Here is a 72,089-nt window from a genome sequence, read left to right on the forward strand (position 1 = left end):
TAAACATAATCAGTAGGCATTTATAAGAAAAAAAAAAAGATTAAAATGTTCTTAGATCTTATGGGGAAGGAATTTAGATTTGTGCTAAATGACTTTTGTGCAAAATGACCATAAACCAGGGAATATGGGTCATTTAGCCAATTAGATTTCTACTTCATGCTTGAGTGTTCTATTTGAGTTATACTTCATGCTTGGGTTAAGACATGGCAAAACTGAGCATGGTGGACGACATTTTAATAAGTATGTGTACACTAAGAAGGATTTTAAAAATCCATGGGGCTGTAAGCTACAGAAGAAAGAATGAGTCTGACCCTCTGGAGGTACCGTCATTTCTCATCAGCTGGAGGAGCATGGAATGCTCCATGGATAAAAGCTACACCATCTAATACAATATACAGGTAAATATTATTTAAATAGGCCAAAAGGACAATGTGTAAATTAGGTGTTACTGTTCCATATTCAACATTTAAATGCTAAGTTTGTAGCAATGCTAATGCTCTTGGAAAATGCAGTGTGTAAATGGAAGTCATTAAAAGCAATAGTGGTCATGAGTCACTCTGATGTAACAACTCAGCTCCATGGTATCTTTATAATTTTTGTCCAAATATGTATTTATAGGCAAACTAGTACAGAATCTGTACTATGTGATTGCTAACAACAGCAGCTAGTGGACTCCATTGAATACTGGCTTGCATGAATTGACCCTTTATTATACTGTATGTGAGTTTTGCTGGGCGGCCTTGTCAGGTTTGTAGTGGTGCCATATTCTTTCCATTTTGTTATAATGGCTTCACTGGTGCTCCGTGGGATATTCAAAGTTTGGGATATATATATATATATACAGTTAGGTCCATAAATATTTGGACAGAGACAACATTGTTAGATGCAGTTGAAGTTCAGACTTTCAGCTTTAATTCAGTGGGTTGAACAAAATGATTGCATAAAAATGTGAGGAACTAAAGCATTTTTTAAACACAATCCCTTCATTTCAGGGGCTCAAAAGTAATTGGACAAATTAAATAATTGTAAATAAAATGTTCATTTCTAATACTTGGTTGAAAACCCTTTGTTGGCAATGACTGCCTGAAATCTTGAACTCATGGACATCACCAGATGCTGTGTTTCCTCCTTTTTAATGCTCTGCCAGGGCTTTACTGCACCGGTTTTCAGTTGTTGTTTGTTTGTGGGCCTTTCTGTCTGAAGTTTAGTCTTTAGCAAGTGAAATGCATGCTCAATTGGGTTGAAATCAGGTGACTGACTTGGCCATTCAAAAACATTCCACTTCTTTGCTTTAATAAACTCCTGGGGTGCTTTGGCTTTATGTTTTGGGTCATTGTCCATCTGTATTATGAAACGCCAACCAATCAGTTTGGCTGCATTTGGCTGGATTTGAGCACACAGTATGTCTCTGAATACCTCAGAATTCATTCAGCTGCTTCTGTCCTGTGTCACATCATCAATAAACACTAGTGACCCAGTGCCACTGGCAGCCATGCATGCCCAAGCCATCACACTGCCTCCGCAGTGTTTTACAAATGATGTGGTATGCTTTGGATCATGAGCTGTACCATGCCTTCACCATACTTTTTTTCTTGCCATCATTCTGGTAGAAGTTGATCGTAGTTTCATCTGTCCAAAGAATGTTCTTCCAGAACTGTGCTGGCTTTTTTAGATGCTTTTTTAGCAAAGTCCAATCTAGCCTTTTTATTCTTGAGGCTTATGAGTGGCTTGCACCGTGAAGTGAACCCTCTGTATTTACTTTCATGCAGTCTTCTCTTTATGGTAGATTTGGATATTGATACGCCTACCTCCTGGAGAGTGTTGTTCACTTGGTTGGCTGTTGTAAAGGGGTTTCTCTTCACCATGGAAATTATTCTGCGATCATCCACCACTATTGTCTTCTGTGGGCGTCCAGGTCTTTTTGCATTGATGAGTTCACCAGTGCTTTCTTTCTTTCTCAGGATGTACCAAACTGTAGATTTTACCACTCCTAATATTGTAGCAATTTCTCAGATGTTTTTTTTTCTGTTTTCGCAGCTTAAGGATGGCTTGTTTCACCTGCATGGAGAGCTCCTTTGACCGCATGTTTTCTTCACAGCAAAATCTTCCAAATGCAAGCACCACACCTCAAATCAACTCCAGGCCTTTTATCTGCTTAATTGAGAATGACATAATGAAGGAATTGCCCACACCTGCCCATGAAATAGCCTTTGAGTCAATTGTCCAATTACTTTTGGTCCCTTTAAAAACAGGGTGGCACATGTTAAGGAGCTGAAACTCCTAAACCCTTCATCCAATTTTAATGTGGATACCCTCAAATGAAAGCTGAAAGTTTGGACTTTGTGTCCATGTCCATTATATAACTATAAATTGAATATTGCCGCTTTTCCACTACCAACGCGGCTGAGTTACGCTGAGCCGTGCCGTGCTGAGTTGGGCTGAGTTGAACTGAGTGGGGCTGTTGGAGTTGCATTTCGACTACAACCGCGCTGAACCGTGCTGGCTGGAAGTGGGTGGACACATTGGGTGGAGTTAGCGAAAGTGGGTGGACGTCACGTGATGTCGTTAGGCGGCGCAAACAGTGACATCAGTGATCTTTTAAGCGGTAGTCTCACGACCCGGATAGTAAACAATAAACATGGAGGACATGGAGTCGTTAGTGTTGCTGGTCTTGGTGCTGTGGCTTGTTGTCGCCGACAATGCCAACAGATACTGGCAGATGAGGCGAGGCGCATAAGGCTTCATAATTCTCGTAATTCTCCTTCTTCCGGGTTTACGGTGTTTACAGATCCCAGCGTGCTCGCGGGGCGTGTGTGGGCGTGTGACGACACTCCTCCTCACCAATCAGTGCACAGGGGAGTGTCTCCTCATGCCCCTAGCCCCACTCGGCTCGGTTTGGCTCGCTTCAGCCCTACTCCAAAACCGTGCGAGTTTTGGGGGCTGAGCAGGGCTGAAGCGAGCTGAGTCGTGCTGTTCTTAGATAGTCGAAACGCGAGCCGTGTCGGGCTGAAGTGAGCTGAAGCGAGCTGAAGTGAGCTGAAAAAGGGTAGTGGAAAAGGGCCATATGTTTCAGTAAACAGGTAAAAAAACAAAATTTGTGTCAGTGTCCAAATATATATGGACCTAACTGTATATATATATATATATATATATATATATATATATATATATATATATATATATTATAACCCAACCCTGATTTATACTTCTCCACAACTTTATTTCTGACCTGATTGGAGTGGTCCTTGATTTTCATCCAGAACAGGTTGATTTATACAGACATCATATAACAGATCATGTGACACTGATTGCACGCAAGTGGATTTTAATCAATTGTGATTAAATTGTGTGACTTATGAAGTTAATTGGTTGGACCAGCTCTTATTTTAGGTTTTCATATGAAAGGGGGTGAATATCTATGCATAGTCCCGATTTCTGTTTTTTCATCTTAATTATTGTTTGTCTCACAACAAAAATAAATTGCACTTTTAAAGTGGTAGGCATGCTGTGTAAATCCAATAATGCCCCCCCCCCCCCCCCCAAAAAAAAATCATTTTAATTCCAGCTTGTAATGCAGCAAAACAGGACAAACACCAAGGGGGATGAATACTTTTGTGAGATACTGTACATATTTGATCCGATACAAACAGTGAATGTGTGTCAAAACAGTCTTACATTAAAAAAATAAACACCATATCTTCACAAAAATAAAAATTATACTGTATTAATGAATATTTCCCATGTAGGATTCACAAAGATGGCTTATCCCTTTCCAGACATCCCAAGCACGATAATGTCCACAGGTGTGTTACACTAATTAATGCACCGTCAGAAACAATAGTGTAACCATTAACGGAGCCCAACAAATGAACACATTTTATAGTAGACGGATTTGGGGAAGTTCCCCCCAAAAAAATTCATATGAAATTATGACATTGCTACATGTGCATGGAAAAAGAGGCAGCATGGTGGTGTAGTGGTTAGCACTGTTGCCTCACAGCAAGAAGGTTCTGGGTTCGAGCCCAGCGGCCAACGGGGGCCTTTCTGTAGGGAGTTTCCATGTTCTCACTGTGTCTGCGTGGGTTTCCTCTGGGTGCTCCAGTTTCCCCCACAGTTCAAAGATATGCAGTTAGGGTAACATGGGGTGGCCTTGGCACACTGTAGTATAGTGTGCCCAGGGAACACTATACTACAGTGTTTCCTGGGCACTGTAATATAGCTGCCCACTGTTCTGGGTATGTGTGTGCATGTTCACTGCTTCAGATGGGTTAAATGCAGAGGATGAATTACATTGTGCTTGAGTGTGCATGTGACAAATAAAGGCTGCTGCTTCTACTAAAAAGAGTCTGGAGACAAAATCTTAGTTTCCAACTAGTGTTGGCACACCATGCGTTCCTGGAGCTCATTTTGTGAAGGGATCATCGTCATGCCGGAACAGGTTTGGGCCTGTTAGTTCCAGTGAAGGGAAATTGTAATGTTACAGGATACCAAGACATTCTATACAATAACCTATCTTTGGGTTCTGGTGTTTTATCAGGATCTGACCTGGGAGAAGACACAAGCAATCAGGTAGTGAAGTCTCTGTTCCTCAGATTTTGAATCAGGTGCCTCAAACTCTCTGGGCGTCACACTCCAATGAGGTTGGACATGTATAGGTACCCCCATACATTGCCAGTTTGAAAGCATCTGTCCTTGTACTGTAAACAATATTCACTGCCCCCTGAAAAGGAGAAGGGCACTGAACCTGTGATTTCATCACTATTATCACAATATATCCACTTTACTGTCCTTGATCTTTGCAGTGCATTTTTCAGTGTCTCCGTGAGTGTTGAGACTCAATTGATATTTGCCTTTACTTTTAAACAGCAACAATATACATGGACCCACCTACCTCAAGGGTTCATTGACTACCCTGTGGTCTTCTCTGCCATTGTTTGACTCACTGAACCCTCTGACCCTTCCTGATGGCTGCACATTGCTCCAATATGCAGACAACATTCTGCTATCAGCTGAGGATGAGTCTAAGTGTGAACAAGACTCTGTGTCTTCTTGTGCACCTAGCTAGGTGTGGATTCAAAGCCTAATGGTCCAAGCTGCAGTTTTGTCAGCCTTTGGTGCTCTTGATAGCACTGGCTTGACTGCTTTATTAGCATTCGCTAACACTACTGATGAATGGTACACCAGCTGGAAGGTGACATCACTGCCGTGCTGACTCATGGTTAAGCTCACATTGGCCTTCAGCTTTGACATCTCTCAAAGTGAGCATCACCTCTCATCTGATAGGCTCACTGTGATATTCGAGGTGTCTCCTCCCTCGAATAAGAATGCCATGTTGTCTTTTTTTTGGACTCATTAACTGTTGTCAGTACATTCCAGACTGTTCTCATCATGACAAGATCCTGAGAAAGTCCTGCCTCAAAGAGCAGCCCAATGACATTGTATGGCCCTCGGGAATGATAGCTAGACAGACCTTTATTGTCATTGCAATGCACAAGTACAGTACAATGAAATTGGCTGGCTGTCCTTTGCCAGTGCACATAATATAAAAGAAAAATAATAGATCAATGCTAAGACACACATTAAAAAAAATTCAAAAGATTTTGCACATTCAAATACGCATACTCAAGAGACACATTTTGGGTGTTCATGCTATTTGTGTGTCCATGTTCAGTGGTGTTACGGCCCCAGCCTAAAAACTGTTTTTCAGTCTGTTATTGTTTTTATTGTCCTGAAATGCCTTCCATAAGCCAACCATTTGAATAGATTGTGTCCGGGATGTGATAGAGCCTTGAGGATGCTGTGAACATTTGAGGCAGTGTCTTATGTAAATTTCCTCCAGGGAGGGTAGAGAGCAGCCAATATTTTTTAAGCTGTGGAGATGGCCCTCTGGAGTGCTTTCGTTTGTGCTGCTGAGCACCTGGCAAACCAAGTGAAGATGCAGTAACACACTTTCAGCTGAGAAGATACCAGCAGTCTGTCAGCCAGGTTGTTTTTTTTTTTCTGAGTATCCTCAGGAAATGGAGATGCTGCTGTCTTGTTGGTATTCTAGGACAGATTATCATCCACATGTACGCCCAGGAACCTGAAGTCCGAAACCCTCTCTAAGAGGGCTCCACTGATGTACAGAGGATGTGGATCAGACTTTTTCCTTCTGTAGTCAGTGATCAGCTCTTTGATTTTGGAGGCGTTCAGGACCAAGTTGTTGTGTGTGCACTACACTGACAGCCTCTGGACCTCATCTTTGTATGCCGCCTCATCTTCTCCAGAGAGGAGTCCCACCACAGTTGTATTATCTGCAAATTTAATAATGGCATTACTTGGATGTGTGGGGGTGCAGTAGTGTGTGTAGAGAGTATGCACAACTTTCCTGCGAGAGACGGGGGGGGGTCGCCATGACACCTGCCTCTCCCAGATTCTGGTCCTTGATTTCCGGTTTGTCCAAGTAGCTGACGGAGCGGAGCAGAGCTAGCGAAGAGAAACGTGTTTTATTCAGAGGATAGCGTCTTTTAAAATTATGCCTTTTTCTGGTTCAACGTGTGCCATCATCAGGTGCACAAATGACTCATGAAAGCTGAAAGAATGCAGGCACTTAGAGATGCAGGCACAGGGAAGACTGGGGTCATGCAAACTGTCAGAGGTATCGAAATCAGTGTTCAGGAAGTGATGTCAATAAATTAACGAGGGTCAGACAATCAAAAAACAGGGCAGCGTAGAACGAGTGATGAGACAAGGTTGAAATGAAATGGAAACAAGATCAATAAACTGGAAAGGCCACCAGAAACCAAACAGCTCAGGATGAGTGGGAAAGAACACCAAACGATTGCAAGGAGCTGGTTTGAGAGCAGGGCTTATATAGGTGTGTAGCTGATTGTACTATGACCTGCAGGTGGAGTGATTAGCCATCAGGTGACAGAGGGCGCTGTGGTTCTTGGGTGTTGTAGTTCAGAGCGGCCATGTTTGAATGCCGCTCTAACCTTGTGTTCTCTGCACCGTTACTGACATCATTTGAAGGGTTTACTTTTTACAATCATTCTAATATGATTGCTTAGGCTTTTAAAACTCATTTTTATAATCAAATCTTGTATGCATCTCTCAGATAGCCTACCTTCTTTCTCTTTCATTCTGGTTATAGATAACCTACAGTACATTTAAAAAATCCTCTCCATAAAATCAGGTTTGTTGTAGGCCATTAAGGCCTCTATTCAGCCAGCATGTTTTTGGCCAAGCATAGGTTCAGGTTTCTTGACAGACTGAACAAACAGGTATGCAACTCTTCTTGCATTGGTAAACTTTCATATTGCCCAATTTATTTAAAAAAAAAAGGGGGGGTGTAGTGTTGGCAGTGATTTAGCCTATGTGCAGATAAAACATTGCTGTTGCAGGTTCTCTAACACAATGGCAATAATATTGCATCGATCTGTCCTATAAAGTGGGGTCGTGGGTTTTTGCTGGCACTGACTGTTGGTCTCAACCTCTGACAAAGGCTTGATTCACACCTAATAGAATGTAAGACAACACTGATGTAATCCAAAGTATTTAGAATACAGTACTCACCTTGAGCAATCTATCAGAATATGTTACAAAATACTTTAGGGCATTCATGCTGTAATCTGTAGTGGGATACATTTTAAAAGTAACTTTTCCAATACTGTGTATGGATGATGGCAAACCAAAAACCTGACTTGTTTTCCACTGTTTACCTAGACTGCAGTGTCATGATGGCTACCTCAGGGCAATCTGTTCAGACACAGTGGGAAGACCCTGCACCATGGCCATAGCCAGCTATGAGGCCACCGAGGTCCAGACCTCGGTCATTTTTAAGAGCTCAAAATACATGTGTATGCTAAATATTCAACTGGATAAAAAAATAAAGAATAACATTAAAACGTCTCCGTAAAAAGTGCATTGTTAGGACTTCCGGTTATGGCATGACATTGGTGAGACGCATCTCAGTGAGGCACTGAGGCTAGCTTACTGGTTATTGTTAAGCAGACCACAAATAGCTTAAACCGTACATACAGTATTTTACCAACATACTTCCAGTCAGCATCATGGTCAACACCAAAGCCCAGAAAGCAGCTCAGCAAAACCCAACAACATCGAAACTACCAGCGTCTACTCCACAAGCTAAAGCTAGCTCAGCTGCGGCTGGCATGGAAGCTGCGTCGAAGGCAATAGCAGAGGAAGGGTTAGCTGCTGTCATCAGTGCCATAAGCTCGATGCAAAGCGACTTTTTGAAAAAGTTTGAAGATGTGTTGAGCGGCATAAGTGGACTAAAGAATGAGTTACAAAGGCAAGCCAATAGGATTATGGAAGCAGAGGACAGAATTGGACAGGCGGAGGACAGTCTGGACGTCATGCACAATACTGTTAAGATGTTACAGGAGAAATGCGCCATGCTGGAAAACAAAGTCGAAGATCAGGAGAACAGAGAGCGTCGCAACAACCTAAGGCTCATCGGTCTTCCAGAAAAAGCTGAGGGCAGCGACATGTGCTTTTCTGGAAAAATGGCTTATAACAGCGCTCAGCACAGACAGTTTCCCCACTCCTCCCATCATCAAGAGAGCACACCAGATAGGATGACTTAGTGCCGGCCGGGACCCAAAACCAAGAGTGGTGATTATCCGATTCCTTAACTACAGAGAAAAGGAAAGCGCTGTGCGAGCAGCCTGGAGACAGAGTACAGTGAAGTTTGAGAACCACAGCACGAGATTCTACCCAGATCATTCAGCTGAAACTCACCAACAGCAGAGGCTCTTTGACCCGGTGAAAAGGCAGCTACAATCCCTGGGGCTCTGATATGGTATGTTCTACCCGGCTATTCTGGCGGTCACCCACAACGGGCAGCAACACTCTTTCACGACGGTCCACGACGCAGAAAACTGATGCTACTGTGATGCTACTGACCAGCACTGTTTCACGCGGACAGAGGTAAACAAAATCATGCTGTATTGAGGCAACGCTGGCCACAACGACTGACAGTTCAAATGCAGCGTTCATTAACATCAACACTTGTGGGCAGTGGCGGGTCCTGAAAATTTTCTCAGGAGGGGCAAATTATCCAATAATGTCATAAGGTGACTCATTCAACAGGTACATTATAGGTAGCCAGACATTATTGACTCTTTTTTTGTTTTCTCTCTGCATATCACAGTTCCATGCCACTTCTGTCCACTAGATGGCAGCACATTACAGAAATCTTTTCCCTGTAGCTACCTAAGCTATAGGCTGTGGTGTAAAGTTGCAAACAACATTCACAATCGAAGAATAGTTTGGCTCCACAATGACCAATTCCAATTACGCTCTATTCACATTATTTCAATATTGTATGATGTGAATGATATCTTTATAAAAGATATGTCCAACAACTAAATAAGAAAGGAAACCATATTTAAAAAAAATAATACATATTTATTTGCCAATCTTGAAAGTACTGTTCTACAGAATGTTCTGTAAATAGATTTTGTACTTCAAACTCCATGACCAGCAAGAATTTTACAGACTGTGCAACTTAAGGACAACAGGAAAGTGCACTTACTGTAACAAAACAGTGTAAATAGTTGGCTAACATAACAATAGCAGTTGAATAAATAGATGAGTGGATCTTTAGATCTTGCAATTACTGGTATTTACCAAGGATATTACCAAAGTGCTAACTCTCAGAGCAAAGTGTGGCAAATATAAAAATGCACATTGAAAACATCAAAAGTGAACTGATTCTGTGACTGTGTGTGTGTGTGTGTGTGTGAGTCATGAAGTCAACCAAACCCAGGAAAACACCACGGTGACTGGAGCCCTCAGTTTTGTCTTTGCCTCGCAGAGCTAACTCGAACACTCCACAAAATTTCACGCATTAGATGAGCCGGTTTAATATGTGCCTGTTCTTGCTCACCTCATCGTTGTGGTGGCGAACTGCTAGCCTGTAGCCCTCATCCAGTTGTGTAGCGATGTTCACTCTCCCAAAAGCCGAAAATTTCAGGCAGCTGCCCATGTGAATCTTTGATGACTCATGGTTTTTTATTTTCTCTGACAAATGATGCATGTCCGAAACTCCAGTGACCGTCCAAGCAGTGTTGTCCGTGGAGCCACCTTCAGGGTGGAAAAGTAAGCAGGGGTAGCAGAAAACCGCTGAGGCGTCCTTGCAGCCAGCTCGCCAGGATTTGCACTGGGACCATGTTGAAGTAAAACCTCGAGTATATGATTTCCCCCCTTTGTCGAAATTTGTTTTATCTTTAGATTTGGTCGAGGGGGTCCAGCTTGTTTTGTTGCCAATTTAGCTCGATTTGATCGCTGACTAAATGGAACTTCTTTTAAGGACCACACTGAATTTCTTTCCACATCCATCTCACCTCAGAAACTGAGAGGATCGAACGCAACTTTGCCGGGCTTCACAATGACGAAAGCACGTTAGGGCAAGCCCCCCCGGAACCCACAGAGATTGCATTGAAGTGTCAGTCAGGAGAAAAAAAATATATTAACATGGGACTCTATCAGTGAACTCTTGGGCGATTTTCAACGTGACTGAAATCGCCCCAAAAGGGGCGGTACTCTAGAAGCAAGACCACCTTGATTGGACAATGATACCCAGAGACAGATTAAAAACAGCCTAGAGCAGCACTGGTGAAAGTTTGTTTAAAAATAAAAAACTTTTTTTTTTCGTTTTGGCAGTGCGTCACCCAGTCGCCCTTATGCACCACCCGCCCTTGCTTGTGGGATAATGTTGAGTTTCTTGTTTATTTGAAACAGGCTGTTCCTTAAGGGGAGTTTATAAGGTGTTGTGCTACTCTGATATACAAATAGCAACTAATTTTGTTATAAATATATTCACAATGGGACCATAGGTTGTTGGAATTTGTGTATATATCAGCTGGATAGTACAGTGGTAATGCTCACTGACTACGACGCAGGAGATCGGGGTTCGAATCCCGGTCGGGGCAGAACATCATCCAGTAAGGGTCCTTAGGCAAAACCCCTCATGATATATCAGCCTACCTCAGGAATGAGTGAAAACATAACTGATAGAGTCATACCGGCTCAGATGTCGCCCGGGTCAACAAGGTCTGCGTCAGTTGCTAGGGAACCAGGGCAAACTGATGAGAAATGGGCTACTGGAACAAGACATCGATGGACGAGGACAGAAAATACGGATTTGCTGGAATGCTACTATACAAGCAATCCCAGAGAGAGGGGATACATGCAGAGAATGTGGGACCATTGGATACTTCGAAACCCACAATCAAGGCTAACAAATAAACAGCTATTAGCCCAGTGTTCCAACATCCATAATCGAAATCTGCTATCACAACTAGAGATTAATGAAATACAAGGAAGCCAGGAAGACAGGTCAGCGGGGAGATGTCATCATCCCCACAACCAGAGATTGGGTACCAAGCCCCAACAGCTAACAGCCTCAACACAAGAGCTGCTGACCTGAGAAGGAAGATCGTGACCCAACTGGAAACCTGGAGCCCCCGACGAATACCGAAGCTGAGTTGCCAAGTACCTTCAGAAGATCTACTAGTAGATGTGAATGCTGCTCTGAAGACAATCTCCACAAGAACCATCACTGAGACCAACAAGCTGATATACAGTACAGCAACAGTAATCATGGAGATGCCTTGGACACAAGGTGGGCTCGGGACATAAACAGTATCCACCATGGAAGAGACGATTAGAGGCCAAGATAAAGGCAGCAAGGAGAGAAGTTAGCCAGCTAGCTGAACTACAGAAAGGGAACATGGTGAATAAAGGGGCGCCCAGGAAGTACAACTCACTCTCCATACCAGAGGCACTCGAAACTGCCAAACAGCGACTAACAGCTCTGGCCACCCGGTTGAGGAGATACACCAAGGAAGGAGAGGCCAGGAGAATAAACAAGCTGTTCTCCACTGAACCAGCCAAGGTGTACTCTCAATGGCAGGGGAACAACAACCGGTCAGACCCACCAAGAGCTGAGGTGGAAAAATACTGGAAAGACATATGGGAAAGAAAGGCATCACACAACACTGATGCCCAATGGTTAGTGGACCTAAGAGCTGACCACAGCAACCTCCCAGAACAAGAACCAGTAACCATCTCAATGGCAGACGTCCAAGAAAGAGTGTCAAAGATGAAGAGCTGGACAGCACCAGGCCCCGATATGATCCATACGTACTGGCTGAAGAAGCTAACTGCACTCCATGAACGCCTAGCAGCACAGATGAACCAGCTGCTGAGGGATGGAACCCACCCAGAATGGCTAACCCAAGGCAGGACAGTCCTAATCATGAAGGACCCCCAGAAGGGACCCATCCCATCCAACTACCGGCCAATTACCTGTCTCTGCACAACATGGAATCCCACATGCGGCAAAAATGAGTAAGCATGTGGCTCAATACATGAGCGAGGCACAGAAAGGAATTGGCAGTAACACCAGAGGAGCCAAGCACCAGCTACTGGCCGATAGAACAGTCGCCCGAGACTGTAAGAAGAGACAGACCAACCTGTGCACTGCCTGGATTGACTACAAGAAAGCCTACGACTCAATGCCACACACATGGATACTGGAATGTCTGGAACTGTATAAGATCAACAGGAACCTAAGGACCTTCATACAGAACTCAATGGAAATGTGGAAGACAACCCTAGAGGCCAACTCAAAACCCATTGCCCAAGTCAACATCAAGTGCGGCATATACCAAGGAGATGCGCTATCACCACTGCTGTTCTGCATAGGCCTGAACCCCCTCAGTCAGATCATCACGAAGAGCGGCTACGGGTACCGATTCCATAGTGGGGCAACAATCAGCCACCTGCTCTACATGGATGACATCAAGCTGTATGCCAGGAATGAGCGAGAAATAGACTCGCTGATCCACACCACCCGGATCTACAGCGATGACATAGGGATGTCATTCGGATTGGACAAGTGTGGCCGGATGGTCTCAAAGAGAGGCAAGATGATCCGGACTGAGGGGATTGACCTACCAGAGGGCAACATAGGTGATATCCAAGACAGCTACAAGTACCTTGGCATCCCACAGGCTAATGGAAACCATGAAGAGGCCACAAGGAAGTCAACCACAGCCAAATACCTCCAGAGAGTAAGGCAGGTCCTGAAAAGTCAGCTGAATGGTAAAAACAAGGTCCGAGCCATCAACATGTACACACTACCAGTCATCAGATACCCCGCTGGTATCATAAACTGGCCAGAGGAGGAGATAGAAGCCACAGATATCAAGACTAGAAAGCTCCTCACCATGCATGGAGGGTTCCACCCCAAGTCCAGCACCCTGAGACTATACACTAAGCGGAAAGAGGGAGGCCGAGGGCTAGTGAGCGTCAAGACCACGGTCCAGGATGAAACATCGAAAATCCGAGAATACATCAGAAAGATGGCCCCAAAGGATGAACTGCTAAGTGAATGTCTCAGGCAGCAGAACCCTGATGAGAGTGCAGAGGAGGAGGAGGAACAGACAACCTGGAGAGACAAACCCCTACATGGCATGTACCACCGTCAGATAGAGGAAGTGGCTGATATCAAGAAATCCTACCAGTGGCTGGATAATGCAGGACTGACAGACAGCACAGAGGCACTAATCATGGCAGCACAAGAACAGGCCATAAGCACAAGAGCCATAGAGGCCAGGATCTACCAGAGTAGATCAGACCCAAGATGCAGACTGTGCAAAGAAGCCCCTGAAACAGTCCAGCACATAGTAGCAGGGTGTAAGATGCTAGCTGGATCAGCGTACATGGAGAGGCACAACCAAGTGGCTGGGATAGTATACAGGAACATCTGCAACCAGTATGGAATAGAAATACCCAAGTCCCAATGGGCCATACCACAGAAGGTGGCTGAGAACAACAGGGCCAAGATTCTGTGGGACTTCAGCTTCCAGACTGACAAACAGATCCTGGCTAACCAACCGGACATAGTGGTGGTGGACAAAGAGCAGAAGAGGGTGGTGGTGATAGATGTGGTGATCCCAGCTGACGCCAACATCAGGAAGAAGGAACATGAGAAACTTGAGAAATATCAAGGGTTGAAAGAGCAGCTGGAACGGATGTGGAAGGTCAAGGGTTGCGTGGTCCCCGTGGTAGTGGGGGCACTTGGGGCAGTAACCCCCAAACTGGGAGAGTGGCTCCAGCAAATCCCAGGAACAACATCTGAAGCCTCAGTCCAGAAGAGCGCAGTCCTAGGAACATCGAAGATACTGCGCAGAACCCTCAAACTCCCAGGCCTCTGGTAGAGGACCCGAGCTTGAGGATGACATGGATACCACCCCCCCCCCCCCCCCCCCCCTGCCGGGGGTGAGAAGGAGAAAAAAAAAAAAAAATATATATATATATATATATATATATATATATATATATATATAGTTTTGGCTTTTCTCTTGCTCCCTCCACAACAGCTCCCTTATTTTTCGATAGCCTTCCTAAAGCTATGCCTATTTGGTAGGACAATATATATTTATGTTCTTAAGAAAATCATTTAAATGGTCTCAATAATTAATAATTTGCTGGAGCATGCAGGAGAATAGGACTCTTCATGCTATCACGTCGCACTGCTCCTCACTATGAGGATCAGATAGGTAAAATAACTGAAGTGCATAGTTACTTAAGGGGTCATATTTATGTATTTCGTTTGGGGAAATGCATAGGGGATTTCAGGGGATTTCTATAGTTTTTTTTTCTCTCATTACTGTTATTGCTATTTGCCTGGGTAAAATGTGTAGTATTTACATCTCTCATAAGGTGCTCTGCTTCATAATTGATTTATTACTAAATGGTAGGTAAATCAGATGTTAAGATCACATCCTGGAATGTCAGAGGGTTGAATAAGCTAGTGAAATTTAAACAGGTACTAGGCAGGATTAGACTGCTTAAATCTCAAATTATTTTTCTGCAGGAATCACATCTGACTGATATTACCAAAGTTAAAAAAAGATGGCCTGGACAAGTTTTTGCTGCCCCATTTAACTCCCAAGCCAGAGGCGTCATAATTTTGATTCACAAATCAATCCCATTCAGGCTTAACCAGGAAGTAATTGATCCAGCTGGCAGATGTATTATTTTGCAGGGAACAATATTAGAAGTCCAAATTACTCTGGTCAACATTTATGGACCTAATGAGGACAATCACTCTTTTTTTATGAGTATCTTTCTTACTATATCGTCTATGCCTGGAAAATATATAATTGGTGATGACTATAACTGTGTGCTAGACCCCGTTAATGATCGCTCTCCAGGCATTGACACTTCTCATCCTCATACTAGAAAGCTCTTGCTACAGTCTATAGATGATCTTAACTTAATTGAGGTCTGGAGAAAGTTCCATCCCAGCAGAAAGGAGTTTTCATGTTATTCAAGTACTCATAAAACATCATGTATTGACTATTTTTTTATCTCCATGAGTTTACTACCCCAGGTAAATGAATGTGGTTATGATAGTATAGTTCTATCTGACCATGCTCCCATCTCTCTAACCCTTTATATACCAAGGCTTGCTCGATGTCCCCCTAGATGGCGCTTTCAAACCAAATGGCTGCAAGACCCCAAATTTGTTAAATTTCTTGGTGATAACATTGACATCTACTTCCAGATGAATACAGATCAAACTAGTGCAAGTGTAAAATGGGAAGCATTTAAAGCTTACATTAGAGGCATGATGATAAACTATACAAGCTTTAAATCTAAGACCCATTTTAAAGAACTAATCAATCTTGAGTCTCAGATTAAAATTTTGGAGTTAGATTTATATCAAAACGATAGCCCAGAGAAACATAAAGAGCTTCTTCTGTTGAGAGCTAGGTACAAAGAGTTTTCCACTAACAAAATTGCCGCAAATCTTCTTTGGTTGAAATAATCCTACTATGACCAAGGTGACAAAGCGGGGAAGCTCCTTGCATGGAGAATTAAAAGAATGCAAATCAGATAGAGCTATTAATTCAATCAGATTAGAAAATGGAAATATGGCAATTGACCCAGCTGCAATAAACTCCTCCTTTAGAACATTTTATGAATCCCTTTATCAACCAGAATATCCAGAGAACACGCAGCCACAGACTGAATTCTTAGACCAATTAGATATCCCGACAATAACAGATCAAGATAAGACTGAACTGGATAAATTTTTTACAGTTAAGGAAATGCTAGAAGCTGTGCGGCGCATGGAAAGTGGAAAAACCCCAGGGCCGGATGGGATTCCTATTGAGATTTATAAATTGTTTCCAGAAAAATTGCTCCCTCCACTGCTAGAAATGTTTGAAGAGGCATATGAATCAGGAATCCTGCCCCCAATCTTGTGGTCTGCACTAATTACCTTGGTACTAAAGCCTGGCAAGTCACCAACAAAAAGGGGATCTTATTGCCCCCTATCTTTAATGTGCTGCAACACAAAGATATTATGCAAGGCTTTAGCTAGGAGACTAGAGATATGTGTTTCATCCCTAATTTCTAACAATCAGAATGGTTTTGTTCTTGGACGTCAGGCATTTCGTAATATACGTAGAGTATTGAATATATTACATGAAAGGCATGATGCCAAAGATAACGCAATCCTATCGTTGGATGCCGAAAAGGCCTTCGACAGGATTGAATGGAAATATTTGATGGAGGTCTTGGCAAGGTTTGGGATGGGAGAAAAGTACCTTAAATGGGTGAAACTTTTATATACAGAACCAACAGAAATAATAATGAACAACCTCATATCTCAAACCTTTAGTCTTCACCGAAGCACGCGACAAGGTTGTCCTTTGTCGCCTCTTTTATTTTTGTTTGCTATTGAACCCCTGGCCTTGGCCATCCGGCAGCATCCGAAAATCTCCGGTATTAAAATAGGAGAACTGGAGCATACTATTTCGCTCTTTGCGGATGATGTTATTTATTTGTCCAACATGAATACATCTATTCCAGCACTCACTGACCTAATCAAATCTTTTGGAGAATTCTCTGGCTACAAAGTTAATAGTTCAAAGTCAACTATACTATTTTTGAATAAATATGAAAGACAAAACCCAAAAGTAGTTACCCCCTTTTCAGCTACCCAGGAGGGATTTACATATTTAGGAATCAAAATAGTCCTGGAAGTTGAGAATATAGTTTCTCTCAACTATGATCCCATAGTACAGTCCACAAGCGAATCTTTGAGTAGGTGGCTATCAATGCCGATCTCTATGTTAGGCCGTATTAATAAAATGCCAATCCTCCCTAAATTCCTTTATTTATTTCAATTGATCCCTCTCCCACTTTCACAAACATTTTTTTGTAAACTTAGAAAATTGTTCTCAAATTTTGTATGGAACAACAGGCGTCCAAGACTGCGGCTCTCCTTACTGTACCTTCCCTGCGATAGAGGGGGGCTTCAGCTACCTAACCTACTATGGTACTATTGGGCAGCACAGCTGCACACAGCTACAGTGGTGCTTGAAAGTTTGTGAACCCTTTAGAATTTTCTATATTTCTGCATAAATATGACCTAAAACATCATCAGATTTTCACACAAGTCCTAAAAGTAGATAAAGAGAACCCAGTTAAACAAATGAGACAAAAATATTATACTTGGTCATTTATTAATTTAGGAAAAGGATCCAGTATTCCATATCTGTGAGTGGCAAAAGTATGTGAACCTTTGCTTTCAGTATCTGGTGTGACCCCCTTGTGCAGCAATAACTGCAACTAATCATTTCCGGTAACTGTTGATCAGTCCTGCACACCGGCTTGGAGGAATTTTAACCCATCCCTCCGTACAGAACAGCTTCAACTCTGGGATGTTGGTGGGTTTCCTCACATGAACTGCTTGCTTCATGTCCTTCCACAACATTTCGATTGGATTAAGGTCAGGACTTTGACTTGGCCATTCCAAAACATTAACTTTATTCTTCTTTAACCATTTTTTGGTAGAATGACTTGTGTGCTTAGGGTCATTGTCTTGCTGCATGACCCACCTTCTCTTGAGATTCAATTCATGGACAGATGTCCTGACATTTTCCTTTAGAATTCGCTGGTATAATTCAGAATTCATTGTTCCATCAATGATGGCAAGCCGTCCTGGCCCAGATGCAGCAAAACAGGCCCAAACTATGATACTACCACCACCATGTTTCACGGATGGGATAAGGTTCTTATGCTGGAATGCAGTGTTTTCCTTTCTCCAAACATAACGCTTCTCATTTCAACCAAAAAGTTCTAGTTTAGTCTCATCCGTCCACAAAACATTTTCCAATAGCCTTCTGGCTTGTCCACGTGATCTTTAGCAAACTGCAGACCAGCAGCAGTGTTCTTTTTGGAGAGCAGTGGCTTTCTCCTTGCAACCCTGCCATGCACACCATTGTTGTTCAGTGTTTTCCTGATGGTGGACTCATGAACATTAACATTAGCCAATGTGAGAGAGGCCTTCAGTTGCTTAGAAGTTACCCTGGGGTCCTTTGTGACCTCGCTGACGATTACATGCCTTGCTCTTGGAGTGATCTTTGTTGGTTGACCACTCCTGGGGAGGGTAACAATGGTCTTGAATTTCCTCCATTTGTACACAATCTGTCTGACTGTGGATTGGTGGAGTCCAAACTCTTTAGAGATGGTTTTGTAACCTTTTCCAGCCTGATGAGCATCAACAATGCTTTTTCTGAGGTCCTCAGAAATCTCCTTTGTTCGTGCCATGATACACTTCCACAAACGTGTTGTGAAGATCAGACTTTGATAGATCCATGTTCTTTAAATAAAACAGGGTGCCCACTCACACCTGATTGTCATCCCATTGATTTGAAAACACCTGACTCGAATTTCACCTTCAAATTAACTGCTCATCCTAGAGGTTCACATACTTTTGCAACTCACAGATATATAATATTGGATCATTTTCCTCAATAAATAAATGACCAAGTGTAATTTTTTTTGTCTCATTTGTTTAACTGGGTTCTCTTTATCTACTTTTAGGACTTGTATGAAAATCTGATGATGTTTTAGGTCATATTTATGCAGCAATATAGAAAATTCTAAAGGGTTCACAAACTTTCAAGCACCACTGTATGTTTTACTTTCCTCTGACCCCCCAGCATGGATAGCTATCGAACGCACTGCAACATACGGTTTACCTCTTCAATCATATATGTATTCTGCGCATATTAAGACACTCAAGAAACAGACGAAAAATCCATTTGTTAAGAATATCCTCTCTGTTTGGTATGAAGCGCATGCTTATACAGGGGATGCACCCAAACTCTCCCAATTCTCCCCGATATGGGGAAATGACAGCTTTGTTCCTGGTAGAGCTGATGGTGTATTCAAACAATGGGCGGACAAAGGTTTGGGCAAAATAGCTGATTTATATGTAGAAGGGAAACTAATGACTTTTGATCAGCTGGTTCATAGATATGCCATTCCTAGTAAACACTAGTTTAAATATTTACAGTTAAGGAGCTTTATAACATCACAGACCCACAGCTTAGAGGAGCCGCCCCTCTCTGATACAGATCTCTGATATCACTGAGAATGAGTGGGAAAATACTTGCTTAAAAGCACAAACACAGACTATTAACACAGCATTGAAACTGTTACAGTATAAATGGTTGTTCAGGACACATGTCACACCTGTGAAACTTAATCAGTTTAACCCTGACATTCCTGATAATTGTCCTAAATGCGGTGTTAATGTTGGCACATTGTTGCACTGTATGTGGGAATGCCCAAAAATTCAGTTGTTTTGGAAGAACACAGTTAACCTGGTCTCACGTATAGCTGCCATAGAGGTCCCTCTTGAGGTAAAGTTCTGTATATTAGCTATCTATCCTAATCACTTTGTACCAAGCCGCAAAACAGCACCTTTGATCAACCTGTGTATGCTTCAAGCCAGTAGAGTGATCATTTTGAGATGGAAAAGTATGGACAGTCCTACAACTGCAATGTGGCTATGGGAAATGGCTTCTTGCCTTGGAGAAATTATATGATCAGAGAAAAAACAAAACAAAACAGTAAATTCAAGGAAATATGGGACACCTTCATGCAATTTTTGGAAAGCGACCAAGTGGAAATTAATGAGTGAAACGGAATAAAATAGCAGCACCTAATAAGATTAATATTGTTATAACTAATATTAATAAGAGAGCGGTTTTTTTATCTAGGTTTTTGATTTGATTGAAATTTAATTTTATTTGTATATTTACTTATATATATATATATATATATATATATATATATATATATATATATATATATATATTTTTGTCTCCTTTTCTTTACCCTGAGTGCTTGATTGTGGGGTGGGGGTGTTCATAAACGTTTGTATATTTGTTTCTTATATGCAAAACTCAATATATTGTTAAAAAAAGTGCATTGTTCTCATCTCATCTCATTATCTCTAGCCGCTTTATCCTTCTACAGGGTCGCAGGCAAGCTGGAGCCTATCCCAGCTGACTACGGGCGAAAGGCGGGGTACACCCTGGACAAGTCGCCAGGTCATCACAGGGCTGACACATAGACACAGACAACCATTCACACTCACATTCACACCTATGGTCAATTTAGAGTCACCAGTTAACCTAACCTGCATGTCTTTGGACTGTGGGGGAAACCGGAGCACCCGGAGGAAACCCACGTGGACACGGGGAGAACATGCAAACTCCACACAGAAAGGCCCTCGCCGGCCCCGGGGCTCGAACCCAGGACCTTCTTGCTGTGAGGCGACAGCGCTAACCACTACACCACCGTGCCGCCAAGTGCATTGTTAATTATGTTAAACATTGATTCTGTGTCCATTTCGTGGATGCGGCTCTGAGACCAACACAAAAACGAATGAGCGTGTGACTCGGGGGAGTGAACACAGTGCAGTAGACATGTTTTTTTTCATGGTCACCATCAACACATTTTCGAAGCAGCGCAGTTGTAGCCTACCTTGTTTGTGATTTTAAAAATAAATCATTCGATAAGCCATTGCAATAGAGTGGAAAGTTTCAACTCATGTTTGCCTTGGATAACTTTACCTAAAACATGATATATACTGATGATTTTTTCCCAGATTTTTTTTTTTTTGCATAGGTGTAATGGATGCCAGATTGTTAATGTATCTTAGTTCCATAGGCTACATGGTTAGGGTCTCTTTTGTCCTCATTGCTTGGGCCAGATCAAACCATTAAACAAGCTTAAATTATTCTTACTCTTGCCACATACATGATTTTTTTTCTTCAAAACTGATGATATTCAGTTCAAACACCATTAAAAGTAACTTCAGGAATAGACCTCTTGTGTGACATGTAATTCGCCCCTCATTTAAATATGTCGAAAATTTTTCGGCGCTCACTTTGCACGCGCATCACGGACCTCGGTGATTTTAAAATGCTGGCTATGGCCCTGACCATGGCTAGGCAAGGCAACCAACCTGTCCTCAATCATCAAGCAACCCACTGTAATGTGGCACATAATATTCTGTCAAATGATTCAGATGCATTACTGTACACTGGTATTCCCCTAGAAACATTTAATGCTCTCATTTCAACACTTAATGTTTGCTGGCCCATTTAAAATGGATGTTAGCGATCAAGTGATTTTAACTCTGATGAAATTGAGATTGAACCTCATGATCTGAGCAGATGGTTCTTTATATCTGAAAGTATGACAAACAAGATTGCATCTTACTAGTTTGACAAATTGGAGGAGGTTACAAGAGAGACCTTATCCCCTGGCTTCCTAGGGAAACCATTCAGGTGACTAGGCCAGCAGTTTTTAAATGTAAATACCCCCAAACCACAAACATTTTAGACTGTAGTGAGAGCCTATTACAGAAACCCCAAAACCTAGATTCTAGAGGAGAGTCCTATGGTCATTACTACTTCCATAACAATCAAATACCTTGTAGGTGTAGCCCCATGTGGGTTGATCATTTTCATATCTGCTGCATATGGTGGATGATATAGTGATGTAGGTACACAGTCCGTCTAAGAACTACAACACAGTCCCTTTAAGGACTACAACTCCCATCACCAGCTTCCGCGTTGACCTACGTCACATCCTCCATGAAAGCATAAGAAATGGAACAACGCTTCCATCTCTCTCTCTCGTCTGGATCCCAAGCCATCTAGACACAAAGAGATACCCTGCACCAGAAAACCAGATAAAGACGTCTTTTCTTTTCTTTTCCTCAAGAATCAGAGTTTCACGCTTTTCTTTCACCTTTGGCCATGGTTGATTCTAGGATCGCGCGATTTTAAACTCAGCTTGAGCTACAGCCGGTTTGTTTGCCTATTATCAAGTACGTACCAAACTGCTGCCAAGCAGTTAATTTAAAAGTTAGAAGCGACCGGATCCTTCTAATATTAAAAAAAAAAGCTGTGCACATTGTTTGATCAGAGACTCTCTTTTCATCACGAGTGACCACGCGTCGGACCAAGAAATTCTCTGCGCTTCACGTGCTTCACAACGGTGAAACTCCAAAAGTCTCGGAACTCATCTCATTCTCATTATCTCTAGCCGCTTTATCCTTCTACAGGGTCGCAGGCAAGCTGGAGCCTATCCCAGCTGACTACGGGCGAAAGGCGGGGTACACCCTGGACAAGTCGCCAAGTCATCACAGGGCTGACACATAGACAACCATTCACATTCACACCTACGGTCAATTTAGAGTCACCAGTTAACCTAACCTGCATGTCTTTGGACTGTGGGGGAAACCGGAGCACCCGGAGGAAACCCACGCGGACACGGGGAGGACATGCAAACTCCACACAGAAAGGCCCTCACCGGCCCCGGGGCTCGAACCCAGGACCTTCTTGCTGTGAGGCGACAGCGCTAACCACTACACCACCGTGCCACCCAGTCTCGGAACTTCTTCTCATAATCTTGCTATAAGCAAGATACTAAGTAAGACTGGCAAATTTTTGGGCATAAAACTAGTCTTAGGAATTTGCTTTATTGAAGTAGTGTGAATTTAAACTCAGGAACTGTTTAAGTGTGCACACTGATTTTTGTGTTGAATTGATTGTTCTATTTTGTTTTGATCTCTCAATTGTTTAATAGACAGGTTGCATGCTATCTTCTATTCCTTCCTAACACTCTTAATTTCATTCTTACACATATTTTGACCTCATCAAGGTTTCAGTGAATTTGGTAATGTTATAAACCTAGTGAGTTAGCTGCTACGGCTAATTCTTTTGTCTCATTAGCATCCAGAGCTAATTGTATTGTCTCAAGGGAACACGTGGCGGCCCTCCTCCACAGGCCTCACAAACACACCTTAGCTAGCATCCCTTTGTCTTAGCTAGCGACACAAGGCTAATCTGTGTCTCCACATGTGGCCAACACATCTTAGCTAGTGACCAGAGCTAAATCCTTTGTTCTCAAACCCCACGTGGTGACACCCCCCTTAGCTAGCCTTCCTTTGCCTTAGCTAGCAACACAAAGCTAATTCTTTTGTCTTAGCAATCCATGCTAACTTTTGCTTAGGCCACACACACACAAACACACCTTAGCTAGCATTCCTTAGTCTTAGCTAGTGACACAAGGCTAATCTGTGTCTCCACACATGGCCAACCCATCTCAATTAGCAACCAAAGCTAACTCTCTTGCTGTACTTAGAAACATGTGGTCACGACCACACACATATCTCAGATAAGATTCCAATCACTCTCTCACACACACACAACACACACTGTTGATGCTTGTTTATATGTATATATCTGTTGACATTATTCATTTTTATCTTTGTTATAATAAATTCATTTATTATTGAAACTGTGTGTTTATTTGTGTTCCAATATCTCTGAAGTACCCAATCTCAAAGAATTCAGAGGTGCATGAGTTATGTAATATGGTAAGTGATCATAATAATTTGGAATATACCATAATTTAGCTGTTTGATAATTTATTATTAAGCACCAAAATTAATGGTATTAATGAGACTGATTCAATTTAAATGATTCAATGAGACTGATTTAATTATTAACCTTCAGATTTAATGAGATTGATTACTCAATTACCAATTGCACCTACATGTTAAATTGGTGCCCCGTGTGAGGAGATTGGTGTTGACTTCTTGAATATTGTTGCAACAACAGATAAACTATCAGTTTGATTAAGCAACTGCTAAGGTATATCCCCAGGTGTGTTAAACGGTTAACAGTAGCGTGATAACCATATCACAAATACTAATAACCTATTCATAACTTAGGATAAGAGATAGCATCTCCAAACAAAAACAAACTTTATTGATTAATTAATTACATAGTTAATATTAATTAATAAAAATTAATACATTAACTCATTGATTAATTAATTAGCCAATATCCAACCTAAGCAAAATCGCATCCCCTCGTGTCTCAAAAATTGAAGACAATGCTCAAGACATGCCTCTCCTTGAGGTCATCGCAGACCTCATTCACTGCTCTGCCTCCGAAAAGGCAAACAGTAGGAACATGAGTAAGAGTGAATGCCAAAACAACATAGATAACTCGAACAAACATATGAGAGATCCAAAAGGAACAACTTTTAGTGTCCAAGCGGCACTAGGTAAGCTATTCCTATCATACTTCCGAGATACTGATTCAGAAATCAGACGCCTCCGCGGAGAGGTTGAAAGGCTGACCACCAGCAACGCCGAGCTGGCAGCTGATAATAATGATTTATATAGGGAGTGTGAGCTCTTGAAAACCTCCCTTGATTGTGCCAAAAGGCTAGAGAAAGCCGGAAAGGCTGCCAAGAGGGCTGCCGAGGAGCAGACCCCCCAAGAAGAGCGCGAGGGGCGTGAAAGACCCCCAACAATGCGCCGAAGCTCAGAGCAGGAAGAGGCGTCCGAACCGGACACCGTGGATTACCTGGTCGAGGACCAGACACCCCGCCAAACTCCATCAACTCGCTACACGACTTCGTCGTTTAGCCAGGGTGGAGCCGTACTGTGCTCATCCCGAGCCCAGGACCATAGCACACCCAGGTCAGTGTGCTACAGTGCCCCTGATCCATCTTCGGATGAATCAGACTATGAATCTAGTGCGAAACGGGAGCAACACCAGAGTAGCTTAGATAGTGAGTACTCAGGAGAGCCAAGAAGGCCACACAAGGACGTGCACCAAACTCTTCGCTTACGGCAAATTGACCTACTTGCCCAAGATGTCGAGCGATTCGATCCCGACAATAAAAGAACCAATGTAAATGATTATTTACGAGAAATAGACCGATGCCTGATGGACCTACCGAAAGCCACAACGCGAGAGAAACTCAAACTGATCTGGAAGACCTCCAGTAGCAGCGTTTGTGCCCTTTTAGAGATGCTACCCCCAAACATTCGCGATAGTTATTCGAGACTTCGCAACTACATGAGGGAAGAATATGCGCCGTACACAGATGAAACCTCCGCAACATTGTGTGCTATACAAACCAAACAAAAATGGTCTGAGGCGCCTCGTGAATATTATAGATGGCTATGTACTGCCTATTTCCATGGTAGTAGCGCACCAGGCTTGGAAGAAGATAGAGGGTTCAAATCCCTCTTCTTACATAACCTCCACCCAAGCATGCGGACTCAAGTCGTACTGACATGTCGACAGGGTTTCCACTCAATAAGGGAAATTAGGCAACTAGCCCAAATGACCCGGGAGACCATTGTCAAAACCGCAAATGGAAACGATGATGAACCCAGAGTCCTTAGGCACCAGGATGCAGACGGGCCCCCGCTAGCCTTAGAAGGAGGCGAAGCTCCAAAAGGGGGACCCCCTGGAGAAATCCCGGCCCGAACCGCCCCTTGCCGAGCCATCACCAGGGTGAGTGGAAAAATCGGCAAGGTAAGGCCAGGAGGGACCGAAGGCAAGTCCACAGTGACTATGGCAACTGCCCATCATGTAAAAAGGGTCGTAGGGAACAAGGCGGTTGGCAGCAAGACTGTCATCCCCGCTCTGGCCAGAGACGGCAGGAGCGTTCTGACCATAACTCTAAACGTAGGAGTAGAGATGACCGACACAGTGACTCAGACCAACCTGGCGAGTTCCACTCAGAGCTGGAATCTTTAAAAGCCCAGTTGGCTGAGATTAAAGAACTGTTACAAAAGAGGTCAGACCCCTCAACAAATAAATAGAAACAAGCATAAAAGGACAAAAGGCCTACTACGACCGAAAAGCCTCCCATCACAAATATCAAATAGGCAACAAAGTCCTACATTTTAATTTTACCAAGCGGGTAGAAGTCTCAAAAAGTTCCTACCACACTGGTCGGGACCTTTTGATCGTAGGAAAACTGTCCCCCATCGCGTATCGCATTAGGACATCCAGGCCCAATCAAACGCTCTCATATCGATTTCCATAACAATCAAATCAAGCCTTTTGAACAGTCCTCACTCCAAAAGGGGGGGACGATAGTTAGGCCCATCCTGTCCACCTAGCTTGTACGCCTCACTCACCCATAAGCGTACACTGACATTCCCAGTCACATTCACCAACCCAATACCTTTCTAGAAGATTAGGTTTACCAACCCAAACACTAATACTTCTTTCCTTCCTTCATTTCTTCTCTTTTCTTGTTTTGTTATGCGTAGGAAATGAAGTATATATGTTTCATGTTCAATGTTTAATTTTTTTTAGATGTGACTTTGACCTAGTTAGATAGAGTAATTATATGCCCAAAATGCCTATAGCCTCATTATATGCCCAAATGCCTCTGCCTCCAACTGTCTTACTGGAACTCATGAGTTTACACAGTTTTCACAGGACACCATGGACTGTACAGAGCAAGGCTACCTCAAGGACTACGGACGTGTGGACTGTACGGTACTGTGCTCTCAGTGCTACGACTCCATCATACCCCTGAGACCAAAGGGGGGATTGTAGGTACACAGTCCCTTTAAGGCAGTGGTCACCAACCTTTTTATGCCCAAGATCCCTAACCTCTGCCTAGATGGCAAGCAAGATCTACCCCTTGAAGCGTTGACAGAAAAAGAAATCCAGACTAGACTGTTTCAAGTTGAGGCTTTTTATTTGGCCTAATTTTAACTGAATAAGATTTAAGACCCTGGTCCAACTTTTTAATTTCTTGTGAGAGCTGACGAAATGACTTAATTTCAGTACAACATACAATGGAAATTAACTATACACAAAAAATATATAGGCCTATATCTGTAGTGAGCAGAATGAATGAACCACCAATGACTCAGATTGTTATTAATATCAACTAATAATATTGTAATGAGAAAGCTGAACTGTTAACATTAGTTGCACTGTCTTGTTTGTATTGTAACACTAAATTAATTAATTTCACAGCAACATAAAATGGAAATTGTCAACTGAAATTACAACACAACAGTGATGATATATCACAAATTGTAACTTAAGTGACAAAATGACAACTTCAGTTCAACATGAACTGATTTTCTTTAACCATACATACACAATAAAGACAAATATGAACTTGCAGTGATACTACTACCAATGACTGCTGTCATGCTACAGAGGTTACAGTTCATCACGCAACTCAAGTCAATGTGATGGCTGTGACTGAACACGGTCAGTGAGTGCCTTATAGTTAGGTTCATATCACGTATCATATTACGGCAGGAACAAGCAGTAGTAACATCCATGACCTTACGCTTAAAGCTCGACAAAGGAAAAACTTGACAGCAAGCTAATTAGCATGTTAGCGGCTACAGTCAGTACTCGGCACGTTAAAAGTGGGTCAGCGTTGTAACAACATAACGTTACTGTACAAGCAATGCTTATTTAACGGTAACAAACTTCAGCCCTATATGTTGAAATTCCTCTCTTATTCATTCGTTAATTTATCACACAGTCTTACCTCAGTCAACTTCTTCCCTCCTGTGAAAATTCAACGTCTCAGACGCGGACACAAGTGGGCGGGGGATGCGTTTGATTAGGTCTCCTGATTGGCTGGTGATAGATTGGTGGGCGGGGGATGCGTTTGATTAAGTCTCCTGATTGGCTGGTGATAGATTGGTGGGCGGGGGATGCATTCGATTAAGTCGCGTGATTGGCTGGTGATAGATTGGTGTCATTATAGTGCGTCGGAGCGGTTCATGCCAGGCGCGAGTCCGATCCACCACTCCGCGGAAACACTTCAAGAGCTACAGTAACACTGACAGCCAGGTTATATCCTCACGGTTTTATAGGCAATATCATGCTTCCTTTTGTAAAGGGGCGGCAGAAATTAAACGGGGGCAGGAATCACAGAAAGGGGGGCAGCCCGAACCTCTAAAACCCCTCGTGGAGAACCCTGAACTGTATTGCGAGGCTATCACCATGGTGATGATGCTCAGAGACGTAAGACGTAAGCAGCAGGAGTTAAAAAAAAAAGAACCCTGCGACACAGAGGGGGAAAGCTGTAGTGGGCCTATCGGAAGACATGTAATATGAACGCCAATCAGATATACTGGAGTGTATTTCTGTATAATCTTCCAATTTCTTTCCTCATCCCCCAAGATTGACTGGGAAAGCCTCCGAGATCGACCAGTCGATCGCGATCGACGGGTTGGTGACCTCTGCTGTAAGGACTACAACTCCCATCACCAGCTTCCGCGTTGACCTGCGTCACGCCGGGGCGGGATCATCTATGTCACATCCTCCATGAAAGCATAAGAAACGGAACAACGCTTCCGTCAATCTCTCTCTCTCTCTCTCTCTCTCTCTCTCTCTCGCGTCTGGATCCCAGGCCATCTAGACACAAAGATACCCTGCACCAGAAAACCAGATAAAGACGTCTTTTCTTTTCCTCAAGAATCAGAGTTTCGCGCTTTTCTTTCACCTTTGGCCACGGTTGATTCTAGGATCACGCAATTTTAAACTCAGCTTGAGCTACAGCCGGTTTGTTTGCCTATTATCTAGTACGTACCAAACTGCCACCAAGCAGTTAATTTAAAAAATTTAGAAGCGACCGGAATCTTCTAATATTAAAAAAAAAAGCTGTGCACATTGTCTGATCAGAGACTTTCTTTTCATCATGAGTGACCACGCGTCAGACCAAGAAATTCTCTGCGCTTCACGTGCTTCACAACGGTGAAACTCCAAAAGTCTCGGAACTTCTTCTCATAATCTTACTATAAGCAAGATACTAAGTAAGACTGGCAAATTTTGGGGCATAAAACTAGTCTTAGGAATTTGCTTTATTGAAGTAGTGTGAATTTAAAATCAGGAACTGTTTAAGTGTGCACACTGATTTTTGTGTTGAATTGATTGTTCTATTTTGTTTTGATCTCTCAGTTGTTTAATAGACAGGGTGCATGCTATCTTCTATTCCTTCCTAACACTCTTAATTTCATTCTTACACATATGTAGCAGTCCATGTAGGTGGGTGGAGCACAGAAGGACGGCAGGACAGAACTGATCTCACAAAACTCTCTTTTATTTGCACTTTGCAGTTGCAAACACACACTCAGACACACGCACACACATCAGTCATCTGGTTGTCGAGAGAGCTCTCTCTGCTCTCACTCTCTCTCCTTAAATAGGGCGCAGTCACTGGGAAGACGCACAAACACATTAATTAACAACAGGTGTAGTGATTCTGCCACTTAACTTCCCCGACTCCACCCTCCTGTCACAGACTGATGCTAGACCACACCCCCGCTGCCACATACCCCCACCGCCCGACTCAGGCCAGGCAGCCGTCCAGCCCTCAGCCGACCCCCCCCCCCCCCCCTTGACGGGAGAGGAAGTCCGCCACGACCATCTGTGCCCCCGGCCTGTGGATCACCTTGAAGTTAAAGGGTTGGAGTGCCAGATACCAACAGGTGATCCGCGCATTGGCATCCTTCATGCGGTGGAGCCACTGGAGGGGCGCGTAGTCCAAACAGAGGGTGAAAGGGCGTCCCAGCAGGTAATACCGGAGGGCGAGGACCGCCCACTTGATCGCCAGGCACTCCTTCTCGATGGTACTGTAGCGCCCCTCATGCACCGACAGCTTGCGACTTATGTACAAGATGGGGCGATCCTCCCCCTCCACCTGCTGGGACAAAACGGCCCCCAGCCCGCTGTCCGACGCATCCGTCTGCAACATAAAGGGGAGAGAAAAGTCAGGGGAGTGTAAAAGTGGCCCCCCACACAGTGCAGCCTTAACCTTAGAAAAAGCCCGCTGGCATTGCTCCGTCCACTGGACCGGATCTGGTGCCCCCTTTTTAGTCAGATCAATCAGCGGGCTGGTGACATCCGAATAATTAGGTATAAACCTACGATAATAGCCAGCCAGCACCAGGAACTGTCTCACCCCCTTTTTGGTCTTGGGCCTCGGGCAGGCCGCAATCACTGCAGTCTTGTTAATTTGGGGACGCACCTGCCCGTTGCCCAAGTGGAAGCCCAGATACCGTACTTCCACCCGCCCAATCGCACACTTCTTCGGGTTGGCTGTGAGACCCGCCCGCCTCAGCGACCTAAGGACGGCCCTCAGGTGTTGCAGGTGCCGCAGCCAGTCATTACTATAAATAATGATATCGTCTAAGTACACGGCCGCATAGGTGGCGTGGGGGCGGAGGACCCTGTCCATCAGCCGCTGAAACGTAGCGGGCGCCCCAAACAGCCCAAAAGGAAGTGTGACGAATTGGTGTAAGCCGAACGGTGTGGAAAAGGCCGTTTTTTTCACAGGATAATGGAGTCAAGGGGATCTGCCAATAACCCTTTGTTAAATCCAGTGTCGAGTAAAAACGAGCCGTGCCTAGCCGATCGAGCAACTCATCAATACGAGGCATTGGGTACGCATCGAATTTAGACACCGCGTTGACTTTTCTATAGTCCACACAGAACCGGACCGACCCGTCGGCCTTGGGTACCAAGACCACCGGGCTGCTCCAGTCACTGTGGGACTCCTCGACGATGCCCATTTCGAGCATGGCCTCGAGTTCTTCCCGAACCACCTTTTTCTTGTGTTTGGGTAACCTGTAAGGGCGGCTATGCACTACCACCCCCGGGGGCGTCTCAATGTGGTGCTCTATGAGGTTAGTGCGGCTGGGCAGGGGTGAGAACACGTCCGAAAACTCGGTCTGCAACTGGGCAACCTCCACAAGTTGGGTCGGGGAGAGGTGGTCTCCACAGGGGACCGGAGAGGGACGTGATGCTAATGTTCCTTTTTGAACCTCCGGCCCCAGCTCCGCCTTCTCCGGAACCACCGACACCAACGCCACGGGGACCTCCTTGTTCCAGAGTTTGAGTAGGTTGAGGTGGTAAATCTGTAGCGCCCCACCCCTGTCCGTTCGCTTTACCTCATAGTCGACGTCCCCGACTCGCCGTGTGACCTCAAAGGGTCCTTGCCACTTGGCGACTAATTTAGAGCTCGATGTGGGCAACAGTACGAGTACTTTCTCTCTCGGTGCAAACTCTCTAAGGCGCGTACCCTTGTTGTACAGGCGGGTTTGCCGTTCTTGGGCCTGCCGCAGATTCTCCTGGGTTAGGTGTGTGAGTGTGTGGAGTTTTGCATGCAGGTCAATAACGTATTGAATTTCATTTTTGCTTGGTGAAGGTCCCTCCTCCCAATTTTCTCGCAGCACGTCTAAAATGCCGCGTGGCTTATGCCCATATAATAATTCAAACGGGGAGAACCCCGTGGAGGCTTGGGGGACCTCTCGCACTGCAAAGAGCAAGGGTTCGAGCCATTTATCCCAGTTACCGCATCCTCACTTACAAATTTTTTAATTATGTTTTTAAGGGTGTGATTAAACCGTTCCACTAAACCGTCCATTTGTGGGTGATTCACGCTGGTGCGGATCGGCTTAATACCTAATAACCCATACAGTTCGTTCAGTGTTCGTGATATAAACGAGGTGCCTTGATCAGTCAGAATCTCTTTCGGGATTCCAACTCGGGAGATGACGCGGAAGAGTGCCTCCACAATGCTGCATGCTGAGATATTGCGAAGAGGCACTGCTTCCGGGTATTGCGTTGCATAGTCCACCAGAACTAATATAAAGCGGTACCCTCGTGTTGACCGATCTAATGGCCCGACGAGATCCATCCCAATTCTTTCGAACGGGGTCTCGATTAACGGTAGAGGGCGCAAAGGCACTTTTGGAATGGCCGCTGGATTTACTAACTGGCATTCGCGGCATGCCGTGCACCACCTACGGACATCGCCGCGAATCCCTGGCCAATAGAATCGGGCCATTATTTGGGCTAGTGTTTTATCCTGCCCTAAATGTCCAGCCATGGGATTAAAGTGAGCCGCCTGGAATACCAATTCCGGGCGGCTCTTCGGAATTAAAAGCTGCGTGACTCGCTCTTTAGTTTGAGTGTCCTGCGTCACTCGGTATAATCTATCCTTCATAATCGCGAAGTAGGGGAAGGACGGGGTGGCATTCGGCTGGAGTGTTTGACCATCGATTACTCTCACTTGGTCAAATGCATGCCGCAGAGTCTTGTCTCACGATTGCTCTAATGGGAAATCTGCGAGGGATTCCCCAATAGAGAGAGGAGGAGCCAGCGGCTCCTCACTCTGGCGCGGACATGACGTAGACGGCTCTGTGACAGCTGCTCCTGCCAAAGTGACACCGGGACCTCCCCCTGTCAAATGGCAGGACCCACTCTGTATTGTGTGTCATTAAACCCCGAAATCCCGGCCAATCAGTCCCCAAAATTAAAGAGTGGGTAAGGCGAGGATTAACCGCCGCCTTCACTATAAATTTTTCCCCTCTGAAAATAATGTGGACTGACACTAAAGGGTAGTTGTGAACATCCCCGTGCACACACAACACCTTCACCAATTGTGCTCCCCCCAAAGCCTCGTCTTGCACCAGGTTTTGGTGGATTGAGGTCTGATTACAGCCAGAATCCACCAACGCCTGATATGTATCCCCTTGGATACTCACCGGTATGCGATACGCTCCGGCCTGATCGAGGGCAGCTCCTGGCGCGTTGGGGATCCGAACCACTGCGCCCACCTCCATTATCGAGCACTGCTGTTGGAGGTGGCCCGGTTCCCTGCAGCGCCAGCAAACCGGCCCGGGCTTCCTCTCTGCACTAGTGCTCTGGGGCTCACTCACCTGAGGGGGGGGGGGGGAGAGACAGACACAGAAGGGAGACATGGAAGGGCACCGCGGGTGCGGCGGGCCGGCTGAGGTGGCGCCGGCCCCCGTCTCCGCGGTGGGGGAATGGGGCGAGGAGAAGACACAGGAGGAGGGGAGAGAGAGAGAGAGAGAGAGAAGAGAAGAGAAGAGAAGAGGTCGCCTGCTGTCCTGCCGTCGGGACAGCCGCCAGATGATCCTCTGCCAGCTCGATTGCCTGATCCAGCAACGCCGGGCGGTGGCACTGGACCCACTCTGCGGTTCCCGCTGGTAGACGCGCGACGAACTGTTCCAGTACCACCTGGTCGATGAGTCCCTCGGCGTTGCAGCTGTCGGCCCTCAACCACTGCCAGCAGGCGTCCCGGAGTTGCTGGCCAAACACGAATGGCCGGCCGACTTCCTCCAAGCGCAGAGCGCGGAAACGCTGATGTTGTTGCTCCGGGGTGCATCCTACCCGCTGGAGGACGGCCTGGCAAAGGTCCGCGTAGGCCAGCCAGCGGTCAGCGGGGAGCTGTAGCGTGGCCAGCCGCGCCTCTCCCGTTAGCAGGGGGAGGAGGCACACCACGCGCTGTTCCACCGGCCACCCCGAGGTCTCTGCTACCTGCTCAAAGAGCGTGAAGAATGCCTCGGGGTCGTCCTGTGGGCCCATCTTCGTGAGGGTGAGGGTGGAAGGGCCCGCGGCGGTGGAGATGGTGGACCCCGCTGACGCAAGGAGGTGCCAGAACGCCCAACGATCTTCCTGTTGCGCCAGCACCAGGGCCTCGAACCATTGTTCTTGCTCCTTTCGGAGGGCGAGCAGTGCCTGGTGCTGGCTCTGTTGGGCCGTGGCGAGGGCATGGATCAGGTCGGCGAAGGTGGAGGACTCCATGGGGCTGTTGTCTTCTGTGCTCGGATCCTGGGTTTCGGCACCACTGTAGCAGTCCATGTAGGTGGGTGGAGCACAGAAGGACGGCAGGACAGAACTGATCTCACAAAACTCTCTTTTATTTGCACTTTGCAGTTGCAAACACACAGACACACGCACACACATCAGCCATCTGGTTGTCGAGAGAGCTCTCTCTGCTCTCACTCTCTCTCCTTAAATAGGGTGCGGTCACTGGGAAGACACACAAACACATTAATTAACAACAGGTGTAGTGATTCTGCCACTTAACTTCCCCGACTCTGCCCTCCTGTCACAGACCGATGCTAGACCACACCCCCGCTGCCACAACATATTTTGACCTCATCAAGGTTTCAGTGAATTTGGTAATGTTATAAAGCTAGTGAGTTAGCTGCTATGGCTAATTCTTCTGTCTCATTAGCATCCAAAGCTAATTGTATGGTCTCAAGGGAACACGTGGCGGCCCTCCTCCACAAGCCTCACAAACACACCTTAGCTAGCATCCCTTTGTCTTAGCTAGTGACACAAGGCTAATCTGTGTCTCCACACGTGGCCAACACATCTTAGCTAGAGACCAGAGCTAAATCCTTTGTTCTCAAACCCCACGTGGTGATCCCCCCTTAGCTAGCCTTCCTTTGCCTTAGCTAGCAAAACAAAGCTAATTCTTTTGTCTTAGCAATCCATGCTAACTTTTGCTTAGGCCACACACACACAAACACACCTTAGCTAGCATCCCTTTGTCTTAGCTAGCGACACAAGGCTAATCTGTGTCTCCACATGTGGCCAACCCATCTCAATTAGCAACCAAAGCTAACTCTCTTGCTGTACTTGGAAACATGTGGTCACGACCACACACATATCTCAGATAAGATTCCAATCACTCTCTCACACACACACACACACACACACACACACACACACACACACACCACACTGTTGATGCTTGTTTATATGTATCTATCTGCTGACATTATTCATTTTTATCTTTGTTATAATAAATTCATTTATTATTGAAACTGTGTGTTTATTTGTGTTCCAATATCTTTGAAGTACCCAATCTCAAAGAATTCAAAGGTGCATATGAGTTATGTAATATGGTAAGTGATCATAATTTGGAATATACCATAATTTAGCTGTTTGATAATTTATTATTAAGCACCAAAATTAATGGTATTAATTAATGAGACTGATTTAATTATTAACCTTCAGATTTAATGAGATTGATCACTCACTTACCAATTGCACCTACAGTGACATTCATTTCTATGGACTCTGGAATATTTGTGCCCAGACGACAAAGTAATGGCTGACCGTAGTTTTCCAATTAGAGATTAACTTTCATTTAGAACAGTATATTTAGTTATACCCTCATTTACACACCAAAATAAAAAAGTGCACAACTCCGCAAGAGACAGGTCACTTCCACTAGAACAGTGTTTCTCAACCACTGGGCCACAAAGTACCATCTAGTAGGCCACATTTATTCCCCCCCAAGTTAGAGCCAATTTTTACTTGTAGTATGGTACAATTGCTGGGTCACATCAACCCAGGGGCGCAGATAGGATTTTTGAACTGGGGGGGACTGAGCTGTCAGCAAATGATTCCATGTATGTATGTACTGAAGCTTCAATATACATTAGAATTGTGAGTTTTCTAACTGAATGAACATTGGTAGACAAAGGCCTACCTGGTCAACACTAGCCATACATGATCAAATTGTTATTTGTCTGGTATGTTAATCATGCTCCAAAACTTCATGTCTTCTGCATGTTTTATTTAAACATTTGCTGATCTCAGCAGGATCATGTATCTCATCACAGAAACTTTAACTGTAACTTTTAACAAAAAGGGAATGTCCAAAAATTAATAAAATAAAACTGAAATGATTCACACTCGTGCCTTCATGTAAATCAGGGGTTCTCAACCTTTTGCAACCTGGGCCCCACCAAAGCTGGTTCATTGCAGTTGGGGGCCCCTCTTCTCGCCCCGCCCCCATCCCCCCCAAACACACTCACCTGCAGTGACGCCACCCGACCTACAGCACCTTATATCGACCGATAGATAGATAGATAGATAGATAGATAGATAGATAGATAGATAGATAGATAGATAGATAGATAGATAGATAGATAGCCCTGGGCTAGATTATTATTAGTAGTAGTAGTATAGTAGTAGTAGTAGTAGTAGTAGTAGCAGTAGCAGCAGTAGTAGCATTATCCATTCCATAGAAATACATAGGCCTATTATCATTATTAGGCTATTGTTATAATTGGCAGTAGCACCACATTTCTAATCTGCTTTCGGGCATTATTATAATTATAATTATTATAATTATTATTATTATTATTATGGCCTATTATCATTACTAAGCTGTTGGCAGTAGTACAAGACTTATGTTCTTTCAGGCATTATTATTATTATTATTATTATTATTATTATTGCTGTTGTTGGTTGTTGATATTATTATTATTATTATTATTATTAGTGTTTTTATTAGGTATTTTATTAGGCTTATCATTAGCTGGCCATTGATATCATTGGGAATTGGGACCAGGCGTGAATTTAGGTTTTACTTTTTACTGTGCCTTTGTGATCTGCATTTGCGTTAATGCGAGACCTGAGCCTGCTTTGCCTTACAAAGATCCTCGATTCTTGGCGAAATGTTTGACAAGCACAGTCTCAAGTCATCCTCAATTTGCGCACAATTGCGATATTTCGTTTTGAGCGCAGTCATTTTTGAAAATCCTGCCTCACACAAGTAGGTCGATGCGAATGGGATGAGCAGTTTCAAGGCTACGTCACACAGTTGCGGGTACTCCTGCATCAATGCTGCCCAGAATGTCGAAAGAGGGCATGAGGTGAAGACTGCCTTAAGTCTACTGTCACTCTTCAGCTCAATAAGCTGTTCATGCATGTCAACTGGAAGTTCGTCAGCAGTACACACAAATGGATCTCGAACCCACGCAAAAGAGCGATAATCCTCTGTGAAGTATGCCGCAAACTGTTTTCTCATTACCGACAGGTGCTCTGACGCTGCTTGAAAGACAGATGAGAAATCGTGAGAAGTGCCTGCATTACTGATAAAGTCTGCAAGGCTTGGGAACATATCACAGTTCCCCCGACTGATGCGGCCACACCAGAGGTCAAGTTTTTGCTTGAAGGCATCCACTTTCTCTGCGAGAAGCAAAATGTGAGTTTCTCGGCCTTGCAAAGACAGGTTCAAGCCATTCAAGCGGTCAAATATATCGACCAAATAGGAGAGACACGCCAGCCACAAAGGGTCATCCAGATTTTTCGCCAGGTCTGAATTGATTTGTGTCAAAAACCGCTTCACCTCATCTCGCAGCTCATACAAACGTTGTAACACCCGCCCCCTGGACAGCCAGCGAACCTCAGTGTGCAGAAGCAGCTGTTCGTGCTCTGACCCCATCTCCTGACAGAGGACCTCAAACAAGCGAGAGTTTAGCGGCCGTGACTTGATGAGGTTGATCATTTTTACTGATTGGTTCAGCACGGATTCCAACAGAGACGGCATTTTTTTTGCAGCGAGTGCTTCGCGATGAACCATGCAATGGGTCCATTTTACAAGTGGAGCTACCTGCTTAACGCGAGCAGCTAGACCTTGCTCACGGCCCGTCATTGCTTGTGCGCCATCCGTGCACAAGCCAACGCATCGGTCCAACGCCAACCCATTCTCGCGAATAAATGAATCAAGGACATTGAAGATGGCCTCTCCAGTTGTGTGTGACTGAAGAGGGCAGCAAAAAAGGACATCCTCCTCAATTAATTTATCCCTGACATACCTGACATATGTAAGAAGCTGTGCCTGTCCAGCAATATCGGTAGACTCATCCAACTGCAAGGCATAGTATGGACTATTTTTAATAAACTGTATTAATTGCTCTCCGATATCATTGGACATATCAGCAATTCTCCGAGCAACTGTGTCATTTGAAAGTGGCACGGTGCCTAATTTGGCTGCTGCACTATCCCCGAAGAATATTCTGCACATGTCCTGCGCAGCTGGCAAAACGAATTTCTCGGCATCAGTGTGCGGTTTGCCTAGCTTACCTATTATTTTTGCCACCACATATGATGCCTCCAGGCACTGCTTAGATACAGTGCTGTGCACAGAAATTGTTGCCTGTTGCTGATGCAGGCCATCACGCTTTCTTTGAAAGTATTCAAGCAGTTTGTCCTTCAGGCCAGCATGCTTCGTTTCGAGGTGCCTTTTAAGTTTGCATGGCTTCATGCTTTCGTTTGCCAGCACCTCGGCACACACGACACACTGAGGACGAAGATCAGAGGTGACAGTAAAACCAAACTGCAGGTATGATTCATCGTACCTCCGAAGCTTTCTCGCAGCTGGTGGTAGACCTACGTCAGTTGTCTTGGGTTTTTTGACAAGAAATCTATCCATTTTGTTAAAGTATTTGTGAATAAACGTGTGTAATAAAGTTGTAACGATAAGTCTGTAGTAGGCTAAGTCTGTAGTAGGCTAAGGGGGCTAACCAGAGGGAACATATGGGGCTTATCAGTGAGAAACACGATCGATATCTTTATTCGGGGATTTTATAGTTGCAAATTTTAACGAGGTGTGAATGGTGTACTTACTCGTGTGAGTGTGTGTGTGTTAGTGTGTGTGTGTGTGTGTGTGTGGGACAGTTGGATTTTTCACACGCAGGGTGAAAAAGGCAAAGGGGTAGTAGACTAGCAGTAAGAAAACAACAAAAACAACAAATTATTTGGGTAGAGCTGAAATGGGGAAAGCAAAAATACAGTGTGGGGTAGTAGTCTTTAAAAAGACTGTTTGGGTTTTGCACTGTATCGATGGATTGATGATAGTAGACTAGCGAGAGTCGGCACGAGTTAACTCGGCAAGAAACCAGACTAGTGTGTGTGTGGCAAGCACTCACACGGTGGCCACGGTATGCAGACTCACTCACGTGACGTTGCGTCATGTTCGCGTCACGGGCTTAAAATAACCTACACACAAGATTTTATGATAGATTGATGATAGATTTTATAATAGTATTGATTTGTATGTAATAGTCCAATGTCCTGCATTTTGACATGGGTAAATGTGTTGCATCTGCTTAGCTACTATAGTCTGTTAGCCCCAGATTTTTTTTTTCCTCCATACATGAAGCCTACTCGCGACTCCCCTGGAGTACCTCCGCGCCCCACCAGGGGGGCGCACCCCCCCGGTTGAGAACCACTGCTCTAGATCAGTGGTTCTCAAACTTTTTTTCACCAAGTACCACCTCAGAAAATACTTGGCTCTCCAAGTACCACCATAATGACCAACATTAAAATACAGTAGCGTAGTAGGCCTAAGTAGTCATTAAAAACAAGGCGGAGGTTTTATTTAACAAGTATATTTAATATTGTTGGCCACTGTAACATTACACACAGTACTTTGAACAGTAACACTGTGTTTAAATATAGGAAAATAAAAAACACTGTACTTAAATAATGAATCAAATAAAATTAATTGCACATAAAAGTGAAATAAACATTGTACTAAAATAAATATTAAAAGACAGTTCTTAAAGATTACATGAAAATGTACTTAAAAGTTAAATAACTGTACTGTACTTAAATGTTAAGTAAAAAAAAGTACTTGAAAAAAATCAAAACAGGCTATGCATAGCTGCAGTTCTTGCCGTTTCTTAACTCCAGTGACTGCTTTCTGAAACAGAAACACACACCCACAAGCAGAGGAAGAACAATAAGATTAAGAATAAAACAAAAGTGAGGAAAAGCATTAAGCATGATATGTGTCATCTCTTTGGCTAATGGTAAACACAGCAGTTCCCTGATTGTGTGCGGCTTACTGGCTCTGGCGATCAGGAGGCTGGCACGATATGAAGCTTCCTGTGCTTTGGCTACGGGTGTACCATAGGACAGAATGGTGGACTTGGACTGCTTCAGTTCATCACGTTTTCGTAAAAAAAAAAAAATCCACTGGTTCGTCCTTTAGTGCTGTGTGTTTGGTTGTAAGATGCCGTTTGAGATGCGATGGTTTCATGGACTCATTGCTCAGAACGTCCCCGCATACAACACACTGCGGCCTGGGCAGCTCCTCTGTCCCGCTCCAAATTAATCCCAGTTTTATGTATTTTTCGTCATACTTCCTCCTCACTGGTTTCTGCCGTTTGCTAGCAGTTCTGGGGCTGGTTTTGCCACTGTCGTTAGCATCTGCGCTTGGCTCACACACGTCCTCTTCAGTTCTCCCTCTCTCCTGATCCACGCTCCCATTCGCGGATTTAAGTCACGAGAGTAATTTTGTCATACTCGTCATAATTAGCAAAGCCACCTCCACCTTTTCCCATCACAGCCTAGTCTACCAATGACGGATAACTGTCTGTCAGCGGAACCAGCGGGAATGCGTACGTACGCTACTTATGACTACCCAGAAGCACTTGCAAACTTTTTAAAATTATTAACTTAATTTGTATCTCCTTTCATTTTCTTGTCATCGGTTGATAAGATATTTTCATCCATTCGGATATTATGGATAGTATTTCACATTTTATTTTATTTTTTAAATTTTATTTATATTTAATTAAGTGGGGCGGCACGGTGGTGTAGTGGTTAGCGCTGTCGCCTCACAGCAAGAAGGTCCTGGGTTCGAGCCCCGGGGCCGGCGAGGGCCTTTCTGTGTGGAGTTTGCATGTTCTCCCCGTGTCCGCGTGGGTTTCCTCCGGGTGCTCCGGTTTCCCCCACAGTCCAAAGACATGCAGGTTAGGTTAACTGGTGATTCTAAATTGACCGTAGGTGTGAATGTGAGTGTGAATGGTTGTCTGTGTCTATGTGTCAGCCCTGTGATGACCTGGCGACTTGTCCAGGGTGTACCCCGCCTTTCGCCCGTAGTCAGCTGGGATAGGCTCCAGCTTGCCTGCGACCCTGTAGAAGGATAAAGCGGCTAGAGATAATGAGATGAGATGAGATGAGATGAGATTTAATTAAGTGATTCTTTGGCGTACCACTAGAATGGAGCCCACAGTTTGAGAATCACTGCTCTAGATGCTCCTCTTCACTTGGAAGAGGTGAAAGCCAGTCTTAAATTAATGCAAAGCGGCAAGGCACCAGGCCCAGACGGCTTCCCATCCGAATTTTACCAGAAATTTTCTGATCAACTCGCTCCCCTGTTATTGGATATGTTTAATGACTCCTTTGAACTCGGCACCCTCCCTCTGTCCTTGACTCAAGCGTCAATATCACTTATCCCAAAGAAAAATAAGGACCTTGAAGATTGCAGCAGCTGGTGTCCTGTCAGTTTGCTCAACAGTGACATTAAGCTGCTGGCTAAGACCCTCGCCAGCCGCCTCGACCTCTGCCTACTAAGCATCATCTCAAAAGACCAGACTGGTTTTATAAGGGGCAGGCAGCTATCCTCAAATATATGCCGTCTGCTCAATATAATACTGTCGAAACCTGAATTGCAAGACCCTGAAGTGGTCATTTCTATGGATGCGGAAAAGGCTTTTGATAGGGTGGAGTGGAATTATTTATTTTCAGTTTTATATAGGTTCGGTTTCGGTCAAGATTTTATCTCGTGGATTAAACTGCTATACAGCGCCCCAATTGCTAGTGTACGAACTAATTCAACACAGTCCGACTTCTTTCCTTTAACAAGCGGCTGCCACCAAGGATGTCCGCTATCACCATTGCTGTTTGCCATTGCAATTGAACCACTTTCCATTGCCCTTAGGAGTTCACCGCTTTTTACCGGTGTCTATAGGAATGGGACTGAGCACAGAGTATCACTTTATGCTGATGACCTCTTACTCTATGTCTCAAGTCCCACTGTCTGCACCAACAAGATTCTGGACATTTTACACACATTTGGTTCCTTTTCTGGTTATAAATTGAACATTAATAAAAGTGAATGCTTCCCTCTTAATAATGCAGCAAAACGGATCCCAGCTCAAGCACTACCATTCTGCTTAGCCTCTTCTAGTTTTCAATATTTAGGCATTAATATCTTGAATAGTCTCCCTTTGCTGTATGAACATAACATTGTGGAACTGGTTAAAAAGGTTAAATCAGATCTACTACGCTGGAATTTCCTCCCATTGTCGCTTATAGGTAGAATCAATTCTGTTAAAATGAATGTCCTACCAAAATTTTTATTTCTTTTTCAGTGTTTACCTATATACCTGCCCAAAGCATTTTTCAAGGAATTGGATAAGATTATTTCACATTTCATTTGGGCGGGGAAGAATCCAAAGGCAAAATACTCAATTTTGCAAAGAACCAAGGATGAGGGTGGCCTTGCTCTGCCGGATTTCAGGGCATACTATTGGGCAGCCAATTTGCAAAAAATCTATACCTGGTATAACTCCCCCAGTACAGATTGGTGTCAGATGGAAGCCTACTCATGCAACTCCATTTCTTTATCAGCCTTAATATGTGCTCCTTTAAATGCACAACCTTCTAAAGTCACCTCCAACCCAATTGTTTTGTCTACTATTAAAATCCTGAAACAGTTTAAATAGCACTTCAAAATCACCTCCCTTTCTACATTAATGCCCATCTGTGAAAACCATTTATTTACCCCCCCTCGGCACTTGACTCAACTTACACTCTGTGGAAAGAGAAAGGGCTGGTGAAGTTTGATCAACTTTTTGATAAGGACACTTTTATTTCCTTTGATGACTTACGAACTAAATTTGCCCTTTCACAAGCTCATTTATTTAGATATTTTCAAACCAGAGATTTTGCTCATTGTAATTTTCCTAACTTCCCCCACAAACCACCTTGTACTCTCATTGATGCAATTCTGTTTCTTCCTGCAGTCCGTGGGTTCATTTCAATTGTGGTAAAATAAATTTTGTCATCACTATCATCCCCTCTGGCAATTAGGAATTCGTGGGAAAAGGAGCTAGGTGATACCTTGTCAGACGAATGGTGGCAAAGGGCCCTTGACAGGGTTAACTCCACCTCTTCTTGTGCCAATATGACATTAATTCAGTTTAAGGTTCTACACAGGATACATTTTTCCAAAGCCAAACTTAAAAAACCTTTTAATACAAGTTTTTGATACATGTGACAGATGCTCTCTGTCACCAGTCAGTCATGCACACGTTTTTTTCCTGTCCAAGATTAAGCTCATTTTGGTCCTTTTTATAATACTTTTTCACAAGCTCTAAACAAACTGGTGCTTTCGAGCCCTTTAACCTCCATCTTTGGTGTGCCTGAAGATTTTACACACTTCACCAACAGGGAAAACAATTCTATCGCTTTCGCATCTTTGGTAGCCTGCAGACGTATTTTACTTCATTGGAAGGCCTCCCTCCCCTAACTCTTGGCTAAAGGATCTAATGTCATTCCTATAGTTAGAAAAAAAAATCAAGTACAGTATTAGGGGGTGCTGCGACAAATTTTATAAAACTTGGAATCCCATTCTTTCCTTGATCGATTCCACTCCCTCTTTAGATGATTAATGATTATGATGGATGGTGCTAATTAAGATGGTGTGTGTGTGTGTATATATATGTATAGAAAGAAAGAAGCTGAAAGAAGCCAGTGATTGTCTTTGATTCGATGTAATGGTGGTTGAGCTCCAGGCATAACATATACATGTTGTTTAAGTTAACTAAGTTTTTTTTTCAAGCATTTTGGACTCCTCTAAATATTCCTTTTTATTTTATTTTGTTTTTGGTTGGTTTAGCTACTGTTCACCCCTCCTGTTTTTTTTTCTTTTGGGTGGGGAGAGAGTTGTGTTTGCTTATCAGCATTATTACTCATTGTTATTTGATTAAGTTATGTAAATGTGACTCTCTAGGTAGGGGGTTGTTGGTGTTCTAAAAGGGGGGAAAATGGGTGAAATGTATCCTTTCTGATTGAACATGGATTGTATATTGGCAACCCAATAAAGATATATATGTTAAAAGTATGAATAGGTGGGCCTCAAAGCAGAAAAGTTGAGAACCCCTGCACTGGAAGAATTGTGAATGTATAATACATGTTGAGTGGGCCATCAGACACTTGAAACTGTTTAAAATCTTGTCACAAGTTATTATGCCTATTAGCCTGGTCCCAAAAGTTGACAAAATTATAAATATATGTGCTGCTCTTGTGAATTTGTGGGGTGATCTCATATGTGATGAACATTAGGTCATTACATGACATAGGCCTACTTAAAACATGTTTAAAACTAAGCAGGATTGGGGGAGGCAGTGAACTGTAGTGGAAAATGGTACTCATGATGTGAATAGATGAAAATAAACTGTAGCATTTTTGTCAGACATTGTCAATGGACATTTGATTCATTTCTGTATGTCTACAGGAATACAATTGTATGTACAACCCCGATTCCAAAAAGGTTGGGACAAAGTACAAATTGTAAATAAAAACGGAATGCAATAATTTACAAATCTCAAAAACTGATATTGTATTCACAATGGAACATAGACAACATATCAAATGTCGAAAGTGAGACATTTTGAAATTTCATGCCAAATATTGGCTCATTTGAAATTCCATGACAGCAACACATCTCAAAAAAGTTGGGATAGGGGCAATAAGAGGCTGGAAAAGTTAAAGGTACAAAAAAGGAACAGCAGGAGGACCAAATTGCAACTCATTAGGTCAATTGGCAATAGGTAATTAACATGACTGGGTATAAAAAGAGCATCTTGGAGTGGCAGCGGCTCTCAGAAGTAAAGGTGGGAAGAGGATCACCAATCCCCCTAATTCTGCGCCGACAAATAGTGGAGCAATATCAGAAAGGAGTCCAACAGTGTAAAATTGCAAAGAGTTTGAACATATCATCATCTACAGTGCATAATATCATCAAAAGATTCAGAGAATCTGGAAGAATCTCTGTGCATAAGGGTCAAGGCCGGAAAACCATACTGGGTGCCCGTGATCTTCGGGCCCTTAGACGGCACTACATCACATACAGGCATGCTTCTGTATTGGAAATCACAAAATGGGCTCAGGAATAATTCCAGAGAACATTACCTGTGAACACAATTCACCGTGCTATCTGCCGTTGCCAGCTAAAACTCTATAGTTCAAAGAAGAAGCTGTATCTAAACATGATCCAGAAGCACAGACGTCTTCTCTGGGCCAAGGCTCATTTAAAATGGACTGTGGCAAAGTGGAAAACTGTTCTGTGGTCAGACGAATCAAAATTTGAAGTTCTTTATGGAAATCAGGGACGCCGTGTCATTCGGACTAAAGAGGAGAAGGACGACCCAAGTTGTTATCAGTGCTCAGTTCAGAAGCCTGCATCTCTGATGGTATGGGGTTGCATTAATGCGTGTGGCATGGGCAGCTTACACATCTGGAAAGACACCATCAGTGCTGAAAGGTATATCCAGGTTCTAGAGCAACATATGCTCCCATCCAGACGACGTGTCTTTCAGGGAAGACCTTGCATTTTCCAACATGACAATGCCAAACCACATACTGCATCAATTATAGCATCATGGCTGCGTAGAAGAAGGGTCCGGGTACTGAACTGGCCAGCCTACAGTCCAGATCTTTCACCCATAGAAAACATTTGGCGCATCATAAAATGGAAGATAGGACAAAAAAGACCCTAAGACAGTTGAGCAACTAGAATCCTACATTAGACAAGAATGGGTTAACATTCCTATCCCTAAACTTGAGCAACTTGTCTCCTCAGGCCCCAGACGTTTACAGACTGCTGTAAAGAGAAAAGGGGATGTCTCACAGTGGTAAACATGGCCTTGTCCCAACTTTTTTGAGATGTGTTGTTGTCATGAAATTTAAAATCACCTGATTTTTCTCTTTAAATGATACATTTTCTCAGTTTAAACATTTGATATGTCATCTATGTTCTATTCTGAATAAAATATGGAATTTTGAAACTTCCACATCATTGCATTCCATTTTTATTTACAATTTGTAGTTTGTCCCAACTTTTTTGGAATTGGGGTTGTACATGTGAACTTAAGTGGAAACTAATCACATTTTAATAAACATAAATTAACATTTTATTGTTGTTAATTGAATTTTGTACTAACATGTAGAAACTCCCACCACTACCCCTGCTCTAGACTTTCCTCACAATTTCATTTCAAGGTATCTCTCACTGAGCTTAAACCAGCCTCCAACAAATTCATCACCAAGTCGAGTAAGCATGCATGCAAAGTAGAAAGCTCTGAGATGCTTCACTTGTTCCCTGACAAACATCTCATCAAACTGAACATTGAGTAGCAAATTCTCATCTGGTGTCCCAAGATGGCGGTGCCCTGTTCGGCCTGCATGGGCTCACGAAAGTTATGGTTTTCTCAATGAGAATACGCCGCCTAGTAAGTCAGTAATACAGGAATGAGAATTTTCCGCCAATCGGAGGATTTCCGACTTTTTCAGACCAAAATGATAGTTTCTGAGATCGATGTAAATCCGTTGAGAAATTTTTTTTGGGGGGGGGATGGTTAACGATCTGTGGGCACCTTAAAACATCTTGATTCTTGGTGGGCTCTGGGTTAACACACTCGAGTCTTTCGACATGTCGTAATTAACATTCACTTTTGCGACAACGTTCGACTTATTTGCGGTAGAATTTTCGGGAAATCCCATCGCCTGCAGTGTATAAACACAAGTACGCATGCTCTCCACGCGTGGCTTGCAATCGCCGTTCACTGACCGTACACACTGTTTGACGATACGCATTGGTAACATTGGAAAGACACATGTATTCAGGCAGGATATTTTAGTATATCAACAATGGCAAAAGTCCTAGATAAGAAAGAAGAGGATCGAGCGAGGGAGATTGATAAAGGTGCAGGAATAAAGAACTGTTTTCGATGGGCTTGGTTAGAAAGAACACTGAATGTCGAGATCACAATGAAGCTCGGCGATCACATACGGAAACTAGACATCCCAGGAAAAGTACTTTGCTCATTGCGTTCTGACATGATAAACTACGCTAGTAGAGGGGCAAGGACTATCGAACTTCACATATACACCAAAAAACACAAAGGTAGGTCAAAAATTATTTTGCCTGTTCAATGATTCATTATATTTATAATGTATATCGCATGAATCAATGCCATGGTGTGTGTGTGTGTTTATATATATATATATATATATATATATATATATATATATATATATATATATATATATATATAATCTGAAATACATGTCATATATAAGTGTGTATCTTTTATAAATGGGGTTAGCTCATCTAATGTAGCATGTTGGGGAGAATCATAGTATCATATCTATATTTCTGATAAAATTTTAGGTATGATACCATGTATAACTCTCCTACTTATTGCTCATTTCATAGGGGGATGGGGGAGGGGGGGATTGCTGGCATGTGCCGCGCGGGAGCGTCTGCCCAAATTTTTTAGGCCGAGATAAACTTATAGTTTTTGATTTAAAAAAAATTTCCAATATGTAATGCCAATTGTACATGCCTGTTCTTTAATTCAAAATCACCATCTTGATCTTCAAATTGACCATATGGTATATGTATTACATTACACAACATCCTGTCCAGATAAAACCTAGTTAGTACACACAACAGTTGAAAGGGAAGTGATAAGTGATGTTGAATGTTGCCTGCTTAATATGCAAGACCTCCTGCTACCATGATAACATCAGAAGAAAGCCTAAGAGAATTACGGTATATGATAGAACTTCTTTCTGGTTTGCACTTCATTTTAAAGGATTAGAGTATTCAAAGACATGAATAGCAAAAATGCAGAAATATAATACTGTAGAGCTTGTTTATATTAAAAGGTGCATTGATTTTTTGAAATCATCAAATGTGAATTGATTAAAAACAAGTCTCTTGTACCATATTAATAATTTTCACCTGGTAGTCCACCAAGAAGGGGAATTTATTTCCAAATAAATTGCAACTTTTTTGCTGATAAAATTAATGGTTTTGGGATAAAAAAAAATAGCCAAAAATCATTAGCTCCCGCCCCCTGGGCCCCGCTGGGTGCCTGCGGCCCCCAAACCCCTGGCTTTTTTCAGACTTTTTTAATATTTTTCATTCTCATCCCTGGTAATAACTCTCAGTAAATTTGTATATAGTCGCCAGCACTTGCTGGAATTACGATCATCCAGTGACTTCGGCTTCGTAGACACGACTACTCGGGAGTGTTTGCATAGCCTTGGAGTGCTATGCCGTCAAGACCCAGGGGCCTATGGTGCAGCGGACTCCCCTAGCAGCATAAGTCGACGGAGAAGCAAACGGAGGCGGTGTGACTGAAGGCGAAAGCGCAGTTATCGGGGGGGGCTAACAGCTAAGCTAAAAGCTAACCCCTATAAAATGCCACTTCCAATCATCTTCCTCGCTAACATTTGCTCCCTAGAGAACAAAATGGATCATCTGCAGCTGGAATTAACATCAAAACGAGAGATGAGGAACTGCTGCGCTATGATTCTGACAGAGACATGGCTTAACTCTTCAGTCCCGGACAATGTTGTTAGCATCAAGTGGCTAGCTACGTTTCATGCCGACAGGAGCTGCGCACTAAGCGGTAAATCCCAAAGGGGTGGTTTCTGTATTTATATCAATAACAGTTGGTGTAAAAATGCTAAGTTTGTCTTGAGCCATTGCTCACTGGACATTGAGCATCTGACTGTAAACTGCAGACCATTCTATTTGCCCAGGGAGTTTACTTTAGTTTCCATCACTGCTGTGTACATGCCCCCCAGTGCTAACACAAAGGAGGCTATGAGTGTTCTCTACCGGACTATCAGTGAGTTGCAATCCGCTCACACTGAGGGCTTTTTCATTGCGGCTGGGGATTTTAACCAGGCCAACATGAAGACAGTTCTCCCTCATTTTCACCAGCATGTGGATTGTGCAACCAGGGGAGCGAACACATTAGACATGGCCTACACCAATATGAAGGATGCATTCAAAGCAGCCCCCCGCCCCCACTTTGGCTCTTCTGACCATTTATCCGTTATGCTAATCCCTGCATATAAGCCCCTGCTGATCAGAGGAAAACCTACAGTGAGGCAGGTGAGGGTGTGGTCTGAGGGGGCTAATGGAGGCACTACGGGACTGTTTTGAGTGCACAGACTGGGACATGTTCAAGGAAGCTGCCACTTATAATGATCATACCATACCAACATAGATGAGTATGCCATGTCTGTGTCAGCTAACATCAACAAATGCATGGAGGACGTCAGCAACATAAAGAGCATCACCACCTGGGCCAACCAAAAGCCCTGGATTATTTATGAAGTATGCAAAATGCTAAAGGTACAGAACTTAGCCTTCAAGTCTAACAATGAGAAGGCACTGAGAACAGCGAGAGCTAACTTGAACCGTGCCCTCAGATTAGCAAAGCATGCTCACAGTAAAAAAATCCAGGACTTTTTCCATGACACCACCAACACCAGGGATATGTGGAAAGGCATATGGGCTATGACAAACTACAGGATAGCCCCTCCCGAGTGTGATGATGATGCGGACTTCTTCAATGAACTAAATAACTTCTTTGGGAGGTTTGAGGCACTAAATAACACTCCTGCAGTGAAAGCTGTTCCCCATCAGGATGAAAAGGTATGCTGTCTTTGTCAAGTGCTGGTGTTGCGCAGTAAGGAACAGACGCGACTACCACTGAATAAGTCTTTAACTTTTATGTAATAAAACTTACACAGACATCTGTGTGTCCAGGTAACACATTTTCAGAAACAGAACTACCCATAAGCTCCCAGGTCATACCCCAAGTCCAATCCCATTGGCTGTGAGAACACAGGGTGATCATGGGACATGTAGTCCCATATACTACATCCCCCTTCTTAGAAAAGGCACAGTGGTAAACACACACACCTAAGTATCTTACTGTAACACTACTTAACAAAATACAGTCTTAAACTTCAAGCATATCATTTGCAGGATACTTCTTTTGTCATTGTTAGAATTATACTAGTTGCAAATCTAAATATCAAATCAAAATTAGTAAACTTAGAAATTTAAAACTAAACTTAGAACATAATATTTAAAGAATGTTGATGTTAGAGTTAAACTAAATGGTTAAGGATACTTCCCTACAACTTCAGTCGATGGTAACTTCTGAGAGTACATAGTCCTTTAGTTTAGACGGCAGCCTCAGATTTCTTCCGCTTCTCGATGTCTGGGCTGTGGAGGGTTCAGGATCAGGATCCGGTTCCGGGTCCTGCGCAGACGCGTTGTCTTCATCGCTCTCCTCTTGCTCACTCTCCTGGTCGTAGTCAGAAGCAGGGCCTGTGATGTGATCATTGTCTCTGTGCACAGCTACCCTGTCAGGTCTAAGGTGTCTGCGGTTTCTTCTGTATTGTGCTCCTTCTGGTGTGATGATGTCATAGGATCTTGGCTCATCCCTGACCCTCTCCACTGTCGCTGGCTGCCATCCTTTGTTAGTCTTCATGCACACTCTCTCACCCTCCTCGAAAGGAGGAAGTGGTGATGCTGCTTTGTCATAGGCCCTCTTCTGCTGAAGCTGACTCTGTACCAGGCTCTGCTGGACATTTTCAGGTGTCACTGGCAGAAGGATCTTCTTGCTTGCTGGGAGATCAGAGCGGAGGACACGCCCCATGAGCAGTTGTGCAGGTGAGTATTTCAACCCAGTGAGTGGCGTGTTCCGTAAGTGCAGGAGAGCCATGTGAGGGTCTATTCCAGTCTGTGATGTAGCCTTCAGCATGTTTTTTACTGTTTGGACGGCCCTCTCGGCCAGCCCATTCGACTGAGGGTAGGCTGGGCTGGAATGCGTTATTTTAAAGCCCCATTCTTTTGCAAACTGGGCCATCTCAGCACTGGCGAATGGTATGTGGTCTGCAATCAGTTCAGTTGGTATGCCATGCTTTGCAAAGACACCCTTGAACTTTGCTATGACAACACCAGAAGTCTTGTTGGAGAGCCTTAGCACCTCAGGATATTTGGAAAAGTAATCCACTATTAGTAAAAAGGACCAGCCCTGAAACTCAAAGATGTCAGCTGCTATTTTTGCCCATGGTGTGTTGGGCACGGCATGAGGAAGGAGAGGCTCTTTCTGATTGTCAGGCAGCTTTTCTTGACATGCCGGGCATGATTCCACCATCCTCATAATATCTGCCGTGAGGCATGGCCAGTACATCAAGGCTCTGGCATGCGCAAGAGAGTGCTGGATGCCCTGGTGCGCAGTATGCAACCTCCTTAGCATCTCAGGTCTAAAGCCTCTGGGAATTATCATGCGGAGATTGATCATGAGCAGCCCATCCTCAATGTATATGTCATTCTTGGCATGCCAGTATGGCTGTGCTGCTGGTGGCAGGCCTTTCTTTCTGTCTGGCCAGCCCTCTTTGTGCAGTCTCATCAGCGTCTGCATCTCACTGTCACTCGCTGTTGCAGCTCTCAGTTGCTCCATGATCGAGCCACTCAGAGGTTCCTGTGGTCTGATGTCATACACCACCTTTTCATCGCCCAAGACACTGTTCTCTGGTGTGGTTGTAGGGAGGGCGGCCCTGGAGAGTGTGTCAGCCACCAACATGTCCTTGCCAGGCGTATATACGATGTGTATGTCATACTTCTGTAGCTGAAGAAGCATCCTTTGCAAGTGAGCAGGTGCTCTGCCGATGGGCTTGATGATGATAGCCCCAAGTGGCTTGTGATCAGACTGGACTTTGACTCTAACACCATAGACATACTGGTGAAACTTCTTCAGAGCAAATACTATGGCAAGAAGTTCTTTTTCAATCTGAGCATAGTTCTGCTCAGCTGCAGAGAGTGCCCTGGAAGCAAAAGTCACTGGGCTTTGGGCCTGCATCAACACTGCCCCAAGGCCATCTTTTGAGGCGTCGGCCTGTATTTCGATCTCCTCCCGTGGATTGAAGAATTTCAGTAGAGGCGCACAGGAGATTGCAGCTTTCAGCCTGTCCAGCGCCGCCTGGTGCTCTGGCTGCCACTGCCAGATAACGTCCTTTCTGAGAAGCATCCTTAGCGGTGCGGTCAGCGTTGCCTCATGTGGAATGTACTGGGCAAGGAATCGCGTCATGCCCAGCAGTATCTGTAGGCCCTTTTTGTCTGCTGGCGGGGACATCTTGTTTATTGCCATAACCTTCGAATCATCAGCTCTGACGCCGTGAGCACTGATGATGTGCCCCATGTATGTAACTTCACTCACCATATACTGGATCTTGTCCACATTGAACTTGATGTTCAGCTTTGCAGCTCTGTCCATTACCTGCTGCAGTGTCTAATCATGTTCGTCTTTCATGGCAGCTGCTATGATCATATCATCTGCAATGATGTGAACTCCGGCTATGTCGCCAAAGCTTTCCGTGTTGATACGCTGAAATACCTCACTGGCACTTTTGATGCCGAATGGTAGACGTGTGAACTGGTATCTTCCCCATGGGGTATTGAATGTGCACAGATCAGCTGACTCTTCATCCAATTTAATCTGCCAGTAGCCGTCTTTCTTGTCAAGAATTGTGAAGAACTTCATGCCCGCCAGCCTGCACTGCACATCTCCCGGTGTAGGTATGGAATAGTGCTGGCGGAGCACGGCTCTGTTAAGGTCTCTCGGGTCCAGGCACACCCAAAGACTGCCGTTTTTCTTTTTAGTTATGACTAGACTGCTCACCCATGGCATTGGTTTGGTCACCTTACGGCACACACCCCTCTGTTCCTGGATGTCCAGCGTCTCTTTCAGTCTGTCCAGCACCGTAAAGGGAATCTTCCGGCATCCATGAGCAACCAGCGGGATCTTTGGATCTACATGGATGTGATGTTCACCTGGAAACTGGCCTAGCCCTTTGAACACACTGGCATAGCGCTGAAGCAGCTCTGCTTTGGTCCTAGGTGGAACTTGCTGTGTCACTGTGTTTATTTTCTTGACTAAATTGAGCTGCACACAAGCCTCCCTGCCTAGTATAAGTGTGTCGGAGGTGTCAGTCACATAAAATTGCAGGTGGGCCTGTTTGTCTCTGGAGTGCACCTGTAATGTCAATATGCCTTTGGGTTTGATGCGGGAGCCACCATAAGCTACCAGGATGGTGTCTGTCTCTGTCATTTTGCCTGGCGTGGTAAGTGAATTGGCTATAGATTGGGGAAGCACATTGGCCTCAGCCCCTGTGTCAAGTTTGAAGCTGACTTTCTGACCTCCAAGACGCAGCGTTGTACACCACCCAGTGTCTTTTGGGCGAGACTGTGCTCGTTTGATGGCGCCAATAAACAGTGCATCTACTCCCATGCTCTCTGTGTCAACAGGCGCAATATCGGCTGCTGATCGGCATACTGCTGCAAAGTGGTTCTTTTTTCCGCATTTCCGGCACTCAACATTGAATGCCGGACAGTTTCTGGGCCTGTGTGATTTTCCACATCTGTCGCAGATACGTTCCCCAGTTGCTCGCGCTGCTCGTGGTTTCGGCGGGAGCGCCTGCCATTGGCGATGCTGCTGTACAGCGAGCACAGCTTGTTCCGAGTCACCCGACATCAATTTAGCCTGAGCTGTTATGACTTCTTTTGCACGACAAATGTCAATGGCCTTTGTAAGAGATAACTCTGGAATAGATAATAATTTCTCTCTAAGTCTGGTGTCTGACACACTGAACACAATTTTGTCTCATCATCAGGTCCTCAGTTTGTTTGAACTCACATGTACGTGCCTTCTGTCTCAATTCGGTGACAAACTTGTCAATGCTGGTGTGTTCGCTGAATTGGTGTGTCCAGAACTGATGCCTTTCAAAGACAGTATTTTTCTGTGGTGCACAGTACTTTTCAAAGGCTGTCATGACCTCTTCCATCGTTTAATTGTTAACATTTGCATACGTAATGTCTAGCATATTATAGATTTCCAATGCAACCTCACCAATGCAATGTAGCAGCACCGCTATTTTGCGGTCCTCAGTTTCAGCATCAAGTCCACTCGCTGAGAGATACAGATGCAGTCTTTGCTCCCATTTCCGCCAATTTTCTGCGAGGTTCCCGGTCAACAGCAAAGGCGATGGTTGTGTGAATGACTGCATCATCTTTTAGGCACAGAATGGAAGAACTCAGAAGTGCTGGGCAGGTTAGCAAAGCTAGCGACGTGGGGTGCCGTTGGGTCAGCCGTCTGTGTTCGCTTATGGTCTCTCCTCGTTAACACTGTAATGCACCTCTTCTGACACCATGTCAAGTGCTGGTGTTGTGCAGTAAGGAACAGACGCGACTACCATTGAATAAGTCTTTAACTTTTATGTAATAAAACTTGCACAGATGTCTGTGTGTCCAGGTAACACATTTTCAGAAATAGAACTACCCATAAGCCCCCAGGTCATACCCCAAGTCCAATCCCATTGGCTGTGAGAACACAGGGTGATCATGGGACACATAGTCCCATATATTACAGTCTTGATACAGCTGAGGTGCGGAGGACTCTGAGGAGAGTCAACACATGGAAAACCCCAGGCTCTGATAATATTCCTGGTTGGGTGCTCAGGGAATGTGCAGACCAGCTGGCTCATGTTCTAACAGACATTTTCAACACCTCACTGGATCAACCCAAAGTCCCATCATGCTTCAAGACTGCCACCATCATCCCAGTGCCAAAAAAAACTCAAATCACATCACTCAATGACTACCGGCCCGTCGCACTCACTCCCATTATGATGAAGTGCTTTGAGAGGCTGGTAAAGGAGTACATCACCTCCAGGCTCCTTCCCCCATTTGACCCCTTCCAGTTTGCCTACCAGCCTAACCACTCCACTGAAGACACCATCTCCTCCACTCTTCACCTGAACCTTGCACACCTGGAGGAGAACACTCATGTGTGGATGCTGTTCCTGGACTTCAGTTCAGTGTTTAATACCATCATTCCACAGCATCTGGTGAACAAACTGGGTCCCCTGGGCTTCAGCACCCCCCTGTGCAACTGGCTGCTAGACTTCCTCACTGAAAGACCACAGTCAGTGCGGGTTGGACAGAACACCTCCAGTGTCATCACCCTCAGCACAGGCTCCCCTCAGGGCTGTGTCCTGAGCCCTCTGCTGTTCACTCTGATGACACACAACTGCATCCCCAGGGCTGCCAGCAACCACATTGTGAAGTTTGCGGACGACACAACAGTGGTGGGCCTCATCAGGGATGATAACAACTTGGCCTATAGAGAGGAGGTGGAGTAGCTGGTGGGCTGGTGCAGGGAAAACAACCTGATCCTGAACATGGACAAAACTAAAGAGATCATTGTTGACTTCAGGAAAAACCAACCCAGCCACATTCCACTTCTCATCAACAAAACAGCCGTGGAGGTGGTCAATAGCACCAAGTTCCTGAGGGTACACATCACAGATAACTTCACCTGGTCTGTGAACACTGCATCACTGGTAAAGAAGGCACAGCAACATCTGCACTTCCTGCGTAGGATGAGGAGAGCCCACCTGCCCCCGCCCATCCTCACTACATTCTACAGAAGCACCATAGACAGTGTTCTAACCAGCTGCATCTCTGTGTGGTGTGGAGGCTGCAGTGCCTCTAACTGGAAGAATGTGAGAAGAGTGGTGAGGACAGCAAAGAAAATCATTGGGACTTCTCTTCCCTCCATTCAGGACATTGCACCAAGGCGCTGCATGTCTCGAGCCAGTAACATCATCAGTGACCCCTCACACCCTCACTATGGACTGTTCTCCCCTCTGGCCTCTGGAAAGAGGTTCCGCAGCATTCAGTGCAGGACCACCAGGTTCTGTAACAGCTTTTTCCCCCAGGTCACCAGACTGCTGAACTCCAAATCCAAACTCTAAACTTCTATTTATAACTTGAACATTTCCTAATTCCACAGGTCACTTTATACTATTGCACTTTATAATATTTTTGCTGCTGCATAATTTAATTTAATACACTTCATATTTAATTCTGTGCTGAGCCAAATTGCAATGAAATTTTGTTCAGTGTACACTTGTTGCATACTGAATGACAATAAAGGTTGTCTAAGTCTAAAGCCTCACTCATAACCCGCCATAAGTGCTTTGGACACACACGGGTCACACGGTTTGGTAGCTCTCAGCCGTGCCGCAGGGTCGTGGTGAACCCATGGGAAAGTTTGAGGGTGGAGTACAGGCAAAGTACTTGTCAAGTACAGGTTGCATACCTGACTTCCTCTAGGAGTGCGAAAAATTGCGCCGTTAGCCCGTGGAAAGCGTATGTCTGATGCACATGATCAGTGCGTGTTCAGTGAGTGTGGCGTGTGTGAGACTTGCATTTTAACCAGTTTCCTGCGCTACGAGTTTGGGCTGCACTTGTGAAGCATGTGTGATGCACATGATTAGCACATGACAATCACTGATGACTTGCGTGTGATGCAAGCCAGGAGTGGGGTATAAAACCAGCATGTCTGCAGCACTCTGCACCTGTTTTTCGGTGGAAGAACATTCAATAATATTTTCTGTAGACTCTTTTCAGACCAATGGATACCAGGGAGGCTTTTGGGCCGTACATGACCCAGTACATGCGCAAGATCTCCGACAGCAGGTGGGACCAGTTCACCATGGATGCTGTGCAGCTGCTGAGTAGATACTCCAGGCCTGAAGGGGACCATCCACACTCGCAGCAGTTGGTCCAGGATCCATCGCAGCAGTTGGTCCAGGATCCATTGCAGCAGTGGGTCCAAGGCCCGTCACAGCAGTGGGTCCAAGGCCCGTCGCAGCAGTGGGGCCAAGGCCCGTCGCAGCAGTGGGGCCAGGGTTGCTACATGCAGCAGCAGCGGCCCATGCAGCAGCAGCAGCCACTTCCAGCAGTATCGCAGCAGCTTTGGACACCAACTCAGGCACAGTTCCATCAGCCAACAGTGACCGTGGCCCCGGGGCCACTTGTGCTGCCACCACCAAGGTTGCACATGACCCCACCAGAGGTATTTTCACAGGCAAATACTAATTAAACCTCTTGCACTATAATACACATGCTTTAAACATTAATTTCAGCATCTATATGCTTATGTAATTAATATTTATATATGCTGATTTTCATGTATGTTTCAGGTAACGACGCCCAGAAGTGAGGACAATATAATCCCATCATTGCTGTCAGGCCATTGTGACATGCTCAGGGAAAAGGACATCCTGACACCCTCTCCCACCACTCAGTAGAAATAGGAGCAGGACAGTAGCTCAGAGTCAGTGTGTTTCAGTGCTCAAACTGTTGGGCTATAGTTTTTTTTGTTTGTTTTTACTGTTATTTTTTAAAAGAATGTAATAAAATGCATTATTCCCTTATACTCATGTTTTATTATTTGACATTTGCATGGTAAGTTAACATATACTCAAATAAACACAGCAAATGAGGTGGTCATGGAGTTAAAAGAAATTAAAAGGTAATTTCTCAGATGTCATGGGTCAAATAATTAACCTAATATTTCAAGATGTCATGTTCCTACAAATGGTCAACATATCGATGCCAATTAAATTTTTATTAGGCTTTTGGCCCCCAAACTTCATACAAGATTTTAGTATAAAGGATGGGTGAACTTATTAAGTGCTCAAGGTCATGAAGTCAATGCCAATGCCAAGCTTTAAATATCCATTATCCCACACATATTGCCCTAGGGCAAGGAGAGGCATACTTTTCGCCATTTTGCTTTGTGTTATAATTGTTTATGGTTAATAAGACAAAGATAAATATTGTGACACACACATGTAAAACATTTACTTGCTTCAGACAAATATCATGGTACATACATGCAATCGATATATTTATTTATTGTAAATACACTTAATTGCCAGTACATTCACTGCATATCAATGATACACTCTTGCCAGGGCAGAGCACCAATGGGGGTTGTTATAATAGTCACACAAATAATTCCTCTGAATCTTGGCTTCACACAAAACTTGGGGTCCACAAACTGTTCTTGCATCAGTTAACTGAGTGCCCTCTCTCCATGCACCGGGCACAACATTTCCATTTCCATCTTCTTGGCCCGCATCAGCCGCTAGGAGACCTGGCACCCTCATACAGAAGAAATTGTGTAGGGTCAGGCATCCTAGGACCACCTTGGTGCACCTGCATGGTTTCAACTGCAGTCTCGTCAGGAGGCATCTCCAACAGTGTGCCAGAATGCCAAATGCATTCTCAACAACATGGCACGCACGGGATGTGTGGTAGTTGAAAATACGCTGTGTTCTTGTTATCCCACGAAGACTGTAGGGCTTCATCATCCAAGTTTGCAACGGGGAAGGCATCATCTCCCACCAAGAAGTAGGGCATGTCCCTGTCATCCCCAGGCAGTGGTTCTGGAGGAGGCAGACCCAGCTCATTGTCTTCCAATGCAGTACAAAGGCTTGATCTGTTGAAGACCCCACAGTCCGAGGCCAAGCCATTGGCACCTACACTCACCCATAGGAACTTGTATTGGGCATCTGCAAGGCCCAAGAGTATTATAGAAAAAAAGCCCTCGTAATTGTAGTACATGGATTATAGTACATTGTAGTTGAAAATACACTGTGTTCTTGTTATCCCATGAAGACTGTAGGGCTTCATCATCCAAGTTTGCAACGGGGAAGGCATCATCTCCCACCAAGAAGTAGGGCATGTCCCTGTCATCCCTGGGCAGTGGTCCTGGAGGAAGCAGACCCAGCTCATTGTCTTCCAGTGCAATACAAAGGCTTGATCTGTTGAAGACCCCACAGTCCGAGGCCAAGCCATTGGCACCTACACTCACCCACAGGAACTTGTATTGGGCATCTGCAAGGCCCAAGAGTATTATAGAAAAAAAGCCCTTGTAATTGTAGTACATGGACCCACTCTTCTTGGGCTTCTTAATAGTGATGTGCTTTCCATCAATGGCTCCTATACAATGGTGGTAGTTCCAGCATGTGGAAAAATTGGCTGCCACCTCATGCCATCTGTTTGTGTTCTCAGGAACAACAAATACTTCCTCTCTGTATTCCTCATATATAGTGCTGCACACCCCGGGCACAAACAGGCAAATGGTGTTGGCCTCCACACAAAAGGAAAACTCAAATGACTTGTAACTATTCCCTGTAGCCAGGAATCAGATGGTAATAGCCAGTTTCAGTCCAGGCTTAAGTGGACGGCGGCTTCTTGGACCCTTGGTAATGCAGGGTGTAACATGCAACAAGAGCTGTGCAAACTGGTCAGAAGGCATCCGCATGTATGACAGAAAGTCCCCTTGCAACTCTCTCTCCAGCTCTTGCAACAGGGTGTGATACTGTCCAAAGAGCCTCCGCCGTTCAATCCATGGGCATACCCACCACCGCCTCTGCCGCCTTGCATTCTGATATTGGTGTTCATATATTAGCAAAGCCAATATTACTTCATGCTGCTCCTCAGCTTCCATCATCTGCCTATAAAGTTCCAACTCCCTCAGTCATTGTGGCGGTATGGCGACAGCCATCTTCTTCCCTTCTACAACACTACATGCTACATGATCGGTTCCTTGGTTCCTCCCCCAATATATATATAATATATACTGTATATACCCAGAGTCTTGCCCCTCTGTCGCGTGCGCTGCGTGCAGGTTGCAAGTGCTGCATGCACATTACACATAGGGGTAGAAAGTGAGATGCACTTCTGTTTTTCGCGCTGCACAAATAGCAAGTGTGGATACTTGTGTAGTATTTCTGAGGCACTGTACTCATACAATGAACATGCATCACTCATGCGTCTTACTGTCATCACAAAAAGCCCCTACTAGCCATGCTGCTGACTTGGTTCAGGTGTACAAAAGGAGTACGGGTCCCGTACGTAGTGTATGCATTCTTGATTTGTCGCAAGACCCATAGAATTTGCATATGCAGGACCAAAAGTCTCCATGGGCAGTCTGCGACCTTCTATGGTGCTGAACACACGCAAGTGTCGCGCAAGTCTCAAGCACGGTTTTGCCAATTTTTTTACTGTAGACCGCCCGTAGCAGCCAGTACGGCGGGTTGTGAGTGAGGCTTAAGATCATCAGTCTGGTTGATTTCCTACCAGTGCAAAATTTTCCCAGTTGAACTTGCATGTAATACCCTCTGCTACCATTCTTCTGCAGCTCAAGCTGCCCACCCACTACTTTGACATCACTGAACTTCTGAGATAACCGATCAATGAGTGAGTGGTGGTTTTTATTTGGAACAGGGCACTTTATCTCTAGAAGCTCACAAGACTCAATGATTCCATCTGGACTCATTAACAACCATGGTTCCTCAGCACATACAACCGTGCTAATGTGTGTAATGTTTATTCCCTGTTCTTTAAGTTGGTTGCAGGCTATCATTTTTTTCTCTTTGCCATAGTTGGTGGCATAGTTACTATGAAAGGTGGGATGAGTGTGCTCACACAAGAACTTGTCACTGTTTGTGCCTGCAGGTACAGGTACCTTCTTTGCTGAGCTGGATGTAATTCTAATTCGCCTGGAACTGTACCACAAGTCAGATGCACTTTGCCTCCTAGTGTCAAATTTTAGTGTATCAGCTTGTTTACCATCAACAGCAATGAATGCCTGATAGAATGCCTTACATTTTATACAATTCAGATCATCACTGTCATGATTTTGATGTGGCTGAAATATCAAATCATCAGCTGCACTATTTCTCTGTTCTGTTCCACTGCAATGTCATTCTGCTGATGGAGTGGCATTGTAACACTTCTCCAGTAGTGTGTTCTTGAGAAGAAATAGTGGTTTTATTTTAGATTTGTTTACACTGTCTCTGAATTCTTTGTGGATCTGATAAAGTGGTGTGGTTGGGAATCAATTGCCAACAGCCCTAGACTCTGCCTGGTACTTATCCTCAGCCTTGTGGTGACTGAAATTTATCTGGCTCAGATGTTTGGGCTCAAGATTCTTGGATGTCCCTCCATTCCATCTGTGCTGCTTATCTGTACATGTGATTCCTGTCTTTCTACTAACCACTGCATTTTGGACCTGAATCAACATTACGATAATTATATGTAATTGTTGTACATTATTCAAACATTACAATGCATCACAGTCATTTAGCTGATATTTTTATTCAAAAGCAAGTAGCAATAAGTGCATGTAGCCAAGAGACTCCAAGAGCAACCACTGCTGAAATACTAGTGTAAACAAATAGCCTACAAATACCATCCAATATCTGGAATGATCAAGGTAGGTAAGAAGTTGAAGAAGCTTGGACAAATACATAGACAAGGAATTATTTACAGTGGTGCTTGAAAGTTTGTGAACCCTTTAGAATTTTCTATATTTCTGCATAAATATGACCTAAAACAACATCAGGTTTTCACACAAGTCCTAAAAGTAGATAAAGGGAACCCAGTTTAACAAATGAGACTAAAATATTATACTTGGCCATTTATTTATTGAGGAAAATTATCCAATATTACATATCTGTGAGTGCCAAAAGTATGTGAACCTCTAGGATTAGCAGTTAATTTGAAGGTGAAATGAGAGTCAGGTGTTTTCAATCAATGGGATGACAAATCAGGTGTGAGTGGGCACCCTGTTTTATTTAAAGAACAGGGATCTATCAAAGTCTGATCTTCACAACACGTTTGTGGAAGTGTATCATGGCATGAACAATAGAGATTTCTGAGGATCTCAGAAAAAGTTTTGTTGATGCTCATCAGGCTGGAAAAGGTTACAAAACCATCTCTAAAGAGTTTGGACTCCACCAATCCACAGTCAGACAGATCGTGTACAAATGGAGTAAATTCAAGACTATTGTTACCCTCCCCAGGAGTGGTCAACCAACAAAGATCACTCCAAGAGCAAGGCATGCAATAGTCGGTGAGATCACAAAGGACCCCAGGAGAAGCAACTGAAGGCCTCTCTCACATTGGCTAATGTTAATGTTCATGAGTCCACCATCAGGAAAACACTGAACAACAGTGGTGTGCATGGTAGAGTTGCAAGGAGAAAGCCACTGCTCTCCAAAAAGAATGTTGCTGCTCATCTGCAGTTTGCTAAAGATCATGTGGACAAGCCAGAAGGCTATTGGAAAAATGTTTTATGGACAGGTGAGACCAAAATAGAACTTTTTGGTTTAAATGAGAAGTGTTATGTTTGGAGAAAGGAAAACACTGCATTCCAGCATAAGAACCTTATCCTATCTGTGAAACATGGTGGTGATAGTATCATGGTTTGGGCCTGTTTTGCTGCATCTGGGCCAGGACGGCTTGCCATCATTGATGGAACAATAAATTCTGAATTATACCAGCCAATTCTAAAGGAAAATGTCAGGAGATCTGTCCATGAACTGAATCTCAAGAGAAGGTGGGTCATGCAGCAAGTCAACGACCCTAAGCACACAAGTCATTCTACCAAAGAATGGTTAAATAAGAACAAAGTTAATGTTTTGGAATGGCCAAGTCAAAGTCCTGACCTTAATCCAATCGAAATGTTGTGGAAGGACCTGAAGCGAGCAGTTCATGTGAGGAAACCCACCAACATCCCAGAGTTGAAGCTGTTCTGTACAGAGGAATGGGCTAAAATTCCTCCAAGCTGGTGTGCAGGACTGATCAACAGTTACCGGAAACGTTTAGCTGCAGTTATTACTGCACAAGGGGGTCACACCAGATACTGAAAGCAAAGGTTCACATACTTTTGCCACTCACAAATGTGTAATATTGGATTATTTTCCTCAATAAAGCAATTACCAAGTATAATATTTTTGTTTCATTTGTTTAACTGGGTTATCTTTATCTACTTTTAGGACTTGTGTGAAAATCTGATGATGTTTTAGGTCATATTTATGCAGAAACATAGAAAATTCTAAAGGGCTCACAAACTTTCAAGCACCACTGTAAGTATGGTATGTTTATTGTTTGACAGGATCTGCATTAAAATTATTAGCTTATCCTTCTCTCCTAGCTTTTACTTCTTGAGCCTATACATATTGAGCCTATATGGTATTTGGCAGACGCTTTTGTCCAAAGCAACTTACAATATATAAACACTACATTATTAGTAAACCAATACAATAATACAATCACTCTACTCTGACATAGCCTGCCTTCCAGATGATAGCTGCTGCATGACTGTAGGATTTCCCTAACCCTGCAATGCAGGAGCAGCCAACGGTTTCTATCATGCCACTGGCTCTCATCATTACCCAAACCAGGTATTTGGGTTTGTTCATGCTCTGGCTTGGCTCAACCTCAGCCTTTGAGAAAACAAACTTGCCCTCTCTTTTGCACACAATTTTGGCAATTTTATTGCTCTGTAGATAATTGCATGCCTCCATGCTTTTATAGTTCTTGAACTCTCTGTAGCCAATGACTTTGTCATCTGCAACTCCTTTTTTCAGAAAAGGAAAAGCCACCTTGTTACCAATCGGGAGGTGCCTCAACTCAGGTCGATTATATCTTGACTAAGAAACGTGATTTCAAATCAGTTCGTAACGTGAAAGTCCTGCCTAATGAGGAATGTGCTTCCCAGCACAAGCTGCTTGTTTGTGATCTCAGTCTTATTTTCCAGAAGCAATGGAAACAATCCTTTACTCCCAAGCTTCGTGTGTGGAAGCTGAAAGATCCTGTGGTGAAAAGAGAATTCCAGAGTGAGGTGAGGTTGGAAGTTAACAAAAGTCCCCATCCCTCTTCAGTGGATGGTCAATGGCAACTATTGAGAGACAGCCTCCTGAAAGTCAGTGACAAAATCTGTGGGTACACTAAAAAAGGCAATTGGAGAAAAGAAACCTGGTGGTGGGATGACTCTGTCAGTTCTGCCATTGAGGAGAAAAGGTGCAGGTGGAAAGCCTGGAAGAAGGGTGGCAGTAAAGAAGATTACCTGCAAGCTAAACGTATAGTATAGCTAAAAAAGCAGTTTACACGGCAAAAAAAAAAGAGCTGAGGTGGGCAGTTTTGCAAATGTAGAGAAAGGTGATGAAGATATTTTTCGAATTGCAAAACAGATGAAGAAGGTAAATAAGGATGTGGTGGGTGAGTGCTATGTCAGGGATGATCGCGGAAACCTCACACTCAGTACTGAGGCAAAAGCGAAGGCTTGGAAAGATCATTATGAGCGATTATTAAATGTGGAGTTCCCTTGGTCAGTTGATGACCTGCCAACAGCAGAACCAGTACTTGGTCCCCCCATCCTCATTACCACTGAAATGATGGCAGAGGCAATCAATAAGATGAAGCAAAGCAAAGCTCTTGGTCCCTCTGGCATTGTGACCGAAATGTTAAAAGCCTCGGCCGAAGTCAGTTGCCCACTTCTCTGTGATCTTGCAAATGCCATAATCACTGAGAAAGTAATTCCAGACGATTGGAACATGAGTCATATAATCAATCTGTATAAGGGCAAAGGCAATGCTTTAGATAGAGGAAGTTACCGGGGGCTAAAGCTAACAGAGCACTGTCTTAAGGTAGTCGAGAGGGTACTGGAGAAGATCATTCATTCACTGGTGGAAATAGATGAGATGCAGTTTGGTTTTGTACCTGGCAAGGTACCAACGATGCTATTTTCATCTTGCGTCAGCTGCAAGAAAAACATCTGGAGAAAAGCAAGAACTTGTATTGCCTTTGTTGATCTAGAAAAAGCTTTCGATCGTGTCCCTCGTGAGGTACTATGGTGGGCGATGTGGAGACTGGGTATACCAGAATGGCTAATTTGTACTGTGAAAGCTATGTACTCAAAAGCGATGAGTAGGGTCAGGGTTGACAACTCCTTCAGTGACAGTTTTGATGTCCAAGTCGGGGTCCACCAGGGCTCAGTATTGAGTCCTCTGTTGTTCATCATTGTTCTTCAGCCCTTGTCCCATGATTTTCATTCTGGGTGCCCTTGGGAGCTGTTGTACGCTGACAACCTTGTACTTGCATCAGATTCTTTAGAGGGACTAGAGCAGAAATTGAGTTCTTGGAAAGCTGGAATTGAGTCAAGAGGCCTCCGTGTTAACATGCAGAAGACTAAGATCATGATCTCCGGACCAAACCTTGGAAACACTGAAGGAATCTGGTGAACATCCTTGTGGTGTGTGCAGGAAGGGGGTTGGTGTTAATTCCATCTACTGCACTGGCTGTACCCACTGGATTCACAAGAAGTGTAGTGGTATCCATGGCAGATTAAGGCCAAATCCCTCTTTCAAGTGCAACAGATGTCTTGGTAAAGCCTGTCCCATCGATGGCAGACCACTTGACTCCTTGACATTAGATGTCCATCAGCTTGCAGTTGTAGATTCTTTTTGCTATCTGGCAGATAGCATATCTGCGGGTGGTAGCTGTGAGGCTGCCACAATAACCAGAGTCAGAGCTGCCTGGGAAAGTTCAGAGAGCTGATGCCGATACTCTGCACTAAGAGTCTGTCCCTGCACACCCGTGGCAAAGTCTATGATAGCTGTGTTAGAGGGGCCTTGCTTTATGCTTGTGAAAGCTGGCCCTTGAAAAGATCTGACCTGGCACATCTCCAGAGGAATGAGAGGGCCATGCTCCATTGGATGTGTGCTATTAAGCCTACAAATAACATCAGTACACATGACCTCCGCCTGAGGCTAAACATAAAAGATCTTGATCTAGTCCTCAGGCAGAACCATCTTAGATGGTTTGGCCATGTCCAGCGGAGTGTGTCTTGGACCAAGAAGATCTGTTCCCTCCAGGTGCATGGACACGTGGAAGGCAATGAAAGAGGTGGCAAGAGGTGTTGCGAGAAGATCTTAAGTTATCTGGACTAGATACTAGAGATGCTGCTAATCGCAATTTGTGGAGGGAAAGAATAAATACCATGTGCTGTCAAACCCACATTGGTGGAAACATTGACGTAAACGGATAGTGAGTGAGTGAGTGAGTGAGTGAGTGAGTGAGTGAGTGAGTGAGTGAGTGAGTGAGCTCCTCACCATCAATGTGTTTATGTTAGAATAAGAATAAAATAATTTACTATGTCAACGTAGCTGACATCGGGCCACAACTTCATGTTGTCTATCCATTCAGTGAGGGTAGACAGATGGGGCACTCTTATTGTATTATCCCCAGAGCACGTCAAAAAATCAGACTCGTGTAACCATATTTTAGTCCTCTTTGATCTTGCCTACCTAGCAGTTAGTGTTAACTACAAACATAAATACAGTGGACCAGAAGAAAGAGACCAGCTTCCACTATGATGCAGCAATGAATCATGGGAAAGGTCAGAGTTCAGGAAAGTTGTGGATAGAGCAGGGGGCTCAGCACACAACCCTGTGGAGAGCTGGTACTGAGACTGAGGGCTGTGGAGAGATGGGGACCTACTCTGACTCTCTGAAAGCGATTCATCAGGAAGTCTCTGATCCAGTAGCAGATGGTGTGTGGCAGTCCTAAGTCCAGTAATTTGCTGACCAATCTGCTTGTGATGATCATGTTGAAGGGCAGAGCTAAAGTCTATGAAGAGCAGCCTTGCATAGCTACCCTGATGTTCCAGATGGGTCAATACTGAGTGAAGAGCTGTGACACTGGCATCTTCTGTAGATTTGTTAGCTCTGTACGCAAACTGGCGTGAGTCCAATGTGGGTGGGAGGCTGGAAATTATGTGATGTCTGACCAGTTTCTCAAAACACTTCATGACCACTGCTGTGAGTGCCACTGGATGGTAGTCATTAAGGCTACTGATGGTGTTTTTTTCTTTGTTCAATGGAATGATTGTAGTGGCTTTCAGGCAGGGTGGGATCATGGACTGAGAAAGGGACAGGTTGAAGAGTCTTGTGAAGACCCCAGCGAGTTGATCTGCACAATCCTTCAGCACCCTCCCTGACATCCCATCAGGTCCCTGACATCCCTGACACCCTCTGACATCCCATCAGCTTTCCTTGGGTTCATCGCCCTCAGTGTGCACCTTACCTCATGTTCCTTCACTGTGAAGGGTATGGCTACTGTAGGCTGGTGGGTGGAATGTAACTGTCTCTGGTGCCTTCACCTCAAAGTGGGCAAAGAAACAATTCCGTTCCTCAGCCAGTGTGGTGTCTCCATCAGCAGCTGTGAGATTACTGGACTTGAAGTTGGCAATGTGTTGAACTTCCTGCCACATTTGCTGTGTGTTGTGACTGTAGAAGTGGTCCTCAATCTTTCTCTTATAAGCTGCTTTGGCTGCGTTGATGCCTCTTCTAAAGTTGGCTCTGGTAGCACTATACTGTGTTCCATCGCCAGATCTGAAAGCGATGTTCCTATCCCTCAGCAAGATCTGGACTTCTTCTTTTGTCATCCATGGTTTGCGGTTAGGATATACCTGAATACACTTTTCAACAGAGACAGTATCAGCACAGTTGTTAATGTAGCTGAGCACAGTTGAAGTGTACTCTTCCAGGTCATGATATCCAAAAATGTCCAAATTTGTTCTTTCAAAGCAATCCTGCAACTGATGTGAGGCACCTTCAGACCATGTTTTAACAGTCCTTATGATGGGTTGAGGTTTCTTCCTGAGGGAGTGTATATTGGTATTAACAACAAAGACATGTGATCTGAGCATCCCAGGTGTGATAAAGGTGCTGCCCTGCAGCCATTTTTGATGTTAGAGTAGGCTTTATCCAACATTTTACCTCTTCTAGTAGCACATTTAATGTGCCGCTGAAGACCGGGGAGCACTAGCTTTAAATCAGCATGGTTGAAGTCACCCACAATAACATGTACTGCCTCAGGATATGTGTTCTGCTGGCTGCTCATTGCTTTGTGTAAGTGGCCTAGAGCTGAGTTAATGTTAGCATCAGGTGAAATGTATATAGCAGTGACCAACATCACAGTAAACTACTACACCACAGTGTCGCCCAACCTAACATATACATAGATTATATAAATTACACACACACACACACACACACACACACACACACACATATACAATACTTTGTAAAAATCTTACGCACATGTAAAGAAATGCTATAGACCAAAAATGGCTTAAAAATTATGAAATGAAGTGTTTCAATGTTAAAAAAATACTATAAACAGCAGTAAGCCATAATAAATGAAATGAAGACAATATTTGGTGTGAGATGACCCTTTGCTTAAAGAAAATCTTGGGTAAAATTAGTGCAATTTTATAAGGAAATAAGCTGTAGTTTTTACTGAGCATCTTGCAGAACCAGCCACAGTTCTTCTGGACACTTTGACTGTTACACTTACTTCTTAGTTTTGCATCAAAACCCAGTAGCCTTCATTGTGTTTTCTTTTTTAATTTTAAAAGTGGCCTCTTATGCAATATGCTGCTCAGATACAACCTTTTTTCTGTAATGTTTAATTTTGTGATGGAAAATGAACATTTGGAACTCTAAAATGTTTTTGTACTGACTTGTTAATGTAGAAGTCATAAAATAGAAATCTATAACAAAGATTGTATGAAAAAAATAGAGTGCCAAAGACTTTTGCACAGTACTGTATATTAATTTTGTTGTATAATATTTTATCATCTCTCAATGCTGCTAATGGTTGTAAGGTTGTAAACTTCTGGCATTATGGCTCTACTGATGTGGCTAGATATGAAACAGGATTACCTTCTCCAGGTCTGTGATTGGCTGGAATATTTGTAATGCTGTGCTATGTTGTGCAAGCATGCAGACAGAGTTGAGCACACACAGAGTGGAGATGTTGCGTGAGTGTGCAGGCAGAGTTGAGTGCACACATTTGCTCAGAATTAACATTTTCTCTTCAAAATATAATTTAAGTGCTTGTGAATGTCCCACTGCATGCTCAGGAATGAGGCACAAAAATAATGTCATAAAAAGTGGGAGATGTTAACTCGCAGCCTGCAGTAGTAATGGGAAGTTTGCATCTTTTTACTGACTCGCATCATTGAGTCTCGAGTAAAATGAACAAATCTTTTTTTGAATCATTAATTAATTTTGTTAATTGGAATTTGTGTGGTGCTGTAGTCATCCTATATGGTTTTCAAACACTAAGGGCAACATGGTTTGTTTCAGTCAGTAAAATATTATACACAAGTTCACTTTTGTTAAGCTCTTTGTTAAGCAACCTTTTAAACCATAGCCTATTGAGCTATTCAGTTGGTATGATTCATTACTTCAAGTTCAATTGCCTGTACAAGAGCACTAATTTGGATGATCACTTGTCTAATGGGGGCGGCACGGTGGTGTAGTGGTTAGTGCTGTTGCCTCACAGCAAGAAGGTCCGGGTTCGAGCCCCGCGGCCGGAGAGGCCCGAGGGCCTTTCTGTGCAGAGTTTGCATGTTCTCCCCGTGTCCACGTGGGTTTCCTCCGGGTGCTCCGGTTTCCCCCACAGTCCAAAGACATGCAGGTTAGGTTAACTGGTGACTCTAAATTGACCGTAGGTGTGAGTGTAAATGGTTGTCTGTGTCCAGGGGTGTATCAAGCTTTCCAAAAGTGGGGGTGTTCTGGAATGGGGAAGCCATATCATTAGAAATCAGTTTATGGCTATATACACGCCCGGCGTGTACACTGTGATGGACTGTCAATGACCGATATGGAACTTTTTCATACCCATGGTCCATGGATGCAAATGAAAGGGAGGACAGCAGAAAGCCTATAAATCCAGTTGACTCCAGCCAAGTTCTGCATTTCATGCAGAGATCTATCATGTTGGGTTTTGGTGTTGTTACTGCCAGGGCTATGTAATTATTCAGTAAGTGAAGGCAAAAAGTATTGAGTGTGTAGAATATGTGTTTGTAGTTGCCCTGGCAACATCCATGATAGGACGTGACGTATTAGGATGCGGCTAGCTACATAGGGATTAGGTAGACACAGAATGTTTACATTAGGTAGCGCTGCTGCATACACTCAGTCAATAAAGGTGGTTCTCCCTCGCACCTTGTGAATTATTTGACACATTTACATGGTGTCAGAAGTCAGCCTCTGCTCAGCATGTCTCAGAGCCTTTGACGAATTGACCCACTCGTCTTTGACGAAAACATTGCAGACAACTGGGAAAAGTTCAAGCGCGAATGGCACGTCTACAGCATCGCAGGGCTAACATCGGCTAGCAAGAAGGTAAAAGCCTACATGTTTCTCAACCTCGCGGGTCCTGATGTGCTGGATAAGTATGACACTTTCACCTTCGAAGACGACGAAGATCCCGAGGGCCCCGAGACACTGGTAAAGAAATTTGAAGAAATTTGTCTTCCTGTGAAAAATGTTATAATGGACAGACATGCCTTTAATACAACGAATCAGAGACCACACGAGTCAATCCAGTCATATGTTGCCACGTTAAAGTCGCTGGCCAAGAAGTGTGACTTCGGCACGTTACACGACGAGCTGATTAGAGACAGATTAGTGTGCGGCGTCCGCGCCGCCGCCGTCCACACCCAGTTACTGAAGGAAAAGAGATTGACGCTAAATTCAGCCATTGAAATGTGTATGCTGCATGAACAATCAGAAAAGGGTAATAAGGAACTAAGGAAGGAAACGGATGGCAGGGAAATTAAAAAGGAGGGAGAAGTGTGTGCAGTGCAATTCAATCCGTGCTCAAACTGTGGTGGGCAGCATCCACCAAGTCATAGCAGCTGCCCAGCTTTCAACAAACGTTGCAACTCCTGTGGAAAATGGAATCACTTCTCCAAATGCTGCAGATCAAGTGGTGAGCGCAAACTCAGCGCACAGGGTGGACAGCAGTTGAACAGACCACCCCACACCCCACGCAGGGGGGGATACGTACATGCACAAAATAAGCGAGCTTGACACACAGACTGCACATGAGCCAACAGACCTCTTCTATTGTGAGAGTGTGGAAACAGTCGCAGAGAAGGGTGAGATATTTACCACATTGACATCCACCAATGGAAAATAACTAAAAGTGAAGATTGACACTGGAGCCCAGTGCAATGTAATTTCCCAAGCCACTCTCGATCACATTGACCCCAATGCAGACATTGACAACAGCCATGTAGTCAATCTCGTGGCCTACGGAGGACAGGTAATAAGGACAACAGGCATGGCTACTCTGCATTTCACTTGCGGGACATTACACTTCCATGTCATAGGCAGTGACGTGAAACCTCTTCTTGGTCTCACTGATAGTGTAAAACTAGGCTATGTGAAACTAGGGCCAAATGTACATGCCCTTCAACAAGGGGCGCCAGAGCTGACAGAATACAAGGACTTATTCAACAGCAACACCATAGGCCAGCTTCCAGTAGTGTACCACATGCATCTGGATGACTCAGTGCACCCCACAATATGTGCCCCCAGACGGGTGCCATTAGCAATGAAAGACAAGATCATTCAGGAACTCAACAGAATGACCAAACTGGGAATAATCAAGCCAGTTCACGAACCCACCGAATGGGTGTCCGCGATGGTGGCTGCCTGCAAAAAGGATGGTAGCATCCGGCTGTGCATTGATCCAGTTCATCTCAACAAAGCACTCCTCAGGCCTCACCATCCCATGAAAACAGTTGAACAAGTAATAGCTGACATGCCAGGCGCCAAGGTGTTCAGCATCTTAGATGCAAAATGTGGCTTCTGGCAGGTGCCACTCAGCAGCGAGTCATCCAAGTTAACCACGTTTATGACACCAGTGGGCCGATATGCTTTCCTTCGAATGCCTTACGGCAGGGGTTCTCAACCTTTTGCAACCTGGGCCCCACCAAAGCTGGTTCATTGCAGTTGGGGGCCCCTCTTCTCGCCCCGCCCCCATCCCCCCCCCAAACACACTCACCCGCAGTGACGCCACCCGACCTACAGCACCTTATATCGACCGATAGATAGATAGATAGATAGATAGATAGATAGATAGATAGATAGATAGCCCTGGGCTAGATTATTATTATTATTATTATTATTAGTAGTAGTAGTAGTAGTAGTAGCAGTAGCAGCAGTAGTAGCATTATCCATTCCATAGAAATACATAGGCCTATTATCATTATTAGGCTATTGTTATAATTGGCAGTAGCACCACATTTCTAATCTGCTTTCGGGCATTATTATAATTATAATTATTATAATTATTATTATTATTATTATGGCCTATTATCATTACTAAGCTGTTGGCAGTAGTACAAGACTTATGTTCTTTCAGGCATTATTATTATTATTAGGCCTATTATTATTATTATTATTATTATGCTATTATTATTAATAGGCATCATTATTATTATTATTATTATTATTATTATTATTATTATTATTATTATTAGTGTTTTTATTAGGTATTTTATTAGGCTTATCATTAGCTGGCTATTGATATCATTGGGAATTGGGACCAGGCGTGAATTTAGGTTTTACTTTTTACTGTGCCTTTGTGATCTGCATTTGCGTTAATGCGAGACCTGAGCCTGCTTTGCCTTACAAAGATCCTCGATTCTTGGCGAAATGTTTGACAAGCACAGTCTCAAGTCATCCTCAATTTGCGCACGATTGCGATATTTCGTTTTGAGCGCAGTCATTTTTGAAAATCCTGCCTCACACAAGTAGGTCGATGCGAATGGGATGAGCAGTTTCAAGGCTACGTCACACAGTTGCGGGTACTCCTGC

The sequence above is a fragment of the Neoarius graeffei genome, chromosome 4 (assembly GCF_027579695.1).
Source record: "Neoarius graeffei isolate fNeoGra1 chromosome 4, fNeoGra1.pri, whole genome shotgun sequence".
Classification (NCBI taxonomy): Eukaryota; Metazoa; Chordata; class Actinopteri; order Siluriformes; family Ariidae; genus Neoarius; species Neoarius graeffei.